This window comes from Acipenser ruthenus, chromosome 26 (assembly GCF_902713425.1).
Source record: "Acipenser ruthenus chromosome 26, fAciRut3.2 maternal haplotype, whole genome shotgun sequence".
Lineage (NCBI taxonomy): Eukaryota > Metazoa > Chordata > Actinopteri > Acipenseriformes > Acipenseridae > Acipenser > Acipenser ruthenus.
In genome coordinates, this window is record NC_081214.1 from 15,200,489 (window position 1) to 15,272,577 (window position 72,089).

Sequence of the window (72,089 nt, forward strand, 5' to 3'; positions counted from 1 at the left end):
CCGAGTTGCTGAATGTTTAAGCAGAAGGTCTATAGAGAAACTAAGGCTAATTCCAAACACAGCAACTATTAAACGGGTATCACTGGAGTTATTGGAGAGCATTGCAGAGAAGATGAGTGTAAGACTAGAAAGTTATACAGCTGCAGCACATGTAAATACAGAAGACGCTAAAAATGGAATGCATTTCCCAGAGAGTATTGTGCCAAATAAAATTGCTACACCATTCCAAGTGCCTGTTTCAAATAGTCTCATGGAAATATTTACATATCATGTAAAGGAAAGGTTGTCCAAAGTGAAAAACAATTTGAAGAATCAGTCAGAATCCTATATTTATCTGATCTCAGAGGACATGATTGAATATGTTTTGAGTCAGTTGAGGAGCATCTATTCTTGGCCAGAAGCTCTAAGTACATCCACTCAGACTGCATCTCATTGTCCAACCCTTTCTTTCACAAGCAGTGAAAAGCTTCTAAATAAGGAGGTGTTCAACCAGACGTGCTCAACACTGGTAGACATGCTTCTTCAAAAGTCAAAACGTAAACTGGACCCTGGCCAATTAAGCCTTGAATTAAGTCAGTTAGCTGACCAGCTTATCCAGAGTGTAATTCAGGAGGTGTGGACAATGGCAGAGGCATCACAGAAGACAAATACGACAGATACCCGAGTAGCCACTTTAATACCTTTTATAGCAAGATGTCCAGCCCAGGAAACAGCTCACTCTGTGGGAATTGTATCTGAACTTACCATGCAAGTTAAAAGGAGTGTTTTTGAAAAGGAATTTGATAACTTTTTGCTTCAGCAGCCTGGCAAGCAGCAGGTGGACAATAGCCTCCCCTCATCTTTACACATTAGTATCATCACAGATGACATTGTGGAGTATGTTTTTGCACTAATCCGCTTTGAGTGCCGCTTAGCATCTTCAAAACTGGGAGTTTTATCAAAGTCAGGACGTTATGCAGCAGTTAATCCAACTAGGTCACTAACAAGGGAAGTTTTTCTCACATTAACAAACAAAGTTACTAAACATTTAAGCAGAAAGGTCATAGAGGCACCTAATCTAAAGTTGAATATTGCAGAATTAAAACATCTGTCACAGAGATTAGTGGAGACCATTGCAGAAATGATGAGTGTACAATTAGATAGTTTAAAGTTTCCAGGACGTTTGGCTAAAGAGGAAGATAAGAGGGGAGTATCTTCATATCTTGAATTTCTACAAAGGAACTCATCAAATAAGATTTCAACACAAGCCCCAGTTCCAAATACACTAGTGAAGGCTCTCACATATCATGTAAAAGAAAATTTGTCAAAGGCAGGTGTAGAAAAGGATTCAAAGAACTTCTCAGTTTACACTGAAGATTTGATTTCAGAGGATATTGTTGAATATGTTTTGTGTAAGATGAAGAATACTTCAGCTTGGCCTGGTTTTACAAATGCTGCCATTGAGACTGAATCTAAAAAAACAACCACAGCTAAAACCAGTATTTCTAAATTAGTGACAACTACACCCAGTCTTACAACAGAGTTATCCTTCAATGATTGCTTGTCACACATTACAACCAGTTTGCTTAACATTCTGTCTCTAAAATCCTTTGAAGTTGTTGATTTTGTGCCAACCATGGCTGAGATTTACCTACTTTCCAAATACCTGGTGACCACTATAGCAGAAGGAATGCTGTCATGGCTTGATATACTAGCAAAATTGGAAGCCTGTACAAAAGCTAAAAATAGGAAAAATGAAAACCCAGAAGATAAAAAGAAAGCTTCACCAAGAATCAACAAAGAACTAGCCAGGTCACTTACAGATCAATTCAAGAGTAAATTTTCTGAAAAAGAACTAGAAACAGATTTAGCTAAACATTTTATTTCTAAAGAAATTATAGACTTTGTCATTGAGCTCATCAAGGAGAATTCTAGTGTTCTAGGAGTCAATTCTCATTTCTTTTCTGAAGACCCTTTTCAGCTAGAAGAAGCTCAACTAGATGGATGCTACTTAATATGCAACCAGGCAAGAGAGCCTACCTTAATTTCACCAAATGAAACCATAACTCCTGTTTCACAAACACCAGTCAGTGAAGAGCTTTATATTATGGAAGAGCCTGTAGTGTATCTCAGAGAAGCTCTGTCAGAAGAGGATACATTTACTATTACATTAAACGTTGAAAAGATTTTAACAAAAAGATCTATTGAAGCTCTACCATTTTTACCAATGCAGTCATCTGATATTATTAGTGTTGCTGAGAATCTTGTGCACTGCACTATGAATGGATTAATGTGGAGACCAGATCTTTTTATTAAGCTGGCAAATTCTTTTGTAGATTCTGTTCAATGTGAACCTGTGTTTTATAAAACCTGTGAATATGAACAATGGCCTAAAGACATCTGGGAGACAGTGGTAATACCAATTACAAAACAGGTTAAGGAAAGCCTTTCAAAGCTGGGATTGAAAAATAAACCTGACATTACTCAAATAATGGTGGGGCCACTAAGAGTAGATGAGGAAGTCAGTCCAATCCTGCCAGACACTGTATTTTATCTCGTCTCCAATGACATAGTGGCATTCACTTTGGATCAGATCCTGAGTGTTCTTCTGCTTTCTGATAAATTATGTAGTGTCTTGCCTCGGAAAAAGAAAACTGTTTCAGAAATGCATGAAGTGGATATAAAACGCAGTGTTCCTAAAGAGGTGCTCTGTGGCATCGAATCGTCACTTTTTACCATTTTGGCACAGAAAGTATCTTCGTCTTCATCTTTACGACCTATGAGCAACCTCAGCCTGTTTAGTAAAGAGCTTGTGCGAACCGTGCTTCAAGAAGTAAGCCATAAATCTAGTGCAATTGTGCAGAATAGAAAGGCAGGGGTTAAGGGAGAAAAAGATTATTGGGGTGGAGAAGATAAGACATCTTCTGCTAAAATGGATGATCAAGATCTGGTCAATTTAGTTGTAGAGAGACTTCAGCCTACATTGCCACTGATATTTAGCGTAGAGCAGCCTGATACTAAAAACAATTTCACCACAGCTGAAGAAACTTCCTTAGATGTAGATGAGAGGGCTAACAAAGTTTTGCAAGCATTTGATGCAGTGCTTACTCCCTATATGATAGCATCTATAACAGCAGAAATAAAGAGAAACATTTTACCAGCATTGTCAAACTACTTATTTAAATGCCAACAGGATGATAACAGTGCAGACAGCAATGTTAATGTCTGGGATTCCTGCATAGACCTTGTAACAGAAGACATTATCTGGTTTATAATTGAAAACCTCAAGGATTCTCTGCGTGTCTCCCAATTTATGGATTGTACATTTGCAGTCCCAAGCAAAGCTTCCATTTCACAGCAAGAACTGGCCAAGTCTCTCTCCATGGAAAGAGTCTTAAAAATCTGCAAAAGTGTCTCACGTTCTTTGTCAGATAAATCTTTAGACATTTTTGGACAGGCTCAGAGTCGTTCACAAATGTGCTTGCTTTCTGCTGAAGTTGTCAAGTGCGTCATTGCGGGTCTTATGAAAGACGTCAATGATGAAAGCAAAGAATCTAGCAAAGAGTTATCTAAGAAACCACCTAAAGCTGAAAGCAAAAGTACAGTTCATAACAGTGGTTGCAGTGAGAAAATAAATATATCACCACGAAGACATACAAAGGTGTTGCCAGAAATAGAGAAGGAGCCGTACATGTGCCAGTTCAATAAAAAAACACTCTTGGAATATAGTGTACCTGAATCCAGAGAAACATTTGTGAAGGGATCTTTGAGTCAAGATAAGAAAGCATCGGGATCTGGGGATAAGACAGAAAGAAAGCAGTCTAAAATAAAATCCAAAACACAATCAGAGGCCAGCTTACCCAGTGACCAAAACATTAAGTCTATTCCTTCAGTTGGGCTGAGACATAATTCACCATTAAAGGCTTCAACTGCATCTTCTAACATGTGTGTGTCGTCTGAATTGGTAGAACAAATTATAACTAGGTTGCTGCTGAAAATATATCCCAAATTGTTAAAGGCAGAAGCTCCAACCAAACAGGAAAGATTATCCAAATCAGAGGTCACAAGGCTTGCAGAGAATCTCATTGATTCAGTTCTAATGGAGTTGGCAAAGGTCCAAGGAGTTCGGATAGGCAAACCAGAGGAGGAAAGCAGCCTTCTTCATCAACCACATATTGTTGACAAACTTGTCCAAACTGTTCACTTAGACTTGATGGAAAAAGCAGGCTCCCAGCTAGACTTACAAAAAGCAGTGGCCTCCAGGAATCACACACTGGTCCAAAGAATCAATCATTCTTTGGTCAGAGAAATTTCAAATCTACATCTTATGGCAAGTGAGTCTTCAACCCCATCTCCTCTGTCCTTCACTAATACGGACCCTGAGGATGTCTGTATTAGTGGTGATTTTGGGTGTGCTACCAGTCAAAATGAACTGGGAATATTTGTGACTCCCTCCTCTAGTGTCCGTAAAGTGTCTTCTAAAATGTTAAAAGAAATTATTGTTAGGCTAATACTGAAAATATACCCTAATTTTTCAAAGGTGGAAACCTTCCCAAACAGCCAGAAAAGACAAGAGCTCATTCAACTTATTGTGCACATCGACAATTCTGTTCGAATGGAGTTATCTAAAGTTCAAGGGGTAGTTATAGTAAAGCAGGCAGAAGAAAGCAAGCTATCTTACCAACCTGATAGTATTAAAAAAATTGTCAAGACCGTCCACTGGGACTTGATGCTAAAACTGGGTTCCCAGTCAGCCTTACAAAAAGCAGTGGCCTCCAGAAGTCATGCAGTGGTCCAAAGTATAACCAGTTCTATGATCAGAGAGATTCCAATTATAGAGCTTTTAGCTAGTGAGTCTTCAACTCCATCTCCTCAGTCCTCAGTTATGCCAACCAGCAGTACTGATCAGAGTAGAAGAAGTGCTAATGTTTCTGCGAGTGACCAAAGTGAACTTGCAAAATCTTTGGTCCCCACTTCTAATGTGTGTCAAGATAAGAAAGCATCAGGATCTTGGCATAAGACAGAAAGAAAGCAGTCTAAAATAAAATCCAAAACACAGTCAGAGGCCATCTTACCCAGTGACCAAAACATTAAGTCTATTCCTTCAGTTGGGCTGAGACAGAATTCACCATTAAAGGCTTCAACTGCATCTTCTAAGATGTCTGTGTCATCTGAATTGGTAGAAGAAATTATAACTAGGTTGCTGCTGAAAATATATCCCAAATTATCAAAGGCAGAAGCCTTTCCAAACAAGCAGGAAAGATTATCCAAATCAGAGCTCACAAGGCTTGCAGTGAATCTCATTGATTCTGTTCTAATGGAGTTGGCAAAAGTGCAAGGAGTTCGGATAGGCAAACCAGAGGAGGAATGCATTCTTCTTTATCAACCACATATTGTTGACAAACTTGTCCAAACTGTTCACTTAGACTTGATGGAAAAAGCAGGCTCCCAGCTAGACTTACAAAAAGCAGTGATCTCCAGGAGCCAGACACTGGTCCAAAGAATAAATCATTCTTTGGTTAGAGAAATTTTAAATCTACATCTTATGGCTAGTGATCCTTCAACCCCATCTTCTCAATCCTCAGTTACACACACCAGCAGTACTGTTCAGAGTAGGAGTGATAATGTTTCTGTGAGTGACCAAAGTGAACTTGGAAAATCTTTGGTCCCCTGTTCTAATCTGAGGAAAGTATCTTCTGAGATGATTGAAGATATTATAACTAGGCTGCTGCTGAAAATAAACCCTGATATTTCAAAGTCAAAAGGCTTCCCAAACAGGCAGGAACAATTATCCAAGTCGGGGCTCAGACAACTCGCTGTGAATCTCATTGATTCTGTGCTATCTGAGTTGTCAAAATGGATGACGGTAGGAAAACAAGAGGAAGAAAGTAACCCCTTTTATCAATGCAATTCTGTTTATAAAGTTGTTAACTCTGTTCATAAGGACTTGGTGCAAATAACTGGCTCCCAGCTAGCGTTACAGAAAGCAGTAGCCTCCAGGAGCCAGACACTTGTCCAAAGCATATCCAGTTTTGTTGTCAGAGAAATCTCAAATCTACAGCTTTTAGAAAGTGAACCTTCCTCTTGGACCTCCATTAATACAGACACCAGCAGTGTTGTTCAGGGTATTTCAAATCCCTGTAACAAAATGAAAGCTGTTTCTTTAATGAGATCTGGGTTTGCTGAACCATACACTACCTCTTACCCAACAACTTTTATATCTTATGAAATAGTAAAAGAAATAACAGGCAAACTTCTGAGGAAAATTTGCCCTGTTAACTCAAACAGAGAAAAAGATAGTGAGCTGGCTACAAAAGTAGTTAATTATGTGGTAACAAAACTTGCCAGGGCGCAAGAGGGAGTTGTTACCTATAAACCGCTGACGAACAGAACAGTCCTTACTCCCATTGAGGTTGTTGAGAAAGTTGTGGATTCTGTCTATTCTGAAATGCTGCTGGTGTTTGGCTCCCACCTAACTCTACAGAAAAATGTGGTCAATGAAAGCCAGGCATTAGCTCATATATTATCCAGATCTGTGTTCAGAGAATTATCAGTGCTTGTGCAAACAGAACAAATACCTATTGAAACTCTATTTACTCTTCCAGTAGGCTTAACCAAGAGTCTTGCCTCATCAAAAGAAATTAATAAGTCAAAGTCTGTTTCACCTAATAAAAAAACTGTAGGGTTTCCACCTTGCTCATTCACAAGTGCTGCTGCAGAGGATTTAGTAGTAAACAAGAAAGAGACAGTGGATGATCATAGTTCCATGGGACATGTGCAAGACCTTGGTGTGGTTCTTTCTGAAGACAGTGTTCGTGATCTAGATTCAAAGCCTTGTAGGGATCCAAATGTTAAGATACTTCCCTTTGTAGCTGACAAACCAATCCAGATTGACCCCCGGATCATATCTGAGCACTTAAATGTTCTTTCAAACAAAACTGAACCTCTGGAAACCCTACAGAAGCAGTGCATGGTTGAGACAAGTCCTGGTTCATCAGGAAGACTGGATATTAAGCAGAGAGAGGTATGTTTATAGTAAGCAAAACTTAAACTAGAATGGTTTTTATGTGCGATTGTTTTTACATGCCATTGCTAATCAAACTTTTCAAATTTGCTACTTATTTTACCTTAACTACTTCCTTTTTTGATGCCACCTTAGTGTATTAATTTCCATAATATCAATCAGCTGTTTCCCTGTTGTAATAATTAATTAATCCACCCCATGCTATAATATATATATATATATATATATATATATATATATATATATATATATATATATATATATATATATTTAGAATATAATTATGCACTGGTAATATACTGTATATATACTATTTTAATTTTATAATGCACCAGTCAAAGTTTCCCTCCGTCACTTTTCTTTTGCCTCTTTGGGATATCGCCATGCCATCCTACACGAGAAGGTGAGTGGCTCCCCATCCCCCCAATCTATATATTGTACCAGTTGGGGCAAGAACAATCTTGCCAGTCCTAGAGGAAGCAGTAGGGATTTACCTGGGAGCTTTCTTGGACTGCTGCATTAAAAACTGGTAGAATTTGTATTCCTCCACTAGTCTCAAATATATATTTGCCAAAAAACACAGGAGACTTTAATGGTCTTTGTGCTCTAATGAGCTACTATACAACCAATGTAATATTATCAGGAGATGGTCCTTATTGGCCCACATAAAGTTCTCGCCAGGACATTTAATGTGGTGATAATAAGTGGCTGGTGACTTAACAGGAGTTATATGAAACAGGTTTAACTGTATTTATAACTTCAACTTATTGACGTTCCAAAACGATGACAGTTGAGTATGCCTTACGTTTGCCTTCAACATTGAAAATATCTTCTCGTCAGAACCATCTTGCCTCTGTAGGGCTTATGTATTATTGTGCTCCACTCGCCATGGAAAAATAAATGATAAACAAAACATTCCATTCTCAGGTAACTGAATTGCATTATTCCACAAATCTTACAATTCTGGTATGTAAACAATAACACTAGTTTCTCCTCACCATACCAAAAGAAGAGACTTGAGATCTTGAAAGCTAGTGTTTATATATCATAGTAAATCAAATTAAGCACTATGGCATGGCAGGGTGTATATAGTGGTGGGATATTGCCCCACCTCAGGTGTGTTTTGAGACACAAGGTCCTCAACCGATATCTCCCAACGACACACAGTTTAATTTTGACTTCTGACTGGGGGCTTTCTTTGTTGACAGCTGGTGTGCAGAAATTCATTTTTTAATCTAAAGGGCGTAAGGGATAAGCGGGACCTCGTCATTCGATTAGTGGCACGTGACTTCCTCCAGTCTAGGGAAGATGACAGTGAAGAGGATGAGCAGAGCCCACTTCACTTGAACAGTGACCTGAGTGACAGCACAGTTCAGACAGAAGAAAGTGACACAGTGGACCTTTCCATAGAGAAGCAGCGTTACAAGCAGCTAAAGCAAGAAAAAAACATAAGTAGCCTTATAAACCTCTATGCTGATACCAGAACTAATTCCAAGTCATCTATAGAAGAAGGGGAAAAACAGAACGTGAAAGTCTCAAGATCAGTGTCTTTCGATTTCTACAGAGGGGACATCTATCGTTACTCGAAAGCAAAGAGATTAACTAAAGGGGGTATTCTAGGTATGCCCTATGGCTATGGTGTGAAAGAGCCACCATCGAGTGAGGAGGCCAGTCGAACGACCTCAGAATGTTCCAAAGTAAGTCTGGTAAAGTATACTATTTGTATTATTTGCTTGTTTGACTATTCCCATTCAGCTATGAATTTGAATGATGTGGCAGTATGCTTTAAACATGCACACACTTTTTAAAGCAGCTCCCTAACTGTAACCTCTTAAGTGTTAGGAGAGCTTTGTGAAGCTTGCCCCAGGTATATGTGTGTTGGGTCAGCTGCAGCAGGTAATCAACCACCTGTCTTTCACAATCCCAATACAGGACAAATTGGCTGATGTTTTTGAGTTTAATTAATATATTTAACTTTTTTTTAAATGAATTATAGAGTTCTGAAAGGGCCCTAGAAGATAGCATGATCTATAAAAATGAATATGTGGACACTGTGATCACCGTAGACAGGTAATTATTGCAAAACTGTTGAGCCCATGCTGTTCTTCAGTCTTTCCCCCTACAGTAATCAAAGTCATTTAAAAATAAAACAGCATTATTTGAAAAGCCACAAATGCCATTTAAATATGTATTTTACCTCTCTCTTACCATTTTATGATTTTTGCTATCACTCAGGACCATTAATAATGATTGCAAGCATTGTATTCTACTGAGAATCTCTTCTTTTTAATGCTGGATTTTTTCTTTTCCAATGTAGAAACGATAAGGATTTTGCCCTTGAGGAATTTTATCAGACAAATAAACAGTTTCCTACCACTGATGAAGAAGGTATTCTTTCTTTCTTTCTTTCTTTCTTTCTTTCTTTCTTTCTTTCTTTTTTAATTGCTTAAAGTACATTTGAAAATTCAATTTCTTTGTAGGTAAACATTTTGGAGGGTGGCTAAAAACTCACAAGATGGGGCCTGAATCAAATTCTGAGGTATAGATGTTAATATAACAGTAAATGGTGTGTTTTTTTGAAGACTTGGTTGGAAATAACAATGTATGTATGTATGTATGTTTTTATGCTGTGTTCATATCTCTTATATATGGTATATATAAATTAATAACTAACATACAATCTGTATCTACAAGCAGGACATCTAAATGTAACTAAATTCACATTTATATCTTCATTAAAACTAGTTCCTGGGTCTATTCAATGTGTTTAAACAATCTTAGGAAGGTACTGTGGCCTGAATGATCTGTGTTACTTTTAAAGCAAAACATACACTAGAAAGGCTCACATGCACAGTTTAAAAGTGTTGGTACAAAGCAGGTACGCCACTGTTTTGATCACTTTTGTAATAATATATTGTTAGTTTCATGAACAACAAGTACAACATGCATCCCAATTAAATGCACTTGAATCATCATTTATCAAATGGGCAGTGAAAATGAGATGTGTTAAGTGTAATATTTACTGTGTATGTGCAGACTCCAGTTGTAGAAGAACCAGTGAAGGTTCAGTTTCCTTACAATCTGGCCTTAATGCCAGGTGAGTTTAAACAAGAATTACATCCCCTTTACTATAATAGCTTATTGTTATTGCTAACATTTGAAAGATGTTTTAGAATCCTTTGTGACTGAATCGTATATGTTATTCAGAGGAGATTTTTCTTTTTTCTTAATGCTTGCACCAGTTTATTGTAGTTTATTGAATGTGCTTGATGGACTTCCAGTACTGAGTAATGAGCATTCTGCCCTGAATTCCTCTGCTTAATAGAACAATTTGTGTGAAATAAGAATAACATTTACTTGAAAACTTCTATAGCAAAATACTCTTATTTTCTAATTTCAGCTGAATCTCGTTGTCCTCTACCCAACTCAACCAAGCTGAATACCCAAAGACCAACTGCGTTATCCAAAATGTATGCTTCTGTATCCAAACTATTCCGCCCTTGAAACCAAAGATTACCTTCTCTTGACCAAATTAAAAAATGAAGATCAGAACAGAAATGATAATTGCATAGTATGTCCTTGGAAGATGTATATCTGAAATAAACATATGAATACATTGAATACATATGAATACAGTGTCTGTTGTATGACCATCATGAATAGCAGTTTAGAGGGGCCTTTCACTATTCCTGTACCACTGGTGTCAAGTTAGATTAAGGGTTCTTACTGCTATACAGCTGTAAGTGATGCTTAATTAAATGACAAGAAGAAAATACAAAAAAACATATTCCTACAGCAAGTCAGCAAGCAGGTCTCACCTTGGTGTGTCCATTCTTTATTATGCCATACTGTTTCTTCCTTGTTTTTTTATACCATGGTTCAGTTCATTCCCAAATAAATAATAACAAAATAGTAACTAAACTGGAGTAACTAAAATGGAGGTGTTATACCTGACAAAGTGAGTGTCATTACTTCTCTTTGGGCCTGGTTTTACTTTGTGTGATTTCTGACAGTTCTCACCATAACTAGTTAGCCACATGTTAATTCAATTCATCTTTCTTTTTGTCCTTTTCCCACAAGGAATCAGAAGCTTTATTTGAATGTGATTACCTTTTTACAGAGGTCCAAGTGATCACTCAAAAAAACAAAATGCATACTATTACAAAACTAAATGGAATAAATCAATTGTTGTGTTCGCTGTATTGATCCAGAGATGAAAAAGAAAAACGATGTTAAAGTAGTTTGAAGAAACTGAGTTGTTGAATGAAAATGATATGTTTTATTTTGAATAACAAAGCAGTTGGTATAGCACATTAGTCACATAAAAACACTTCAAAAGGTGGATTTTTTTTTTTTTTTTTTTTTGCAAAATGCATCATGTACTATCATGCACTGAGCTGCTGTATAAACTAATCCTTGAACGCCTTCCCTGTAACAGACTATGAATATAGTTGTTCAGTTGAAAGGGCATAAAAAAAGTTTTACATGTCAGACTAAAGAATGGCAAAATTCCATAAAACATCCTATCATAGCTGGGCTGATACATTATAATTTAGTAATGCATTGACTCGAGACCTGGCATAGTCTAAATGAATTCCCTGAAAAGAGGAGCTGTTTTCCTGTAATTATAAGAGACTGATTGAAAGGAGATTACACCATTATGCCCATATATAACCAAAAGAGCACAACTCCTTTAATTAGGAACTATTGGGAAATGAAGCATGAACATCATGACACAATGGGGCATATATTTCACAAAACTAGAACCTAATATGGAAGTGCTATAATTCAAGGCCTCTATATATTGTAACACCTCTAATCCAGCCCCTTTTAAACTGGCATTCTATGCAATTCAGCATCATTTTATAATCCAGACCACATCCCTATTGAAATGAATGGTGTGATGCCCTCTATTCTGTCTTGTCAGTAATCATCAATGTAAATCTGACTTTGCAGTCTGGCATAAAGTCATGTGATTGTTCTCTTCTAAGTATATAATTAAGCACATTTCGTAGATACACACAGGTGCTGTGGGTATGGTACATCTACAGTACAGTAAAATCTGTTAAATTATAGAGAAAGTAACATTTTAATTACAATCATTGAATTACAGGGTATACTTCTATTGTATGTACTGTAATAGTGGTTTTTTTTGTTTTGTTTTTTTTTTCTGTGTAAACCAGCACACTGTATAATTCCAATCAATGCCGGATTAGACAGGTTTTACTGCGGCTCCTCTACTATGGTGTTTAAAGAACAACTTGGTACATATCTCAAATATCATAGTTATTTTAATGAATGTATTCTTCTGCTTCTTTACATTCACTTTGTATATTATTTATCATTTCAATCATTATTATTATTATTTATTATTTATTTCTTAGCAGACGCCCTTATCCAGGGCGATTTACAATCGCAAGCAAATACAAATACATTCAAGTGTTACAATACAAGTCATACAATAAGAAGAAGAAATACAATAATTCTCAAGTGTGACAAACCACAATTCAATAATACAGCAGATAATAGTGAAAGTTACATCAGGATATGATTAAATAGTGATAGTTACATCAGGATATGATTAAGTACAAAATACTACAGATTAAACACTTGGCAGATTACAATATTCTGAGGTACAGGATTAAATGCAGTAAAATAGGGGGCAGATAAGAGCAAAATAAAGCATATTTAAATGAAGGGTGATAGTGTCCCAGGGTACAACAGAGGAGTTCTACAGGTGCTGTTTGACCCTGTAGAACTCACCTGACGTTGACGTTTTTAAAACCAAGACGTTTAAATCACCGCTGTCTCCACAGGTAGCCTCTGAAGCATGCCTTCTCTCACACTCCAGCTGGTAAACCAGAGTAACCTAGATTGCATGGGTCCCTGTGTCACTGAGTTTCTAGGGCAAGGTAAATGTCCCAGAAAAGAACTGCTGATAGGTCTAAAGAAACTGGTGAACGTTATAGGAAAAGGGTTGTGATGTCTGAAAGGCATCGATATATACAAACAATAACCCAGACCCTGAATTAAGGTAGTGAGCAAGCTTTACTGACCAAAATATTGGACAGGATATAAAGTAAAGGAGTGCTCCTATACTAAGTTTTCAAATGCCTTCGTCAAAATAAAATCACCTAATTTCTAGAGGCGACTTTAAAAACTACACAATTATAACCACCATCAGAAATATAGGTCTTCAATTATGAATTTGCCCTTTATAAATTGCTGTACAAGAGCACTGCCTTCGGAAGTTGACAGGACTTACTACACCTTTCCACCAGCAGAGGTCAGTGTTGCACAGCAGCTAAAGCACCTCAACAAAGGTATTATTTATTATTATTATTATTATTATTATTATTATTATTATTATTATTATTATTTATTTCTTAGCAGACGCCCTTATCCAGGGCGACTTACAATCGTAAGCAAATACATTAAGTGTTACAATACAAGTAATACAATAAGAGCAAGAAATACAATAACTTTTGTTCAAGCAAAGTACAAGTGTGACAAACCACAATTCAATAATACAGCAGATAATAGTGATAGTTACATCAGGATATGATTAAATACAAAATACTACAGGTTAAACACTTGGCAGATTACAGTATTCTGAAGTACAGGATTAAATGCAGTAAAATAGGGGGCAGATAAGAGCAAAATAAAGCACATTTAAATGAAGGGTGATAGTGTCCCAGGATACAAACAGGAGTTCTACAGGTGCTGTTTGAAGAGGTGAGTCTTAAGGAGGCACCGGAATGTGGTCAGGGACTGGGCAGTCCTGACATCTGTAGGAAGGTCATTCCACCACTGCGGAGCAAGGGTGGAGAAGGAGCGGGCTCTGGAGGCAGGGGAGCGTAGCGGAGGTAGAGCCAGTCTTCTAGTGCAGGCGGAGCGGAGAGGTCGAGTGGGGGTGTAGGGAGAGATGAGGGTCTGGAGGTAGCTGGGTGCAGTCTGGTCAAGGCATCTGTAGGCTAGTACAAGAGTCTTGAACTGGATGCGAGCGGTGATCGGGAGCCAGTGGAGTGAGCGGAGTAGTGGAGTAGCGTGGGCGAAGCGAGGCAGAGAGAACACCAGGCAGGCAGCAGAGTTCTGGATGAGCTGGAGCGGACGGGTGGCGGACGCAGGGAGGCCAGCCAGGAGGGAGTTGCAGTAGTCTAGGCGGGAGAGTACCAGGGCCTGGACCAGGAGGTGGGTAGTGTAGTTGGTGAGGAAGGGTCGGATTCTTCGCATGTTGCTCAGGAAGAATCCACGCATTTTCCTATCCTTCTCACTCAGCTTCGGTAACATTTTCACTATCTAATCATTGTTAGGTTCAACTTGTACATTTTCATGTCTTTGAAATATGTATGATATTAAACAGGTAATAAGATCAATATTAAATGTAGATGGTCTAAAGCACAAATGTAAGTTACTCTAGGTTTTATAGGTATCATTAAATAATTAACTAATGAAGAGCTGGAAAGAGGTTAAATGGGTGCAATCCAGTAACTGAGGGTACCAGCGGAACAAAGACCAGGAAGGCTCTGGACCTCGAGGACTGGAATTGTGCTCCCCTGATATAAAGTATAAAAAAACTTTTAAGATGAAATAATTTTTTGATCACATTTCATTAGAAATTTTTGTGATTGGCAGGGAAAATGATGACATCAGAATAGTGAATTATGACTTTGTGATGTCACAACAGTGAACTTATAAATTGTCTTCGAATCAGTCCTGCTGTAATCGAAGATACTAACCATGAATTTGATCAAACAAACCAAAAAGAATAACGAGAAACCACTATACAATTGTATCCATTGTACAAGTGCTCAATAGATTCAATAGATAATATAACATTTGAGCAGATGATATGTGTGTGTGTGTGTGATGTTAATGTGTGGGCTGTCTTTGTGACCAGGTCTTGTAAAAGCAATTCAAGTGACTTCCTGGTAAAATAAAAGCAAATTTAAAAGAATTGGACAGAAAATTTGAAATGCATGCCAATAGGACCCTGGGCAGTTAGGATGGTAGCTAAATCCTGATAAACTAACTATGTAATTATATTTAAAATGTATTGTGAGACTTAAATAATGCATTTGCGATTGAGCAAACAAACAGGTCACTACATAACAATAAACAAGTCGACTCTTTAATGATTTACAGATTGAAACAGAGAGACCTGCTCCACTTCAGACTCTGTGGGAATGGGCACTGCCTCTGATTGTGGGAACTTGAACTAGAATAGAAAGAGCAATGTGAAATAAAAAACAGTGCCAGCTACGACAGGAAACACTGATAAACAAATGCATTTTGCCATTTCTGTTTGTTTTAGTTTGGTTACAGATAAGAATGTGCCACTATTTGCCTGATGGTACTTGAACAAAAAACAAATCATTCTGTCCAAAAATAACTATAAAGGTTGTATTTATCTGGCCGGAGGAATGTAACTTTTTTTAAAAAAATGCGTGAATCTACAGCTCATGAAAAGTGGCACTGGCTACAATGTTGAAGTTAGAAGGAGTTGTGGACTCAACACAACATGAAACTATCTGCTGTGTCATCACCAATACCAGCCCGGCTGTTTTAATCGCTGACTTTTTAGAGCCACATGGGAATCTGATTATTGGCGACAGCGAGCAGGGTTTTGCTATGGTCCGTGGTCAAAGTTATGCAGTTAAGGGAAATACTGTCATGCAAGCCTAAATTCCATTTCTAATTATTAACTATAGACATTAGGAGGCAGTGTGGTCCAGTGGTTAAAGAAACAGCCTTATAACCAGGAGGTCCCCGGTTCAAATCCCACCTCAGCCACTGACTCATTGTGTGACCCTGAGCAAGTCACTTAACCTCCTTGTGCTCCATCTTTCGGGTGAGACGTAATTGTAAGTGACTCTGCAGCTGATGCATAGTTCACACACCCTAGTCTCTGTAAGTCGCCTTGGATAAAGGCGTCTGCTAAATAAACAAATAATAATAATAATGGTGGGCAGAGCAGAATGTAGCTTATTCATGTGAAAAAGACTGAAATTTGTACATGTATAGAAATGCTGTTTTTCAGATATTACACATTTTTGTTTTTACAGTACAGATAAATTAGGTACATATAGGTATATTATATGATAGTATATATGCTCTTTTTAGGTTCCATTTATTTATTTTGATTTAAAAAGAAATTAATATTAAAGGAAAGCTTTTTTTTAATATAGATTTTTTTGCATTGTAATAACTAAAAGTTTTGAACAGCCTACACATTAGTATGGAGCTCTTCAACCTTTTGTCTAAAAGAGCCTTACAGACTACCAGAAAGTTTGTACAGAGCCATACAACAGTTTAAATTACTAAAAAGCTGACACTACTCAAACACTGCTTTAGTAGTTTAAAACACAGCATCAGTATGGTGCATTTTGACTGTACTTGCTCCTAAAACTACAGATTTGCAGTCTTTTCGAACTCCTTAAAAATCTCAAATCAGACTATTCAAAAAAACAAAATATACAGCTCAAGAGTCATACTTTTGACAACCTTGCATTAGTAGTTTCTCATTGTCAATCAACAAATTAATTTAAAAAATACAGTACATAAATGATAAATATTCTCAAAACTTAGCTTAGTCCACATCACAGAACCATTTGGCCCATGACTGAAAGTTCAAGTCAGGATTGAGGTGCGCTCACTAACAGAACTGTGAGGGGAAGCACACTTCAAAAATAAAGGTTCTGGTTAAACCCCCCAAAAATAGTGATTTAAAATGTAAAACCCATTCAAATTAAAACTGTAGAATTGGAGGACATAGAAGAACCAGGAAAATGCAATACAAATAAACACTGTACCAATGTATGTCAGTAAAATACAACCCCCGCCATGGCTGTAAATTCTGAATTATAGCTATCAGTATGAGGAAAAACTTAATGGCCATGACACATATCAACAGTATATATGGAAAAACTTGAAGTGTGGCATACATAGGTACGTACAACTGCCTCCACTATATCTCCTTCACAGGGGGTAATAATGAGTAAACTGCAGTTTTAAAATGCATAACACAGATGAATAGAGGTAGCCAGACAAGGAATCACAGAAATGGAACTGTACAAAGTGTCCCTTTGAGGGCAAATAAATCTGCTTAGCTCTGTTTCTAACCCCGGAGAGTTCATCTTGAATCCAGTCTAGGCAAAACGAGCCCCACTTCCGGCTTTACTGATAACACTAACAGCAGCATGTAGAATGAGTCAACATTTTAATATGCTAAAACATTCTCAATGAAAGCAGCTGGGTCATCCTTAAATTAAAAACGAAATCCTGTATAAATACCTCATTTTCAACCAAAACTACACAGCGTTTTACCCCAGATGAAAGGACTCAAAGCCACATATTTTCATGCGTGATTTTCCATGTACTAACATTTGCAGAGTGGCATAAATGACACATTTCTTGAAATTCCTAAAAAATAAGAAATGGGTTTTAAAGCCTTGGTTATCCCATACTTGATTTTTAAAAACTGTTTTTATTCTAAGCTCTCAGGCATATTTAAATACCAACATTTCCCTGCATGCCAATATTTAAGGAAATATAATCAGCTTTGCAACCCTTCAAGTTTGACAGGGGCCTCTAACACCCATGGAAATGCCTGCTTCTTTAGTTGCTTGCCATAGAGATACAGTATATAACTTAGGCTAGCCAAAGAGTCTTTATAGAAGTAAAATTCTGTGCCATCTAGTGATCCTCCACTTTGGAGACTGTGCATTAGATAGTTCTGGCACTTACCAATGTGTGTTGCTAATATACAGCAGATTCCCGCTAATCCGAACATCGTGAGGACTGACCTATAATTCAATGCGCCATTTGTTTACCCAGCAATTATATGTTTTGCACGCTAGAAGGCGCTATGTTGCCAGAAACTGGGCTTCAAAGATTATAGTTGAAATACATCTGTTCACCAGCAGGTGATCATGTTACTATGGAAGGAGATCTATAGCAGGCCATAGGGGTCAAAAACAAATGTATTCCGGCATGGTTTGACATATATTTAGAACGTGTTCGAAATCGAATAACCACACGTTCTACTTTGATCAAAGCAGCGAAGTAGATGTCAACCACTATTTCAATGCACTAGCTGTGCTATACTAAAAAAGGTGAGAACATTTCCCAGTCAGAAAGTTCATCGTTAAACTTCTAAAATCCATACAGCCTGTTTCAAATTTGCTTAACTGAATACTTTGAGAAATACAATTCCATATCATGTTATGGACGTATGACTTATAGGACATGGAGTCGGAATAGAATAAATTAAAAACAAGCCACTTTAATCTTAAAATCCCCAGCTGGATGGTCTCAATTTTAAGCAGAAGAGCAGCTTTACATTCAAAAGCAAATTCTTACCCCCAAGCCAGGATGTACACACCCTGGAAATTAAGTTAATTGAACAGAACTGGTTGAAAATGTTCAAGTGGGCTGTCGGCTGAAGCAGGCCACAAAACCACACTCTGCAAGCAAAACATTCATATGGCATCCAAGAGCTGAAAGGCAATTCAGATATAAAATGCATTTTAGTCTACTACTAGTTAATACTGTATAATAACTGAGACTGAGACCTGGGAACATTTAGGACTGCAGACTGTGACCATAAATAGTGCTATAGATAGCGTTCAGTAGACATCCTCTTCTCAAAAATACAGTGTTTGGCACTTTTTAAAACCTAAGAAACAGAAAACAGAAAATACTTCAAATGTTTTCAGAGAAACAGTTAACAGCCCACACACATAGTAATGTTAAATGTGCACAGAAACTTGACCCCTTCTCTTTTACAACTCCCACTGCTTCATTAAGGAAACAGCTGAGCAGTCAGTCTGAAGTCATACCAACAGAGATGATCCTGCTGAGAAGTACCAAGTGTTAATCTGGAGGTGTCCTATCCAATACATTGAGATCAATAACCGCTGCCGCAGCAGCAGTACCAATGGGGTAAAACACTAATCCAGTCAAACCTGCTTAATATTACTCCTGTTACTCCTGTAAAACTATGCTTATTACCACCTCATGAAAACGCTCAGAATATAATGGAAGTCAATGGAGACAAGCTCTTAATGATATCACTGTGGTTATTAACACATATGAATCACATTTATAAGCTACACAGCACGATTATAGGGCTCAAGAACCTCAAGTATTACTTTACCTTTGCTGCATCCCGTGTCGTCCATATGGCAGCGATATATTTTTCAATCTTTTCTACAAATTTTGTTTTGTCATATGGATATCATTTCTGAATATAATTTCTATTCGAACCAGATAACAGCACGTTGCTTCTATTGTATGTACTGGACTCCAAGAAGAGATCTGCTGTTGGTTGGAGAAAAAAAGTACAAAAGCTTACCTGGTTAAGATAAATGGCAGCCATGTGTTGTAATTTGGTGCCAAAAAACACATTTGTTTCACTAAAGTTCCATGATCTGTTTTCAAGAGTATAGTGTTTGGTCGACCACACAGCTCTGGGCAACTTACAGGCAAGCCCGCAGGCTCCCAGCCAGTCTACAGGAGCCCCCACCCCAGGGCGGCGCTCGGCCAATTGTGCGCCGCCCCCTGGAAACTCCCATCCATGATCGACAGTGGAATAGCCTGGACTCTAACCGGTGTCCTCCAGGCTATAGGGCGCATCCTGCACTCCACGCGGAAGTGCCTTATAGTGGTTTGTTTAAGTAAATGGAAAGCTAACTAACTGGTGTTGATGATTGTTGTTTTTTTTGTTTTGTTTTTTGCCAAAAAAAAACCAAAAAAACTTTAAAACAGCATATTGTTAGTGGTATTTTCTCCTCTAACTAAAAACTGTGTCATTTATTCCACATCACACGGATTCCCAGCATCCCTGTAGATAATTTATTATTCCCTCTAATGAATCACAGATAATAATTCCAAATATATTTCTAAAAAAACAGGCAAAGTTCTGCTTTTCAACAAAATTATTTAATTCAGTAAACCTTAGTTTCAGTTAAAACCGCTGCTTAACAGCTTATGGAAAGTACGGAAAACAACATTTTTTACACGGAAACAGAATTCATCAGTCCACGAAATAAAGTGCGCCATCATCCAATCTACCTTTTTTAAACTAGAAACATGAGGCTTTAATAGACTTCTGACATTGAAAACAGTTCTAATTTGTGAGCACTTTCACTACTGGGTTTACATGCACTTAAAAGTCAATGCAGGAGTACCTCAGAAAATAACCAGATATTTGTATCCTTTTCAAAACATGTTTCATTCATTGTTCAACACGGTCTACCATTTCCAGGCCATATATATGGTATATGGCACCACAGACAAATCATATGCATTTGCATCGCCAGACCAATTAGTTTCACAACCAGTCTTTGCTATGAGTGACCATGAAACAATCCTGGGCAACAATGGTTACCCAATATCCATGGCAGGTGATTCCAAATGACAATGTATTTGATTACTCCATTACGGCCCCTACATCCAAAAATCCATCAAATCTTCAAAAAGTGCTCTAATAGTTGTAGCTCCTAAAAGAGGGAAGCGTTGGTCAAAGTGAGGTGTTGGACGATTTCGCTTTGGAGGACAGGACTTGCCTGAAGCGTCTTTTAAGATCCTGCATGTTGGGTGATTTGGGCCTGACCAGGTGCAGCCCTCTCCTCTTCTCTCCATTGCTGCTACCAATAGCCCGACTCACCTCCAGGCACATGTGATGGAAAGCGTCCGACACGCCGTCGTAGTTCTCCCTGGCAGACGCCTCGAAGTGCGCGCCCCCCAGTTCGTTGGCTAGCCGGGCCCCCTCGTTGGTGGCCACTTGCCGTGCCCGCAGCAGGTCTGTTTTGTTGCCCACTAAGATGATGGGTATGTTGCCGCTGGGGTGGATCTTGCGTACGTGCTGGTAGAGTGGTTTGATTGTTCTGTAGCTGCGGTGGTCCGTGATGGAGTAGACGAAGACGTAGCCATCAGCCCAGTAGATGGCGCGGTTGATTTGTTCCTGGCAACTGAGGACTTCGGTATCCTCCTGTTGTAATGTAAGAAAAGGAACTGTTCAATAGATAATAGATCAACTGAATATACCCAGCTGTACTGGGTACATGTAGAACTGATCTAAAAACCACATGATCTTCAACAAAAGAAAAGGAATCAGTGACGCTGTCAGTATTTTAAAATAATATGATATCTAAGGTGCAGACCATGCTGCAGATCTATTAAATGCAGATTAATTAAAAAATAACACAATTCAAAGTTGTGGTTGCTTCCTAGTACCCAATCACTTCCTGTGCTGTGAACAGATCCAGTGGCCTAACTGTCACCATGTGACTTACAGCACAGTACAGTAAGTGATTAGGTATCAGGAAGAAAGCATGCAGCAGTTTTATTTCAGCATTTAAATGAAGATGTTTAGAGCATGAGATCATCTTAGCCCATGTCGTGGGACCACCATAATCACATGTCTTAGTAGAAATTGACTGCATGCTGATGTCATACACATGCTGATGTCATCTGTGAAATTAAGTAATAGAAACTGTGGCCAGTATATGTACAGTATGGTGCAGGTCATTTTGAAAGTATTAAACAGGTGTAAATTTTCGTTTAATTTCCTAAATATTTTACCTTTAGCATCAAACACGTTTAATATTGGGAATGTTGGTTAAGATAAGCCATCATAACAAAACCTTAATCTATTTTTATAACTTACAGCAACTGCATTTGTGTATCATTGATACAGAATTGACCATCACACCCCTAGAGTCCACAGTAACTCAAAATACAGACTGGCCTTTGTTAAAATGACATGCAATTGAACTCATCACAGTAGGAGACGCTCGATCCACATTCATCTTAGTTCATTTGCTGCTTCCTTTCCTTGCCTGGAAACCAAAGGCGTGACCTGAAAGGATGTTAAGGAACTTTTCTAGCCTGTGGAGATGTTTTAAACAAAGGGAACCGGGGTGGGTTGTTACTCAAAGACACCTGCTGTTTATTATAACATGGCACGCTGAAGATCTGAAGTCAATTAAACAAAATACTAAAACCGTTTCTTTTATTTCAAGAGACACTTTTACACCATTTGTTTTCTGAACCAGACTTTTTAAGTGTCCTCAACAACAAACAACCAGCAAACCTAACTATGATACCATAAGAATGGAGCCCCGAGTTTTCTTTCCTCCCGAGTAACCCATGAAGAAACAGTGTGTTGCTGTAGGGAGCTTGAACTCAAAGAGAAGTCATTATTGTGACATGCTACAAGAGGCTTCTAGGCCATTGAAATACAAAAAAGAAATATGCTTTGGAATGTGTGTAGTATAAAGCTGCACAACATAAACTCGATTATATTGAGTTATGTTAATTCATCATGATTTAAAAAGACACCTGCTGTTTATTCCCCTTTCCCCTCTGTCCATTCCTAATGAATTCACTGTTTATTCTTCACTAATTCATACCCTCTTCCTTGCCCACCAGGGGATTGTGAGAAGTGTTCATTCATGCATGCATGAATCCATGCCTTATACATGTGATCAACAGCATGTGTTACTGTCACAAAGACGGCTGGAGTGGGTGGCGTCAGACCAGAAGCAGGAAATAAACAGACAGAGACTTGTGGTTTGGTGGAGCTGAGCGAATGCTTTCGCTCAGCATTTAATAAACAGCACAGAAAATAAAAAGGTTTGAAACAAAAACACAGGACACGGCACTTGCGCCAAAATAAATAGACAAACAAAACGTACTAAACACTTAAACAGACAGACGAACAAACACGGTGAGTGAAAACAACTACTACTTCTTCTTTTCATTAACATTTACCTCCGCTCCACACCCGTTCTCCACTCACTGAACACCCAACCTCGAGTGAATGCTACGTGTCTCTATATATACTATTGTGCTGGGATTCAATTACTAATTAATTATTCACTTGAATCCCAGCACGTGAATTAATTCTGTGCAACCCCGTGCTCACATATTACATTTAACCAGCACGTGAAGTGATTTGTGCCCTCCTCGTGCCTAAATACAAATCTACACTTTTTAAATCACACGTGAAACACAGACCCGTTTATATCCCGTGTACCAATCTATAAACCAACATTAACACACGCACGCAACATACAACACATAATATGCACACAGGGGCGGGGCACATTGCCACATATACCCCCCCCCTGTGCAAAGCACACATGGCCTCAACGGCCACCTCCCCCCTTAAAAATCCAGCAGTCCAGGACAAAGTCTCGGGCTGGGAAGGGAGGCTTCAGTGGGCCCATGGCTGGCCATGCTGTCAGCAGACGTGCTGACAGCTCCCAGACTGACTCCTTCAGCCGGGGCAGTCCTGGCAGCGGAAAGGCTGCTTGGGGAATGGTCTCCTGACCTCCCCTCTTCTTCGTAGCCGGCAGCTCCCTCTTCCGGGGCTCCGGCCACAGTATCTTCTGCAGCACAAGTGCTGCCGTGGGAGCAGGTTTCCGGACCTCCCCCACGATCTCCGGCAGCGAAACTGCTGCAGTGGGAGCAGGTCTCCGGACCTCCCCCACGATCTCCGGCAGCGAAACTGCTGCTGGGGTTGGTGGTCTCCAGACCTCCTCCCCCTTCTTCGTGGCCGACAGCTCCCCTTTCTGGGGCTCCGGCCACCGTACTCCCTGTGGTGGAGGTACGGGAAGCAGAGACAGCTCCTGCTGTTCTGCTTCTGGCGGTGGTGGAGGCAGAGGCAGCTCCTGCTCCTCTGCTCCTGGAAGTGGCAGAGGCAGCTCCTGCTCCTCTGCTCCTAGTGGAGGAAGCGGTGGTGATGGCGGAGGCAGAGGCAGCTCCTGCTGATCTGCTCCTTGCGGTGGAGGCAGAGGCCATGGGGCTGATGCTGGCCACTCAGAGGGAGGCTGTGGCGGTGCTGGCTCCCTCTGCTGTGGCGGCTGGGCTGGTGTGCGCCGTGCTCCCTTCAGCAGCATAAATAGAGGCTGCTGGGGGACACCAGCATCCTGCCCTTCTCCCCCCCAGAAAAATTCAGGGGGTTGAGCCTGTAATTCCTCCCCTTCTGGCTCTTGGGATGGCAGCGATGGCTCCTCCCCCTTTAGCTCTCGGGATGGCAGCAGCAGGTCACCAACAGGCATGCTTCCTCTGCTGGTGTAGATGGGGACAGCAGGCATTGTTCTTCTGCTGGTGGAGGTGGAACCAGCAGATATTCTCCCTCTGCTGGCAGCTTGGGTCCTAGGGCTGTGGAAGCCCCGACTTCCCTCTCTTCGGGCTGTGGACGCACCGACTCCTCCCTTTTGGGCTGTGGACGCACCGACTCCTCCCTTTTGGGCTGTGGACGCACCGACTCCCCCCTCTTGGGCTGTGGACGCTCGGGCTCCCCCCACTCAGGCGTAGGACGTTCGGGCTCCTCCCACTCAGGCGTAGGACGTTCGGGCTCCTCCCACTCAGGCGTAGGACGCTCAGGCTCCTCCCGCTTGGGCTGTGGACGCTCAGGCTCCTCCCGCTTGGGCTGTGGACGCTCAGGCTCCTCCCGCTTGGGCTGTGGACGCTCTGGCTCCTCCCGCTCGGGCTGTGGACGCTCTGGCTCCTCCCGCTCGGGCTGTGGACGCTCTGGCTCCTCCCGCTTGGGCTGTGGAGGCAAAACCAGCAGGCATTCTTCCTCTGCTGGTGGAGACGGGGACAGCAGGCATTCTTCCTCTGCTGGTGGACCTGCTACCTGGGCTGTTGTAGTTATGACCGCCTCCAGGTAGCTGAGGACCAACTCCACACCTTCCTCCCAGGTGCTTACGGTCTGTTCCCTCGCATACGCCTCCCATCGCTCGCTGTCCATCAACCGCAGGAACCGGACGGCTACTGGTATAGACTGGGCCTCCAGCCCAGCATTTTCCAGAATCCAGTCCCGCAGTTTGATGGCGTCTTCTGCCATTTTTTTTTTTTTTTTTTTTTTTTTTTAATCCAAATATGCGGTTCCTGCTCTGGCCTGGGTCCTGGAGGCGCTGTAGATCCCACGCAGGACACCACGTGTCACAAAGACGGCCGGAGTGGGTGGCGTCAGACCAGAAGCAGGAAATAAACAGACAGAGACTTGTGGTTTGGTGGAGCTGAGCGAATGCTTTCGCTCAGCATTTAATAAACAGCACAGAAAATAAAAAGGTTTGAAACAAAAACACAGGACACGGCACTTGCGCCAAAATAAATAGACAAACAAAACGTACTAAACACTTAAACAGACAGACGAACAAACACGGTGAGTGAAAACAACTACTACTTCTTCTTCTTTTCATTAACATTTACCTCCGCTCCACACCCGTTCTCCACTCACTGAACACCCAACCTCGAGTGAATGCTACATGTCTCTATATATACTATTGTGCTGGGATTCAATTACTAATTAATTATTCACTTGAATCCCAGCACGTGAATTAATTCTGTGCAACCCCGTGCTCACATATTACATTTAACCAGCACGTGAAGTGATTTGTGCCCTCCTCGTGCCTAAATACAAATCTACACTTTTTAAATCACACGTGAAACACAGACCCGTTTATATCCCGTTTACCAATCTATACACCAACATTAACACACGCACGCAACATACAACACATAATATGCACACAGGGGCGGGGCACATTGCCACAGTTACAAAGGAACATGGAATGAATTATGGGTAATTAAACCCACATGAATTAACAGGGCTGAATTCAAAATGAATGACTTCAGAACTCAGAGGACATGCAGAAGATATTCAGGAGTTATTCCTGTGGGATTCAGTCGGAATTCACTATGAATTTGCGGCCTGTATTTTAAAGTTTTACCAAGATTGATGTAACAGTAACTTCAGCAAATATCACATTCTTGATACACAGAGACAATGAAGTGTTTAAAGTAGCAAAATAACAAAAACTACGATGAAGACGACGAGTGGTTTGGGGCATTTTAGCAGTGTTACCGTAGCTTTACATAACTGCACACGGGTATCATAGCTTCTTGTTATTTGGTACCTTTAAAAGCTGCTCTACGGATAGCAGAACCATAATTCAAATGCGACTGTAGGAAATAGCACTGCAAAGCGAAAGGTTATTTTAAACTGACGAGTTTACCTGAAGTGAGACACAGGGAGTGTCTTGCACTTGTAAAGACACCTGATCTCCATCTATGTTGATTTTTCTTGAATACAGGGCTCCTAAAAGAATATAGACAAAAGTTAAAACAGACCCACCCAGGAAAACAATATGCCCTCTAACAAGTACTGGTCAGATGAATCAGAACACCTGAGGCATTATTTTTTACCCCTTCTTAAATATCTTAGTATTCCTGAATAATCTTCAGATACATTCAAAAGATGTAATAAGCAATGTGTCCTACAAAGGTTATCCAATTACTACCTCTGTAGAACAGCTGGGCGGGACATCTGTTGTTGTTTGCACCCCCCAAATAGGAATTCAGCCTACAGTGCCACTGCTCTGCAGAGCAATGCCAGTATAGCAACACTTGAACACAGCAATGGAAGCGTACTTCAGGTTCAATTCAAGCCCTTTTAACCTAGTAAGTACCAAATACATTTTTTTCTTTGAAAAAAATCAGAACACAAGCTGTATTTATGTAATTTGATATGTTTTAAATTAATATTCATTCACAGAATTTTTTTTTTTGTTTAAATCCTTTGTTTTGGGTACAAACTGCTGCGTCCTATTTTGAGGACAGTCAAGTCAGGCGTTCCCGTAATCAGAGCAGCGAAATTTCACACCGGAAAACAAGGAGAAATTCATCATTTTTAGGTGCGATTTTGGCATCATTAAATCATCTGAAGGGCTGTCTTTACATTTAGATGTAACTTTTGCGGTTAACAGAAAGAGTAATTTAGCAGGGCGATATAGTTAAAAAGAAAATTAAAATAACAGGTAGATCCCAGCAAAAAAATGCTCCAAAAATTACAAAGTAGCCTGTCCTTATAAGAGGACAATGGCACTTAATGGGTTAAAGAGCCGGGCGCTTCACATGTCATTTGAATTGCTTTTGTACACTTCTACTATGTTATGCTGTTTGCTATCATTCTTAATGGCTCTGGGTTCTGTTGCTTCCTTGAGTTGGCATTGTTCTTTAAATCTACCTTTACCTGCATAAAACACATAGTAAGGGAACTATAAAAAAAGCAATTAAAACAACATTTAAAGTTACCTATTCCTTAATTTAAGTCTCCTCCAGGCTGTTTTTAACTTGACGATATTGGTGATAAGGATTCATGTTTACAAGTGGTTGTCTTGTTTAATATATATATATATATATATATATATATATATATATATATATATATATATATATATATATATATATATATTTTTTTTTTTACTTGTTATACATTTAGTGTTCATTAACATTGATTTGATGGACAGCACTGGCTATAGTCAGATGATAATACGACTCACTATAGTCTGAGCTATTCCAGATTTTACTGTGGGTTTAATTAGGCTCAACTGAACTTATGGTCTAATTAACTCCTGTGCACCCCCTGTCATTCAGCCCTGGGCCTCTCTCAAGCAGATTGCCAATGATGCTGCATTGTGTGCTGGTATGTGATGTGGACATGTGTTCACTGGTCGGATGAATGCCATGAGAGGCCAGTGAATTAGCCTACTGCATCACAGAAAGTCTGGTATTTATTGTATTGTAATACTATTATAAATACACTGGTGTAGAACTGTCAGATGCATAATGTACATTATGTGTGATGTTTATTTATTTATTTATTTTTACAAAGCTAGAACCAAACAACTCTGGAATATAATTCTAAGACTTTAATATTCTTCATTTTGTAATATTATAATAGATTGTTCTCCATATTGTAGGTTGGGATTAATAATAAGGTGGTTTGGATCTTCAAATACCATACAAAACAGTTTTATTTTTTTATTTTATCAAATCAGACTTTATTTATATAGCGTCCTTCACACCGTAAAAGACTATAATAGACCATAGCACTTTACAGCACATGCATAAGAAAAAACATTCACAGCTATGAAACAACTTTAAAATAGACAAAATAAATAAAATACAAAGATACAAAAATCATTTAGAATGGGAATAAGACAATGTATCTTAAATAAATACATATAAAAGTGATTATATATTATATATATAAAAGTGTCATATTTCTCCAGAAGCTCAGAGGTAAGAAGGGTCGGTACCATTTAGAGCCCTATATGTTAATAAAAAGATTTTTAAAATAATCAGTTAGCGGAGTGGCAACCAGTGTAGATCCCAGCGCACTGTAGAGACATGCTCCCGACGACCCTTTCCTGTCAAGACTCTTGCGGCTGCGTTTTTGCACTAGTTTAGAGACTATAAATAAGCTAATCAGGCAGTCTGACATACAGCCCATTACAACAGTCAAGCCTAGAGGTTATAAAAGCTTGACACAGAATCCCTGCATCCCTTTGGTTTAAGAAGGGGCAGACATGATAAAAGGCAGACCTAACCACAAGACAGATATGCTTCTCCAGTCTGCAACCATATCCAGGGTGACCCCCCAAGCTTTGCATAAGATGAAGGTATTATTTTGCAGTCAGCTGCATTAAGCACAAAAGTATCCAAATTGGCCAGCTGCTTTTTTGCTCGCATTTAGCTGAAGAAAGTTGGAGGACATCCATGGTGAATGTCCGATAGACAGGCAGCTAAGTTAGAGGAGTAATTTGTAGCACTATCGTCCCTGCCCACACAGATATACAGCTGGGTATCGTCAGCATAGGAATGGGAACACATCCTGTGTTGAAGTATCAGCAATCCCAGTGGTAGCATATAGATGCTAAAGAGTAGCGGACCCAGAACAGAACCCTGTGGAACTCCGTATGATACACAGTCTACATAAGCATCCTGACCTCCGAAACTCACATAATGTGTGTCAAGTATGACTCACACCAATTATAACTGTAGTCAAATTTTCAGCCAGTTACTGAAAATGCCACAACCTCTGTATAATGTAAATCAATGCATACTGTTCAGAATAATATACAGGAAGCACCTACCGGTATTTGCTTCATAGTCTCCTATGAATCTTTTGGTAAGAAATCTCACAATTAGAGCTGCATGAGAAAGAAAAAATACATTAATTATAAGGAACATTAAAAAGTACATATTTTTTAGATGACTGCTATAAAAATATACTGGGTAGGTAGAGCACTGAATATGGTTCACCACTGCAGTTGCCACATGATGTGCAACTTCCACTGTGGCACATAGGGGGTGCTGTTTCCCATCAATCACAGTTTTCAATCCATATGCTATTCCATTTGCTTCAATTACAGCATCCATTGTTGGCAGATTATTTCATTGGAGCGCTGCAAGAGCCATGGCATATTAGTGATTCTCAGAAATAAACTTAAACCTGCAGCCGAATTGCATATTGAATTCTCTGCTCCAAGGCCATCATATTAACAATGCTGGACACTATCCTAAAAAAGGGCAGCAGTGTGGAGTAGTGGTTAGGGCTCTGGACTCTTGACCAGAGGGTTGTGGGTTCAATCCCCAGTGGGGGACACTGCTGTTGTACCCTTGAGCAAGGTACTTTACCTAGATTGCTCCAGTAAAAACCCAACTGTATAAATGGGTAATTGTATGTAAAAATAAGGAAATAATGTATAATGTGATATCTTGTAACATTTGTAAGTTGCCCTGGATAAGGGTGTCTGCTAAGAAATAAATAAATAATAATAATAATACTGCACTTGACTGCTTGCTGTTTTTAATACAGCACAAGCGCTTGTTAATACAATTTAGTAAATAGGGATGCACAGCGCCCCCTATGAGCCACAATAGAATGTGTGGCCATCTACCTGACAGCTGTCAAATCTCAAATTCTTAACACCAGTAATGTTTAAGCCCCTCTTTCTGAGGCACTTGGGCTTGGTATGCTACATGCAGGTTATATTTATTAGATTTAGCTCTATAATAGCTGACATTTTTTCCATTTAGAACTGCTTAGGTATTAAGCCAATATTGCTTAGGTATTAAGCCTGCTCTACTCCCCTTCATCTCCTCCCTCCTCAACACCTCTCTACTTTCTGGCATCTTCCCCTCTGCCTTCAAAAAAGCCTCTATCACTCCCCTCCTCAAAAAACCTACCCTCGACCCCACCTCCCTCCAGAGCTACCGTCCTGTCTCCCTCCTACCCTTCCTCTCCAAAACCCTCGAGCAGACTGTACACCGCCAGCTCTCTGCTTTCCTGTCCAACCACTCTCTGCTTGACCCTCTCCAATCTGGCTTCCGCTCTGCTCACTCCACTGAAACCGCCCTCCTGTCTGTCACCAACTCACTTAAGTGTGCCCGAGCTGCCTCTCTCTCCTCTGTCCTAATTCTCCTCGACCTCTCTGCTGCCTTTGACACTGTTGATCACTCTATTCTACTATCATCTCTTGCTGACCTGGGGATCTCTGGCACTGCTCTGGCCTGGTTCTCCTCCTACCTCTCCAACCGCACTTACCAGGTAACCTGGCGTGGAGCAACCTCCACACCTCACCCTCTCTTAACTGGAGTCCCCCAAGGGTCAGTCTTGGGTCCTCTCCTGTTCTCTCTCTACACCCGCTCCCTGGGCCCCCTCATCGCATCCTATGGTTTCTCATACCATTTCTATGCTGATGATGCTCAGATTTTCCTCTCCTTCCCCACCTCTGACTCCACCATCTCCTCCCGTATCTCTACCTGTCTGTCTGCTATTTCCTCCTGGATGCACTCGCATCACCTCAAACTCAACCTCTCTAAATCTGACCTCCTTTTCTTTCCCTCCTCCTCCCCCTCCTCTGATCTCTCTATCTCTGTTCCTATGGAATCTACCACACTCTCTCCCTCTTCCTCAGCTAAGAACCTTGGAGTCACCCTGGACCCCTGCCTCTCTTATTCCCAGCACATCTCCACTCTGGCACGCACTTGCCGATTCTTCCTGAGCAACATCCGAAGAATCCGACCCTTCCTCACCAACTATGTTACCCAGCTCCTGGTCCAGGCCCTGGTACTCTCCCGCCTAGACTACTGCAACTCCCTCCTGGCTGGCCTCCCTGCGTCCGCCACCTGTCCGCTCCAGCTCATCCAGAACTCTGCTGCTCGCCTGGTGTTCTCTCTACCTCGCTTCGCCCACGCTACTCCACTACTCCGCTCGCTCCACTGGCTCCCGATCACCGCTCGCATCCAGTTCAAGACTCTTGTACTAGCCTACAGATGCCTTGACCAGACTGCACCCAGCTACCTCCAGACCCTCATCTCTCCCTACACCCCCACTCGACCTCTCCGCTCCGCCTGCACTAGAAGACTGGCTCTACCTCCGCTACGCTGCCCTGCCTCCCGAGCCCGCTCCTTCTCCACCCTTGCTCCGCAGTGGTGGAACGACCTTCCTACAGATGTCAGGACTGCCCAGTCCCTGACCACATTCCGGCGCCTCCTTAAGACTCACCTCTTCAAACAGCACCTGTAGAACTCCTCTGTTGTATCCTGGGACACTATCACCCTTCATTTAAATATGCTTTATTTTGCTCTTATCTGCCCCCTATTTTACTGCATTTAATCCTGTACCTCAGAATATTGTAATCTGCCAAGTGTTTAATCTGTAGTATTTTGTACTTAATCATATCCTGATGTAACTATCACTATTTAATCATATCCTGATGTAACTTTCACTATTATCTGCTGTATTATTGAATTGTGGTTTGTCACACTTGAGAATTATTGTATTTCTTGTTCTTATTGTATGACTTATATTGTAACACTTGAATGTATTTGTATTTGCTTGCGATTGTAAGTCGCCCTGGATAAGGGCGTCTGCTAAGAAATAAATAATAATAATAATAATAATAATAATAATAATAATAATATTATTCAACAGACTACTCAACAAAAACAATTAGATTAACACAGTGTATATGATTATGGAAAACAAACAATACAAACTTTTTATTTTTATTTTAAATACATACTTTTTAGACTTCTCATTTAAAACAAATTGGGGTACATCTTATTATGAATAGCATTGTGCACATTTTTATACATGCATGAAAAGACAACCCACTCCTCCATTTTGATATGAAATACCATTATTGCGGACCAGATGTGTTGGGGTGTGGACGGGTTAGACTTCTGCAATTATGTCATCTGAAAATAGAACACTCATTTAAATTAGTATTTAAATAATTTCCTCGCAGTTAAGACAATAAAAATAAAAAAACGTACCTGTTTTTCCAACACTGCTTGCACCCAAAACAACAATCTTGACATTTTTGTTGGGTACGCAGTCCAACACTGGATACTCCGGGATAGGAACTAGCAGAAAGTTGCTAGAATAGCTGGACATTGTGTTCTGATGATTGACGAGGAGACGCATTTAGACATCAGTTCATCCACGATTATAATCCGTAACTATGTTCTGTTCCTTCCCATTCACCCGAAGACCATCTCCACTTGTTTTGTGTTTTATGCTTTTATTAAACGCGTTTAACGAGTGAGAGCCTTTCAACGATCGCTCTCGGTTTAAAGCTCAGCGCTGAAGTCCACTTTCTTTAAACACTTTCTTTCACCCAGATGAAAGCCGATCCCGTACACTGCAGACTGGCCAATCGCTGCAGGGAACCAGAGAACTATTGTCTGGTGAAAGCTTTTTCTCATTTCGGACAACTTTTGTTTCGCAAGAATGGGCTTTACATACATATGTATACAGCCTAAAACAATCGTTTATAGAATTATACAACAAACCCGATAGTGTATAGTATAGTATATATATATATATATATATATATATATATATATATATATATATATATATATATATATATATATATATATATATATATTTTACTACAGCCACCAGATCAAACGATATTAAGTCTGTGATTGATAGGTCGTCCTATATTTAACTTGGATTTTTTTTTTTAGGTGACCTGTGTCAAATACTGTAAATAAATAAATAAATAAATAAAATCCTCCCAGAAAACACGACTACGATTTCGTTTGTAATATTACAAACTTTAGTTTAAGCTTGAATCCATTATATTTGTGTTATTCCACACAAATCTAGAAAGACATTTTTTTTCCTGGCAAATTTGTATGTGAGATTTTCAAACACTATTCACCATGTATCTAAGGCCAGCAACAGCAACTTTATTTAACAAAAAAAAATATTAAAAAATGCTTGAACATTTTCCAAACATGTTGTTTCCTCATTTCAACAAAGTTGTCTGACAATTACCTTACACTTCATAACCACCAATTTTAAATACATTGATTCGTCATTAATAGAAAGAAGCCATTTTCAGGAGTGACATTAAAGGAGGGACAACCAAAGTTTTAAAATCCATGCATTGCAACATTTCCATTGGTACCCCTTTTTGTATTGAATACATTTATGCTCTTTGTTTGTTTTTATATATATTGATTTAACAAATGCAGATATGTCAGCCAATGTCTGTCTAATGGCACAGCTACAATGAGTCTATGTCACCTTCAGCACACAAACTGACAAATTATTTATGTGTGATTTACAAAAGTAATTTAGTAACCATTAGGACCCATCATGTGCTTTTCCCTGCACAATCTCTATCTGCTTGTGCAATCCTGCTATAATTGGATCCGTGGGACAGGTAGGTGAAAAACACCCTAGTTTAGTGGAGTCAGCCTGCACTGTGGACATCACTGTTACCACGTCATAAAACCACAACACAATTTTGCACAATGGTTAGTCTATGCTTGAGAGAGCTGTAAGGGTATTTCTCAAGATGCCTGACACTCAATGCCCCTATCCCTTAACTTGAATGTATTCTCTATTAGTAGTACTGTATGTTGAACCTCTCCCAAGGTCAGTATGTAAAACCTTAGGCCTACACACTTTAAACTGCAGCTCTATGGTTAAACTATTTGCAGTTCTAGTTTAAAAACCTAGAATTGCAGCCCACAGTGTACGGTTAAACAAACTAAGACTAGCCAATACATACATTTTGATACCTTCCTTAGTGAAAACACGATAGATGTGAGAACGTGAGTGTAAACCTCGTTTTCAATACAAGATGGCCGTCCTTTTGAAAACGCCCTATTAACTGCCGTATGTTTTGTCGGATATGTTTCCCAGTAACACCCCTATAGGAAACCCTGGGCCGGCTGGACAAGTTTACCCGGAACTCCGGCCGCTGCGGCTGTCAGTTTGGTTTGTGGTTCAGTCCAACATGGCGGCAGACGGATGGAAATACTGATGACAGTCCGAAAAATCGCCTCGATTTGTACGATGGTGAGCCCTTAATTCTATTCCGTCCGATTCTAATATAGCTCTTAGTGATTGCATGTCTGTTTTGAAGGAGTTTGGAGATTGCGGTATTTTTTTTTTTATAGTTTCAAGCACGGATTGTTTTCAGGGAGTATCCCCGCCCCTACCGCTGAACTGCAAAACATGAACTGAGAAGAGAAACCGTGGGCACAACATTTTATTAAAACCCAGAGTTCCTAAACTCTGTCTTCGAGGTTACTGTAGGTTATTCATCATGAACTTAAGACCAACAGGTTAGTTTGCCCTTTGACTGATTGTATTCCTGAAACTTAGCTTTAAAGAAACAGCCCATTTATAAACCAACTAAAAGCATCATTTGCTTAATAAATTATTAATAGTATGTATATTAGTAGCGGGTTTCTTTAGCGTATTTTAAAAATATATATAAATAAATGGAGCCTAGGATTAAGAAATTAAGTCAGAATAATTGTTTTATTAAAGGTGTTTTTGCAATGTTAACACAATGCATTTGTTTATTTTAAAAATGCCATTAAGAAACAGTGTTTAATCAAATGGTCAATTAGTCGAAATAGGTATAATGTTACATTAAATACAAAACACAAGTGAAGAGGGTAAAGCACTGTATGGAAATGTGCCAACCAAGCTTTTAATATACATTTTCTTATAGCAGTTTGCTTACTTTTCATAATAGTAGATATTTAAAGTACAATGCTATAAGATTCTGTTGTTTCCTGGTACAAAATTGCTGCCTGTGCTGTATCTCCTGTTCACTCCAATGGTCAGTCCAACTACAGTTAGGCCACATGACTGACAGTACCAAACAGGAAGTCCGAACGACAAACCAACTACAGTGCTGTACGTCATGCCATCATTTAGGGTCATGCACACTCGGCTGTGATTGCAGGGTTGCAGGGTTATTTCCTGTTCTATTAGTCAGCAGGGACACAAGCTGGAATATAACACAGCAGCTTCACATCCAGAGGTCTCACGGTAACCTAATTAGTGAACTCCAGTGCATTTGGGCTTGCAAAACGTGTTCAGGAAACTCTTGTCTGGCAAAATTGCCTGTCTGCTTCCCTTAGCATTATGATCACCCCTGGGCTTACAATCTGTTTGCTGAACTTGCAGAGCATCTAAAATGTAATCGTCTAGTTTTTGAAATATGCAATTTGGCAAAAAGTAAGCTTTCTGCACTGCTGAACTGCTATTGGAATATTATTATTATTATTATTTATTTCTTGGCAGACGCCCTTATCCAGGGCGACTTACAATTGTTACAAGATATCACATTATATATTATTTCATATTATTTTTACATACAATTACCCGTTTATACAGTTGGGTTTTTACTAGAGCAATCTCTGTAAAGTACCTTGCTCAAGGGTACAGCAGCAGTGTCCCCCCACTGGGATTGAACCCACGACCCTCCGGTCAAGAGTCCAAAGCCCTAACCACTACTCCATAACTTAATATGACTGTCGTTATTCAGTTAAATGATTTTGCAAGTGGTAGGGAATCATTCCAGATACTTGCAGACTGTGGGCCTCCCCTCCTCCCCTTTGGGAGAGGAAGATCCAAACTTCAATGCAAAAACTGCTTTGGCGCTTGTAAACAGCTAAGACTCATCTGTTTCAGTTGGTTCAGTATCAACATGCCACTATAAACAGTTGAGTATTCGGCAAATGCAATGGCTTCACCTCCTTGCTGCAGGTATGCTATTGCACTGTGACTTGCCAATGTGTTTGTCTCTCTTTAGTTCTTTCAGGGAATGATCACCAGCTATGTGGCAATTAACTGGAAGGTATTTTCACACCAAGGTGTGCTCACAAATGAGTGCTCTGCTGCTGTATTAATAGCTGGTGGGCGTGGGTTGTTTGCTGTGTTTCGTGGGAATGGTTTGTTATGAAAACCTGTAGCCGTGCCTGTATCGTTTCTCCATGATTAATGTCACACGCTTTCAGGTTTTAACCTGTTCCCAGAGGGATAAACGTGTCATATACAGGACAACGTTCAAAATGTTGCATTTTGAATAATTGCACAAAGACTAATTAATACCAGGAAGAACTGTTACTGGACTATTGTATCTAGCTTATTCAGCAATTACAGTCTATCGACTGGTTTCATAGAACCCACTTAGCACCAGTCCTGGACAACCTTAGATAACATTAGGTACGATTAGTGCGAATTTAGTGAAACTAGGTATATGAGGTGAAGTTACTAATGGTAAAGCTGCAGGGGCCGAGAGTGGTTTGCTACAGTAGGACAACGGTTGATTATCACAATGCTAGCAATTATTTTTTGTATCTTGATTATTTATTGCTTTGCTCCTCCTGTAATTTACTGTACTATTCCAGGACTTGACTGTAAAGAGATTGTGAGCACACCGCTATGGCTTTATTGTTTTAGAGGCCAAAATCAGAAACTGAAAAAGAAGCATGAGGGGGGAAAAGTCTTGATTTAATGGGGGTTGGAACTGATCTAAAAGAACCAGCCACTTTGTTTGTCAGCAGCTTTCTTAGAAAGTGTTAATGGATTCAGTTGGCGATTTGGTTAGTGACACACACACACACACACACACACACACAGCTGCCTTCTGTACATGGTGCTTCTGTTACAGTAGTTGAAGAGATGGAGGTCAGGCTCAAGTTCACTGGTCGTCTTGGAATGAAAGGTAGCAGGTTCGTGTCCACCTTGCTTTCTTACTGTCAACAAATGATTCTGAGTTTAGGCCCTGCATGCTGTAGTCAATACAGTGTTCATGTCATTCCTTGTAGTGCATCCTGCCCCGGTCTTCTGTCAGGAAAGTGCATTTTTTACAGCGAGTAAGAAAACAGCAGTGATTTGTTTAGATTTTTCTTAGCTAATATGTCCAGAAGTGTTTGATTTAGGTCTGTCAGTTTCTCATGAACCCCAACACACACTTTAGGTTTCACCATATGGGTGGAATGGCCCAGTACTAAATTTATTATTATTATTATTATTATTATTATTATTATTATCATCATGATGAATAACTCCATACACAATTATAAGTTGTAAAATAAAGTAGATGAACATTAACAACACTGATGGAGGAATTAGCCAAAACACTAGTCTGCTTGTTATAGTTTTAACTGAATTATTTTTAGGTTACAGAGGCCCTAAAATTGGAAATGGGAAATCATTAGGGGCTATTTTAATTGAAGCTAAAATAATTAGCGGCCATATGTTTGACACACCAGTGAAGCTCCGAAGCAGGTTATTTTGTTCTAATGAAAAATGTAGCCTCCATGGGGACAGGACATGTGGCATCACAAGACCATTATTTGCAGTGTATTGATTGCTTGCTGCTGGTCTGACTCAGATTTGAATACATATTCTGTGCTGCTTTCCTCCTCTCACCTCCCAGTGGGCATCTGTTTGATTGCTTATTGCAAGACTGCAGCGAATCATTGTTCCCAGACAGGGGCGCAACCAGGGGGGGGCTCAGGGGGCTTGAGTCCGTCCCCCCCCCCCCCCCCCCCCTTTAGCCATAGATGCGATTACAATTGTTTGTTTTGTATTATTAAAGACTACAAATTCATGATAGTCCTAGACATGTACTGTATGGAAGCACTGACTGCAGCAAACATCGCTTCCCATCCACCCAATGAAACCATTTACACAGCTGACCAAATGCGGCCAATGAAAACCACACGTACAAAGGCTAGCTGACAAAATGCGACCAATTAACACTATGTATGTAGGTGAGGCCAACGTTTAGAAAAATACATGGTTCGCTTCTAGTTGAAATTAAATTGACGAAAAATAAAATAACAGTAATAGAATTAGCCTTATTAGAAAGTTAAACATTTGATTTGGCGGGTGAATTTTCTTTCGAGCTCAACACTGTGGTTACTTCTCAGTAAAAAAAAAAAAAATGTCTTAGAAGAAAAATTAAAAGCTATTGATCGAGACAAAACTGGGGCTAAACAACTGGATGATGTTCGTGATTTAAAAGTTGGCAAATGCAAATCAATTGTGAGAGGATGGGTAAAAGTGTTTTGTCCCAGCATCCGTGTGAACAAGAAAAACAAGCAGAAAAAAAGGAACTGAAAGTACCCCGTTGAACACTGCCTGGCTGACTAACAAGTCACAAGTTTTATTTATTTGTAATTATTATAATGGGGAGTGCTTAATTTGTAAAGAAAGGTGCCGGGGGGCAAGCAATGACAATGATACCATCCTTAAGAACCGCACATTCAAAATCATAACACGTTTATTTGAAAGAGTATTGTACATACTAGTGTTAGATGTTTACAATCACGTATTCTACATCGTATACAAAGTAGTAGTACGTGCAGCAAAATTAATTAAAGGCAACTGAGAACCAGATCGTTATTATTTTTTATTGGTTTGGTTTAATATAATATAGCAGGCTAATGTTCTTGTTGAAGTAGGCTACAATATATTTTTACAATATACAGTAGGCTACAATATACAGTCGGGCATGTGTGCTATAGCAAAGTTTCCCAAAGTGGGGGTCGTGACCCAAATATGGGTCGCCAAACATTTTGAAAATGGTTGTTAAAATGGATGCAAAGCGAAAACATGTCTAATCCTACTTGCAGCTCAAAGAAACAAACCAAAAAAAAACTTGCTGTTACCATCTTATATTAACTTAGTTTTTTCTTACATTGGTGACGAGGATAATCCGTGTCATTGTTGTTAAACGACACAAGTTTTTGCAGAAGAAAGCTGATCAATTAGCTAAACAGCAAGACGTACTTAAAAAATCTCAGAGAAGGAGATGAATGTATCCTGCCCGATTACAATGTTATGTTTCGAGTCGACACTGGTTTCCATTGACCTTAAGTGTTTAAACTGATCTTGCATACAAACATAATGCCTCCAGTTAATATGACCCAATGTATTTATCTACAGTATGTAGCTTTGTATGCATGAAGAAAATAAAATGATTTCCCTTGGTCTTTCATAACATGGGCAACATTTTCACATGTGAATCAAGGTAGGCTGTCAAAATCCAATGTCATCAAAATGGTTCATGGGCCTAATGCTGTTGCTCTCGTTCATGATGTAGCATCAGCATTTGATCTTCCCATACCACCAGCAACCGAAAATGCAATACTTGGAAGGCAGGAGTGTACGTGGTGCAAAGTGGAAAGAAGCTGATCACGTTTATATGCATGCATGCAGACATTGGGTTTCTTTTATTAGCTGGAGTGCACAGATCCAAATAAGATGCAACTGCTAGTTTGTGTACTACAGAAACTGGCAGGGCTATAGTTCCAGCTACTATGTCACTGGAAACATTTCACGTCATTGCTAGGGTGATTCACTTTGATAATTGCAATACCAGAGCCAACCAATATGAAAGATATGAATTACTGTGGTCAGGGAAGTGTGGGATAAATGGGTAGAAATGTTGCCTTTGCTTTAAACCCAGGACTAAATGTTACAGTGGATGTACGTCTGGCCCCTTTCAAAGGATGCTGTCCCTTTAGGCAGTGTATGCCTAACAAGCCCACTAAGTATGGGTATCCTGCGATGCTAAATCCAGCTAGGCATGGGATATGCAAGTGTACACAGGGAAACTGCCTGGAGAAGCACCTGAAAGACATCTGGGGATGTGAGTAGGGTTGGAAATGACTTGAGGACTCCATGGTCATAATGTCATGTGTGACAGCTTCTTCACATCCTACAGACTTGGTGCTCAGTTACTCAAAAGAAATTGACCATGCTTGGAACAGTGAGATAAAACAAGCTTCCAAATGAGAACCGAACTGTGTACTCTTCAAATGTGCTTTTACATAAAGCACAGCAGTTGTTTCATACTACCCAAAATAAAAAAAAATAACGATGTTATTGTGATGAGGACAATGCACAAGAATGCAACTGGTGATATGGGATTACAGTTCCTCCAAAGGTGGAGTTGAGAACCTGGATAAACTGACAGCAACCTACACTGGCCACTGGTCATCTTCTACAATATAGCTGATGTGTCCGTATACAATGCTTTTATCCTTTTGTACTGATGTGGTTTGCTGGCAAGCTGTATCGACGCAGCATTTTCAAAGAGCCGGTGCATCTCTGCCTGCAGCAACTGGCATTTGCAAAAAATGTGCAAGATGCAACTTTTACCCTTCAAGCAGTGACAATAAGACAAACATTACCTGTGTGAAATGCAGAAATTATCTGTGTAAACATCATACGTCTACTGTCCTGTGCAATGTGAACTTCCAGTTGTGTCTGCATTTCCAGAGGGACCTGAGAGTATTGTACATATCGTTCATCCTGGACACAAATGTTCTGCAGTTATTTGAGTAATAACTTATTTGAAGAATGTTATTTACTGGATATAGCTCATCCTGGACACAAGTTATGTTTTGTATATATCCACATTTTATTGGGACATTTCTAAAGAAATGTTATTGAAAATGAATGCACCATAGTTTTATTTGGTACTTCATGAAAACTATTATTATTATTTTACATATTTGAAATTCTGCACAGTGCTCAAGCTTCATTAATTTCCTTCTCCAAATATTAAGGTCAATTACAATTTTGGTTTCTGTGTGTAATAAAAGGGTCATCAGACATTATGACACAATTAAATATATCTTTGATTTTATTATATTGAGAGTTTACATTAATTTCTTATTTACATACAATAATAAAAGCTATGCAAAGACATATTTGATCAATTCAAGGCTGTTTCAATTTCCTTGAAATTGCACCAGGTCAGTATGACGCGAAACATAACTGGCGTGCCTCTGAACATAATGTGAGGGTTAAAGAAAGACGCGTACTCAACTGTGATACAATGTGGAGATGCCACATACCACAAGTTCATGGCAAGCAATGCCTGTTACTGTAGGAGCTCGATTGACAGGTGCTTCTGTATGAGCCCAGGCTTCACAGCCTATATTGACAGTGTTTGTCTTTTTTCTTTTTTTTGGTCCAACCATTACAACACCATTGTCCATGTGACCCTTGACATCAAGGCTTTACAAATATTTATAAACATTAACTTCCTGCAAAAAAAAATAAAGGTAAATCAGTTTAAACAGTTACCGACTGTGCCAAGTTCACAAAGTAATACTGTACAGTGTGATCAAGCAGCCAACTCATGCAATGAGTTCAAGAAGCTACAAAGGAAAGGAAAACCTGACTAAATACATTTAGTGGGTGATCTCTCTGCAGTTGAGTTTTTTCATTGCATTTTGGTTTAAAGACCTTGATACAGTATATCTGGCCCAAACCCATGCTGTCGTAGTTTTTTGTTTTACTGTAACAGTAACATGGATGTTTGTCTTCTTTATCAGGGCGCCAATGCCTCTGCTTTGGAGAAAGAGATTGGACCGGAACAGTTCCCTGTAAATGAACACTACTTCGGCTTGGTCAACGTGAGTCTTGTTTTTTTTTTTACTTATTATTTTTTCTGTTTTCTGAACCTTAAGCCAGAAAGGTCCTTGACGCAGGTGACAGTGTTTCGGCTCCTTTTCATTAGTGCTGGATCGAGAGCATTGCTGATCAGGTCTGTCTGTAACTTGTTTGTGTGCTTTGGCTGAAATCAATTTGGAAATCCTTTTCATCCTAAATACAGCTCTGCTGAAAGATTTTGGCTTTGTACTGAAGTACCGTTTGATAAAAGCAACAAGGTAATGATGCAATGCAAAACAAAACCCTAAGAACACTTTTCTGTTCATCAACGGCTCCTTACAGAGCCATGTAGTGCTGACAGTGTAAATCTGACCTGCGATAAGGGTCCTGACAGCTTCATACACAGGTTATTCCTGACAGCGCTGTGCTTGAATGCAACAGTAAACAGCTGTCCTTTTTTATGAGCTTGGGTGGATCTTGCTTAACAAAAGACTATGGACAAGGGTGGGATGGGATCTTTGCTGTGGGAATATTTACAAAGGAAGTTGTTTCACTTCTAATGGATGTACCAGTAATGGAAATAAGACTCCTATTGCATAGCAGTTTTACCCATTCACGGTTTTAATACGAGCTTGATTAGCCACAGTATCTAGATAACAAGCTCAGATGTGTCTTATTAAATTCATAGCAAAACCAGGACTGGATCAAACTGCTTTGCAATGGGAGCCTTATTTCCATCCGTGGATATACCATGGGGTATATTTGAAGAAGTGAACTTGTCTCTTGCAACTTTCTTTTCTTTCCCTATATGTATCGAATGCTATGTAGGCTCAGTTGTGCAATCTTGCAAAGTTTCTGTACAATGTTCCTACTTTGCACCATTTTTTAAATATGAGCTCCATCTTTCAACAAACATTTATGAAAGTACTTGAGTAATGATTTTATTAACACACCCCGTTACTGCAGTAACTACTGTACAGTCAGGGATGTAGTTAATACTTCAAATAGCAGGGGGTAGGGGGTCTGGGCAGGTCTTTGTTCTGCAAAGGCCACCTATTTTTTGCTGTTCAATCTGTGGCTCAAGTTACCATAACACATTCAATATGTACTGACACCTCTTCTGGGTAGGGGTAAAACGTTTATTTTGAAATTGCAGAAATGGCTTATTATCAAAGTAAGTTTTTGGCCATCAGTGCTGATTTGTAGTACTTTTAGACCAGTGCAGTAAGTGAGGGTTACCATCAACAGAAGAGTATTTTTTTTTTTATCATATCTTCATAAGTGGAATTTTTATATTGCAGGTTTGTAAATCTCTTTTATGTAATGTTGATATGAACCCTATGCTCCATAAGCGGCAAGCCGCAAAACAAACATTTTTCAGGAAGGTATTTTTCACAATTTATGAGCAGCAGCTTTAGTTATACCAGCAGTAAGGCATAAGAGAAAGCACACCAGGTTATCTGTCAATCTGCAGAATTGTATTTAAATATTAGGTAAGGTTGACAGATACTAATTTGAAGATTTTCTCACACAATTTATGTAAATGCATTCCTGTTAGTTAGGGCCTGGGAGTTTGTTTAGATTGTTTATTAAATATCTTCCTAGTTAATTTAAGATTTTCCTCAGTGCAGTGCCAATGATATCTCCATAAAGTCAAATAAAACATCAGCAGACTATTTTTATATCTGTGCTGTGGTGATGTTTCCATTGCATTGCAAATGGAAACATAAGAACTTTTGTTTCACTTTTATTCTCGGCATATGTCTCACAGTAAGCATTTCAGAGGGTGAAGGGAGCAAGGGGTGTGGGTGAAAACGAGAACAAATAACCCACTTCCAGTCATTCTGCCGCCTTCATTATCCCCAAAACTTGAAGGAAGCGTATGTTTAAAACTGGGCTAAATAAACAAATACTAAAGTACAGGAAAAAACATGGGGAGTCTGAATCTCTCAGGTTTGCTACTCAAGCAGGTTCTGTTTTTGGCACAGTGGGGTAATTGAAAAAGGCCTCTAGTCAAAACCTTGTCATTGAATTTATTAAGTTTCTTTATTTCTAATTGTATCACTATTCAGTATTTAAGTTATGGATAATGTTTCATTGCTTTTCTTTTATATATATAACTAGTTTGGCAACACCTGCTACTGCAACTCGGTATTGCAGGCACTTTACTTCTGTCGACCCTTTCGGGAAAAAGTTCTGGCATACAAGGTCCAGCCCAGGAAGAAGGAAAGCCTGCTGACCTGCCTGTCTGACCTCTTCAACAGCATCGCCACACAGAAGAAGAAGGTGGGAGTCATCCCACCCAAGAAGTTCATCTCCAGACTGAGGAAGGAGAATGGTAAGCTCCATTTTGTAATTGATTATTTTGAATCTGAAAAACAAATGGACAGTTTAAATGCGGTCTGGTTCATTGGAATCCATGCCTCTGAATCCGTCTGCACTTCAATCTCTACCTGTTTTATGTGTTTGCAGTTGTTCTGTATTATCCTATATAAATGTAGGTGACATGCTATGTTTCAAATTTTTTGTCAAACCTTTTTATACAGAGTATTCGTACTGTAGCTACAGACTACTGAGAAATAAGCAAGTCCTGCCGTGCACCAGTTCTGTAAAGCATTACCTCATGTACAGTAGATATATATTGACAATTGTGCTAATGTATATGCATGTCCACAGTGTTTTGTAATGAAACATTAACTCCTATTAACTCATGTCCGAAATTCACCCCACTGGGTGTCGAAACGCACACATTCCTGTTTACGATTGCTCAAGCAAATCAGTAAGCATTGGCCACACTCTTCTCTGTGACTCAAAGCATCAGGTTTTTTTTGTTTACTTTTCATCCTTAACTTCTTCATTAATACTGAAAGGAACACACAATAGTCTATACCTTTCACTTGCAAAATGGTGCTAAAATGCGTGTGGCCTGTGTTTAATTTAATTGAGTTGTTCAGTCTTGTTATAAAAAGACGGAGGCACAAGTTTCAAAAGGAGACAAAGTTCCTACAGCTGAACCCCATTTTCATTTTTTTTTTACATTTCCCTTACTATGTTTGGGTTCTGTTGCTCCTGTATCAGTTATAATGCTTGCTCTCAATAGCCTATACCTTTACTTTGCTTCTAGCTGATTTTGAGCTTGCCTATAGAATCCTAAGTGACAGAAACACATCTTTCTCACTCATTACTGGTGGTACCCACACCAATTATAAATACAATTTCACTTTTATAATGTGTTCTTTGTGCAGTCTTTGACATTATTTTTTATAACTTCTTAATAAAAAAAAAAGAAATGTGTTAATTTGAAAACAGAACCTAAAAAGATGAAAGTTCGAGTGAAGGTGGTTGTTGTTGGAGCCTGACTGAGTTTGACTGCTCTGTCCTCAGTAGCACCCTGCCCAGTGCACAGCAGCGGCTTCCTATACCAACAGCAGCCGAGTGGAAAAGTTAAATAAGCGTGCAGTGTCCACTGAAGTCTTAATCTAGCTTTTCAGAATTGTAGTATTGCACAGCACCATGTTGGCCAATTTGTTATGATTTTCATCAGTGCTGTAACTGAGGTAAAAATAAGTAAAAGTTGTATTGTCAAATAAGTCAAGATATTCTTTATCCTACCGGGATAAGGAACTGGTAAAATGGTCAGCCTCACAGCTTTATGGAGAAAAAAATACTATCCAGGTAGCAGGTGTTGCATTGGTAGAATATTGTCTTTCTTGGGAGTCGTGCTCCTCATAGCAGATGGCACATTGGCTGAGTTTGCAGTACAAACCATGGACAATGCTTGTGTTTCTCCAGAGCTGTTTGATAACTACATGCAGCAGGATGCCCACGAGTTCCTCAACTATCTGCTAAACACTATCGCTGATCTACTGCAAGAGGAGAAGAAGCAGGAGAAGCAGAATGGCAAACTGCAGAACGGGAGCGTGGAGAGCGAGGAGGGGGACAAACCCGACCTCACCTGGGTACACGAGATCTTCCAGGGAACGCTCACCAACGAAACCCGCTGTCTTAACTGTGAAACGGTGAGTGGGAGGGGCTGAAACCAAATCCTAGGAATGGGGCCTGGATTAATAGGGATTTGTTTCAAAGGTTATTCATGCTCTCTGACTCTTAAAGCGGTTCAGAATGATTATGTGTTCTGAGTGTCAGGCTTTGTATTCATACCTTCAAAACACTCCAGGTAAAACTAAAAACTGTCAAGTAGAAAGGTGTTTTGTCAAAGGCCTTGTTCAGTCAACTGTCTTTAGTTCCTAGCTTTATATATATATATATATATATATATATATATATAGTTTTTTTTTCACTGTTTTCAGGAAGAAAAAAAAAACTACTATAATTCTACACATACATACAGATGGAAAAAGCAGCTCAAAGTTTATCCAAGCCAAAAAAAAAAAAAAAACATTCAATAGTTTACATTTTAAAATGTTATGTTATTACTTTTAAAAGCAGCTGCCCTAGTAATGTTAATAAGAGGGTAAGTAAATCAATCATGGGAGAAAACGCCAGCAGGAGTCATATAGAGTTAAAGTGCAGCAGTATTTATATCCAGCACATTTTTAGACATTGAAAGTCATCCAAATCTTAGCAAGTACCTTTTATAAGAAGGTATGGTTAACACAGTAAACTGTACGGATGCATATCTCCAGGGCTTCAAACATGCCTCACATTCAGTTCAATGAATCGGATGCTTCTAAAATCATGTTAACCTTTATATATACATTCACCCTATACGTTTATAGGTCAGTAGCAAAGATGAGGACTTTCTGGACCTTTCAGTAGACGTGGAACAAAACACCTCAATAACCCACTGTTTAAGGCAAGTGTTGCGATTCCTTTTCATTTTTGATACTTCATGAAATGTAGTTCTTGGTTAAATGAACAGCAGATGAAATTGTCTTCTCTCTGTTCCTCTGCAGGGGTTTTAGTAACACGGAGACGCTGTGTAGTGAGTGCAAGTATTACTGTGAGCAGTGCCGCAGCAAACAGGAAGCACAGAAAAGGTGAGGCCAGCTGTGGAAAGATGTGTGTGGATGGAGCAGTAAGTTCTTTGAGGAAAACAGTCTGGATCTGACTTTAAAGGAGTGATGGCCAATGCCTTATAATCCTATTTGCTTTATTAACATTGTAATTGGTCCCTGTGGCACGGGTGAGGCCCATGAAAAGCATGTTTTGTTTATTTTCGTTTGTGTTTGTAAATACTACTTATAGAGAACTGGACGCTCTGTCTGGGACATCCTACCTGCTGTGTTTGGTTGCAGGGAAAAGCAGCTGGTGATTGGTCAGCTACAGATCCCTATCCAGCAGACGGGTGTGTTCCTGTGAAGCGTCTTATTTAAAGGGGCAGCTGACACGCCTTGGGACTGCCATAAACCAAAGGACTGACATTGTCCACGCTACCACAATCCTCCGATCACTGTGTGTCTAACGGGGATCGGTGTTTCGGAAGATGATGCCAAAACCACAGCCGACCGTGTGTATAACCAGAGTCGGTTTGTTTAATTATAGGTCCCACGTTTAAGTATAGGAGCGAGCCTTCACAGTAGCCTTTGTTTGTAGTTTTGTTTTAAAGCGTATTCTGTAAGTAAGCCCTGTGTGCCTGAGGCTTTCCTGCTGAAGCCTGTGAGGCGTTTTCAGTCCCGCACGAGGAGGTGCTTAAATGGATTGCTCGTGTTTCTGCTCGTGTTTCTATTTTCAAGATAGAAGTGTCCTGAAATGAATATTTTTATTTTTGTTCTCTGTTAAGAATGAGAGTGAAGAAGCTGCCCATGATCCTGGCGCTGCACTTGAAAAGGTTCAAATACATGGATCAGCTGCACCGCTACACCAAACTGTCCTATCGCGTGGTCTTCCCCCTGGAGCTGAGACTCTTCAACACCTCCGGAGACGCCACCAACCCCGACCGCATGTACGATCTGGTGGCTGTCGTCGTGCACTGTGGCAGGTAGGGGAGTGACAAAATTACAACAGGCACTGAAGCCATTGGGGCAAGTGCTGCACAATTAGGTGTATAAGTCTGCTTTCTAATCAGGAAATAAAGACAAAGTCACTTAAAGAGCTGTATAGCTTACATGCCGATTTAGCTGGTAAAGCAAATGCTTTATGGCAGTTTGGTACGGGTATGAAATATGAGTTATTGTAACGAATGTATTCTTGATCTTTAGATACACTTTGTATCTGTTGCTGATTTCTAATACTAGTGACTTTTTTAAAGGTTTAAAGCACTCTGTGTCTTTATTATAGCACTCCATAATCATGGCTGAACTCTACATCTGGTACACCAGAGTGTAACCATTAACCTGTCCCCCTGCAGCACGCTGCCCCTAGTGGATATAAGAAATACACTACATTTGGTGGAGGTGTTTCTTACTGATGTAGAACAAATGTATTATTTTATGAGGGCAGATTAATGGTTACACTCTGATATACCAAACTTAGACATAATTCTTGGGCCCTGTCCACACTGCCTTTAAACCGTATTACTTGCCTTTAAACAGGCATAAAAGTGCTAAATACGGTTAGCATCCACACTATGCAGCGTTTAATACCGTACTTGAGACCACCTCAGGGGTTGGTCTCGAGTCTGGTTCTAAATTAGACCGCAGCAGGTAGTGCGGTTTGTCAGAATTATGGACGTGATCAGATGCCGAAATCAAGGCACATTGATATCTGTAGCGATGAAATCGGTCAAGGAGAACTTCAGAGTTCAAAACGAAACGCACACATTATGATAAAATGTACCTTGTGTTTGTAAGAAACAAAGCCATAACGTTCATGCTAAGAAGCGCTATGTCTTCCGTCGGCAAGGGCTCCATATTGGCCGGGTTGTAAACTTAAAATACAGTGCATGATGGGATAATGTCATATTGAGTCCCACAGTCCATTGTGCTGCTTGGAACTGTAACTGGACTATTTTAATAGTGTTTGTACGCATTAAGCCCGACTAAGGGCCTAAGAGCTCTAGCAGTGCTTTAAATAAGAGTGAGAATACATTAGTATTAAAGGCAAAATGTGTATTTTACTTAGAAAAATCAAGCAAATGTCTGTCATGTTATTTGTTTGCAGTGGTCCGAATCGTGGCCATTATATCACAATTGTGAAGAGCCATGGGTTCTGGCTGCTGTTTGATGATGACATTGTCGAGGTAAGTTCCAGCTGTCTGTACCTGAAAATGAATCAAGCAGACTGCTCATTACTTCTGTCCCTCGTTAGCGTGATATTAGACTTGCACCACACCTTAATTCTCTGCTATTCAATCAGGGCCTCTCTCAAGCAGAGACTGTTGTGCCAAATTGTGAGTTCGTTTTGAGATGTACGCAATTCCGGTCCTGTAGGTTAAACTAAGGTATAATTGAGGATAATTGGTTTAGTATAATTAATTAAAGACACAAATGGATCAAAGACCTGGACTGGAAGGGTCAAGGATCCCTATATTTGGGGGCTCAGTTGAGACAAATCCAACTTAGTTTACTGAGCTGGGTTTGAACCCAGCAAGGTATGAAAAGGCTAGTGAATTAGCCGACTCACCCATATAACCCTTACTATGCTACAGTGTGCTTGAGGCTTCAAGTCTCAGAAATTGTTTTAATCGCATGCATTTGCAAGATGGATCTAGACATTAAAAGAACTGAGATTGCAACAGATTTGCCCATGATAAAGTTCCTTGTGAAACATGCTGACACACACACTTCCCTAACTAACTACCAGTGGGACTACCAAATTTCTCTCATGTAAACACATTTAGAGCCTCTCTGGCATGTAGCTATTCAATGCTGCTTGCATTGTAATGCCTAGATGGCAAGACTGTTGTAGAAAAAGCTGACACACGCACTCACATCCCTAACCCACTGCCATATGAGCACTTTCATTTTACGATGTTCAGTGCCTATCAAACTCGGCTAAAGAGCAATGTCCTGCCCATGCCTCAATTTGTTGTAACCGTTACATCCTTTTGAGAACAGTATTGGGTGTTTAAGCGTATAAAATGCTTTGCCAGTGTTGCAGTCAAACGTGGAGGACGGAGTTAATAATAGCTGATTTATAAACTGGGGTGGGAGTAAACTTTTTTCTTTCCTTGGTAGACAGCCAGTCTTACTGAATAGAATTCAGCCGCTAAGCAAGACGTTTAGCAAAATCACATTAGTTATCATGAAGGCTGCGCTGTAACAGTTTGTCGTTGGTGTGTTTTTACAACTTTCTCTGTGCCAGGCCCCCAGGGTGCAAAACAATCAGATTTCTAAATCGGGTATGTAATCCCACTCCAAAACAAGTTTGTAGGACAGAGAACATATTGCTAGCTGCATATGCTTAAGAATCCATATTTTTTACTTTTATTAGCTAAATTATTTATCGCTGTTTTGGCTTTTATTCAATGTTTTCTCATCCTGCCATACCAAGGCCAGTCAGGGTTGTGAAACCAAACAAAAACAGTGTTTGAAATGCATCATATAACGAGTACCCATACGAGTATGATGTCTTCAAGTACCTCTACAAGGGAAACACGTGCATAAAAACACACACCCACCCACAAACATTTCTCAGTGCTTTCCAAACTGCCGACTGCCTTACAAAACGGGAGATTCCGGAAAAAGAAAGCCCTGAAATGGTCTGCTTCGAATTCATGTTCTGTGTGTTATAAGAATAGACCAACAAACAGGCTTCTGTGGCAAACCCTGAGAATTCTGTGAAATGATGTTTCAAAAGAAAAAAGCAAAGGCAGTCTGACCCTGCAGTGTGAGCGCTCCCAGGGGCCCAACCCCGCTGGAACGAGGAGTGCTTGGGGTCAGCCTGCTCCATGGGAAAGAGACCCGGGCTGGGCTAAGATTAGCTGCAAGCCACACATGTCTTTCACATCCTGTCTGTCAGAAAGCCACTCACACTGTTTTCTTACCAGTACTGTAATGGAGACTCCTAGAGTAACTGCCTGCTTTAACCATTTAGCAGACTCACAACTAGATGAACAAAAACATAAAGTTTACATTTTATAGTTATTTTTATTGTTCCCTAATATTCTGCGAGGTTCTTACTGAAAATACTCAGTGTGTTTGTTTTAATAACAATACCTAATATCATGTTGGTATTTCGTTTGCTCTCATCACAGACTTGAAATAACGTGTCCTAGACTTCACAAGGTGTTGGAAGGAGTCTTGAGGGTTGTAGTCATTAATATTTCATGCAGCCCCTCAGAAGTAGTCAGAGGGCCGCTGAATGTGCTATTGTAGTTCAGACCAAACTTGCTCAATTGGATCGGAAGCCAGGGACTGTGGTGGCCATGAAGATGCCTGCAGTCTCTGTCCTGCCCCTCAAGTATTTAGATGTACCGCACAGATGAAGCTGGATTTAAATGTAAACCTCAAACTGGAGAGTGAGGCCATCGTGCTCTTGTAGAGGTAGTGGTACCTGGTTTAAATCGTGTACATTTTAACGTGCAGGATTACAACTGTGTTGTAAAGATAATGGGTCCTTGCTCCTCATTGACCAAAGCAGTTCTTTGTTGATCTTGTTTAGGATGATGAAGGCTGCCTTACCTTCTCTTCTGCTTTAAGTAGGTGTTGTCACCCCTCCCCCACATTACCACAGCATGCACACGCACACACACACCCACAGAGGATTCTGTAGTTACTTGCCTTATCAAACTATTTGATTATTAATTGGCATGTTTTTTTTTTTTTGCAAGGGACACAACACCACCACCACCACCCCCTTCCCCCTTCCAGGAAATGTACAGTATTTGCTACTGTACCACTTTGTGAGTCAAATGCTACTTCAGCAGTAGGGGGTTAAAATACCACACCAAAGCTGTAATAGTTAAGAAGGTAAAACAAGTTTAAAAAAAAAAAAAACGAAAAACGGATTGTTAACCCGAAAGACTGTTGATTTGAATGCAGTACATTTTTGGCTAATCCCTCTTGATCACAGTGACCCTGAGGCATGTTAGATGCTTTTTAATTTCATAACTGTTCAAACATCAGGACTTGAACAGATCGGGAATGTCCATAAACATTATCACCCATCATGAAAGTGCATAGAACACACTAAATATAGAAATACATATGATAATATTGTGTGAACACTAATGGCTAGTTTCACAGACCCTGATTAGCTCCAATCTGGGATAACTTTACCTAAATTAACATTGAGTAATGCTAGATTAGCACTAATAGGGGTCTTTGAAAGTAGCCACATGAGTAACTGCTATGTCAAAGGTAAATGCATAATTTTAAACATTTAATACTTGGCTAATGTTTAGAGAACAAAAAAAAAATCTTGCTGGGAATGTACTGGCGTCAGAGTAACAACAGCCTCTGTTCCTCTCTGAGGCTGCAGCTATACAAGACATGACAAGGAGACCCAGGCTGGGAAATCGAACTGTTGAACTGAAGCACTCTGGGGCAAGGAGTTTATATCGGAGTGATGTAGGGTCAGCTGAGGTCCAGAAAACTGTCAGGGGATATCTGAGCCTGCAGACTTGTGGGAAAAGTGTCACACTAGAGGCAATCTGTGCCTCTTCCTTCGGCACCCAGGAGATCATGATGCAAACTTTACAACATCCCTCATCAACTGAGGTGGTGTTTGTAACCCTGGGGCAATGCCTAGTTTATTACTACCACTGCATTGTTTTCCTAAGCTGATGTATTGATGTCCTTTTAAAATGGTCACCAAAACCAACAATATGAACTGTGGATCTGTAGTCAAAGATTGAGGGGGGAAGCTCTATCAAACTTCTTTCACAAAGGTTAAGTGGTGTAGGGGCTTGACTGTCTATGGTGAACTGATGGATTGATGTATGGCCCCAGCCTTCATAATTTCCGTAAGGAATGTGAAGGACCCTTGGAGGGTGGTTGTAACTCTGCAGGTTCTGCACTCTTCCCTGGATCATTAGGCCACAGTTTGGACTCCAGCTCTGATCTGGATACAAATCACACCAGATTGAATGATTCCTTATCCCTGTGTGCTGCACTGCATGTGCAGAATGACTGGGTGAAATGTTTGTTCTTCCTTTTCACACCAAAATTAGACAAACATTTGTATTGGAACTTTAGATGTTGCATGAGGGCCGGAATTTAAAAATACGAACTTCGTAACATAATCATGAGCTTAAATAAAGACCATGATTGTTAATGTAAATATTGATATTTTGATTAAAATTATATTCAAATCATTGCAGTTGTTTTGTGTCATTTTCAAACAGTGCACACTCCCACTTGTTAAAATGCTACTGTTCAACAAAACAAACTCCACGTATGCTTAGCCAAAAATGCCTTGTTCGTGTTCAGTATGATTCTTTGAAATAAATAGTGTTTACATAGTGCCTGTCATCTTATTGCTAACCATGCCTTGTTTTGTTTGTTTTTTATCATTCTGGTTCTTTGCAGAAGATAGACGCTCAAGCCATAGAGGAGTTTTATGGGCTCACGTCTGACATTTCAAAAAACTCAGAGTCAGGATATATCCTCTTTTATCAGTCACGGGACTAAACCATAGGAACAGAGTGTGGTCCTCCCGGGGGACTGGGGGAGGCCCACTGAGCCACAGAGCCAGGAGATATGGTGGGGGGGCCTGGCAGGAAGAACCGAACCGGAGAAGCAGAGGAGTGGAGTGCAGCGCACGGCTTGAGAGAGAATCCCTGTTCTTCAATGCGTACAGTGAAAGCCACTTACTAGAACTGCTGGTTAAAAGAATCAACTGCATATTGTTATTGAAAATATTTTCCCAAGTTAAAATTAGCCCATTTTATTGAAACGGCTTAAACCACTTACTGTGATCAAATTGTCTCTCAGCTTGTGTGTATATCAGTTGTGCTTTACCCCCCAAAAGAATACCTCATTTGTTCGAATTTGGCAAACCACAAAATAGTGTGCTGACACAATGAGGAACTTTATTCACCATTACCGACATTTCACTGTTAATACAACCCGTATCCTCTGCATAACCTGAAGTGCTGCTGTACATTGAATGATTTTTGTTTCTATGTTTTCTTATTTCTTCCAAGAAATGAACATACCTCATAATTGAATCAATCGGAGATGAAAACTGATTACTTGATCATATTGTGATCAAAACAAGTACAAACGTGATCACATTAAGAGGCTTTCACTAGGCCCTGTTTCGTGGTTCAAGTTGAAGTCATTTTGGCTGACAAAACTATTCCATAAATCTTCCCAGTTTTGCACTTCCATTCACTACATAGGTCTCCTGTGTACGGTTTGGAAAGAAGCGATTGTTAACTGAAGTACCAGTTGTTTTGCCTTACAGGAAGCGTGGTACTGCTTTACTTCCTCGCTCATTTGACCCTAGCAGTGTTTTCTGGGTAAAATCATGTTACAGACTGAAAACATTCAACAGTCAATAGGGGAAGCAGCCAGTGAAGGGGTGGGGATGATTTCACAATCCAGGTGAAATTCACCCTGGAAGTGCAAGTCTAAAAGCATAGCTTGAAATCCTACGTTTCTTTACCCAAGTTTAGTACCAGATGTCTGTTCTAAAATTAGATTATGTTTACTGAAATATTTAAAACTGCCCATTTGAGATAAAGATAATAAATGGATATTCGTTGCAGAGAGAATGTATGGAGTGGTTTTGTTAGTTACACTCGCTTTAATCAAGCCATACTATAGGAAACTGATTTTTTTTTTGGATTTTTTTATATGTACAAAATAATTGGTTCAGCTACTTTTATCAGAGAAAAATCTGAAAATTGTATCATTCTGTTTGAAGAAATGATTAGTTGTGATAATATGTTATTTTAAGTGGATGTTTTATATTTGGCATATTGATTTAAATGTTCAATTTTGATATGTAAGTTATATTCTGATAATGATAATGATGACAAGAGGTTTACTGAGTGTGCCCCAGATTTCAAATTCAGCCTCCTCCTCTTGTATGTTTGGTTTCTGATGAGGTGTATAGAAATGTGTCCTTTCTCGTTTTCTTTCCCCAGTGAGTCGCCTGCACAGCATGTCATTTATTTGCTTAATAAGTTAAGATTTGAGATGTGAAATATTATTATTATTATTATTGAAGCCTGTGTGGAAGTGAAGACAGCTGTTTAAGACCTCTCTGTTTCTTCTTGTGATCTACTTGTACATTATAAGGATATGCACCTGTCCCATACATTTATTATGAGAATCTACTGACTTTTTCCTTTTTTCTAGAACTGTAGTCGATTTGCTAGATAACTAGTTGACCAATACAAGACACTTGAGGTAGATTAAAAGAGGGAACTTATGTTTTCTTTATAGACTTCAAAAATAACAATTATGGGTTGTACATTTAGTATATTTTATAATTTGATTTTGCAATACAATAACTACTAGTTGTACATGTAAAAAAATGATATCATCAAGCACATTGGCACCCTCTAGTGGACTACAACAAAAACCCTTTTTGCTTCAAAGTGTAGTTTTCATGCTTTCATATTAACAAGCTGAGAATCTACCTAAAACAGGTAGGGCCGCGCAGTTTTCAAAGCAGAAATGTCAGCTGCATGGATTTGCTAGTCAACTACCCCGAATGTCGCCAAGAATTTTCATTCCTACATAAAAAGGCTTGGGAATCTCAGCACAATGTAATCTTTATCTGTTAATTGGATTCAGTCCTGGGACCTGCATGAACACAATACAAACCTTTTGTCCACATGTGGATCCAAACGCTAATTCTGCAGCTTTCAATCAATTTCTGTTTCTTCTGTCCTACCTTTTCAGTTCTGAATATAAATTATGATTTTCTTTTCCATAAGATTTTTTTAAAAGTTCTAAAGCACAATGTGTGGTCTAGAGCATTTCAATAAAATCAAAATTCCCTTGAATGTATATGAATTGTATGGTGCTGGATTTTAGCTCAGTTCACTACCTTTTAAAAGGTTAAAGACCGATCAGGAGAAGACGTCTTTATTTTACATTATTAAGATGTTTGTTTCTTTTAATCTTAAGAAATGTCTGTTACAACATTAGTAAACATGCCTTGACCTTTTGCACATTCTCACTAGTGTTGAAGTGATCTGCATACTGTTGCAGATTTCTTTGAAATGATCAGCATGATACTGGATCATAAGCTAGGGCAGATGTCCCCCATCTTTGGTCTGTGAGTAATTCCCTGGATCTACCCATTTCCAAGCAAAACATGGGTAACACAGCACCTTACCAATTTAGTTCTGTGTCTCATATTTATTAACTTTCAAGAAGCTCTCCATCGTTTCTATAATATTTCTGTAGTTAAATCACTGAGAACCATTGAGTTATCAAAGCTTCCCTCCCCACCCCTTGTACTCCGTCGAATCTTCCAAAACGTTGACTTGCAAACGCTTGTATGTAAATAAAAGCCACTCTGAATCACGTCTTCCTGAAACAGAAAATATTTGGATTGAAACCAAGGCCCGGTTTGGCAGGGGTTAAGTTTTGTCGCAACCCCTAGTTGATTATAATTTATGGCCAGTAGATTTAAAACAATCACCATTGTGCTTAAAAAAAAATCTGCAACAGGAGACGGCCGTTACAACCAGCAGTTCGAATGATGTGTCAGGGCATGCTCACCAATGCTTGAACGGCCGTGTGTTGCGCCATGCTCTCGAGACTGGGTTTGGAGATTGCAAACGTGGAGTCACCTCAGTATTCAACAGAATACCTAAAGAAGCTCTGTGCCTGCTTTAATTAATAGATTAAATGAAAGTTTAGCTTGGTTTCTGAGACTGTAACTGGAAGCTAGTTGGTATTCTGAACAAAATCAGTATTTTGATCGAATTAAAGAGCCTAACGATTGGTTTCTTGAACCCATCTCACTGACATGAAAAAAATAAGCTTTCAGTGCTTGTGAATAAATGCGTACATGAATGTTATATTTGAATTCCCTTTTCCTAGATTGTTTCTTTCTGTTTTGACCTGTTCTCGATGTCTGCTATAGTTAGAGTGTAAGTCACTTCGTTTCAATTGCATGTCTGTTGTATATTCCCCTTACAATCGTATGGTGCTTGCAATCATCCAAATGGTCATTAACTCTGTTATTTGTTTGCCTTTGCTTAATGTGACAGTGTGACCTCCAGCCCCATCACTCTACAGATATGGACACAGAGAGTAGATGAGGCTGGCAAAGTGGAAAGGTCACATTGTCACACAATTGAAATGAGGAAGTGTGTTCAGTCCTGGCACTTTGGATTCCCCAGACAGACTCAAAGCAAGGAAAGGCACATTTAGAGAAAAAGGATAACAGCTCAACATAGGAGCAACCTAAACTCTTAAGGTTATTTGTCCATGAAGTACCGGAAGGGAGCTAGTTGTGCATATGGCAGGGGGGGGCAAGGGAGGGCTAGGTTGTTGTAGCTTTGCATTGGAAGTGCTGGAAAAGGGTTCAACAAACTAGTTGGTTAGCCGTTACCCGACTCCACCCTCCCTCCACATTTACATGAGGGGGGAGGGTGTTAATGAAGAATAAATTTTTATTAGAAGTTGAGGACAAGAAATTAAAGTACACATTTGTATTATCAATCTCAAGATACTGTACACAGTAACACGCTTTGATCTCTACCGTGCAGAATGCTTGTCTTATTCAAGTTGATATTACCACTTGGGAAATGTGGATAGGTATGTACTGCGTAAGAAATTTCTTCTTGACAGTGCTAGTTTTCAAAAAAGCAATTGGGTAACTAATGAAGAAAAATGTATATTTCAGCAACTTAGAAACAAATGAATGTTGCTTAATGTTTACTTTGCTTCCTTATTTCAAATTACAATATTTTACACAATAGTTATCGTATTTGATTGGTGATAATATGAATGTGAATCGGAGCATTGTGCATGCAATAGATAGGTGTGTGTTTATACTTTTGGGCATCGCTGTCTGTCTCTCAGGATCAGTTTAGTTGAATTTGTCCACGAGGCAGCACGTTGACTTCAAGAATAGACATGAACCTGGCTGTACATATTGCTTATTTCATTGTAACTGTAAGTAATAAATGTGTATATAATCTACAGAGTACATGATTGAGTAGGGTCGACAGCAAACCAACCTTACCTTTTAATGGCGGTTCTGAGTGCTGCTGGAAGCTGTTTTGAAAAGATTTTAGAAGCGTTCGTTCCGTTTGACCCCTCACTGAGTAAATGCATTGTTTACCGAGGGTAATGCTTACACAGTCTGATTTACTGACCAGTCTGAATTATAATTGTTAGATACGGCAGTAACTGACATAATCAGATCATTTTGGGTTGTTATAGTGACGCCACTGAGGTGGTAAAAAAGACACTCCTGTTTGTTAGCCATCGAGATCAGAATAGGGAAGTGAAAATTTGAAGTTCTGGTAACTGCTGAGCTTTTAAAACCAGGTCAAAGCACTTTCCCAGAACATGCCACCAAAAAAAAAAAAAAAATCATATTTGAGCAACAGCACTCTACTCAGAACGGTTGCAAATATCATAAAAAGGCAAAGGAAATAATACAAAAAAAAGGTACAAAATATCAACTGAAGCTACTTGGCCTGTAAATACAGATTTCTGACCCACCAAAATGCTTGCTTTCATAAGGGCTAATATGTACCAATAAGTATTGCTGTTCAAATGCAAAAACAGTTATTTATATATATAGACACACACACACACACACACACACAGTATATAAAACCTTGATATAGTTGCAGCTTGTGAAGTAAGGATATGTTTCATGTGTTAAAGACCAAACCTGGCTAGCAATCAGAGTACAGAGCCAATGCAGACCATTGATTTCCAATGATTTCCATTGATTCCCTGCCCCCAGTATTATTGAGCTGGTGAAAACAGTGACACTAAGGAAGAAATTACTGAAATCTTCATTCAGGACACTAATAAACACATGTGCTTTATATAATTGGTTGAATCATTTTTACAAAACAAGATTGATCTGAGAGATACACTGTTGGAACAGATGTACAGATTAGCAAGTGCACTTTTGATACAGATTTATAATGTGGGAACAGGTGTAGATTACGGGGTACAGCACTCCTGTTGTGAATTGAAAAGGATCCCACCTGTCTCAATAAAAAGCAAACTATGGGCAAAACCTGTTGTCTCTGTCTCTGTTCGTGGAAAACTATTGCTGCAGTCGGTTGCCTATAGAAAATGATGGAGCTTTTATAACTGCTACGGAGTACAGCTACAGTATGGCAGTGCCATACACCTTGGGTTAATTCAGGCCCCTGAGTGCAGATGTTTGTAGATGTTAATTACTGGAAAAATGTCTTGCAGTAGTGTCACTATTAAAGGGTAGATTCCATTAAAAAGGTGTTTTTGCTCTTGTGGATAAATGTAGACTGTGTCTGGAAGTTCAATTTAATTGCTCCAAACAACAGAGAAATAAACGCAAGTTTGAAGACATGTTTCATAGAATTATCTAGGTAGCATAAGTGCAATAATTATGACTTGAACTATTTTGTGTTTATTTCTGAGATCTGCCACATTAAACTGTACTGGACTGAGTGGTTAGATGGTGAGTACCTGGATCATGTGTTAGCAGATTTAATATCGGATCAGAAAGGTTTGAAGGACGAGATTATGAGTAAATTAGACATGAACCTTATTAGAATATTGTCCTGAGAAGGTGGGTTGTACCATTTGATTGACATCCAACCTGCATGCTCTCAGCTTGGTCCACCTCACCCCCTTGGTCAGGCAGTGTTGAGTACAATAAAAAATACAGGACATTGAAGGCTGTCACGTTAGCTGTACAATCCACAGCTTTCACACTGTTTCAACCAGACCAAATACATTCCTCTAAAAGGTGAGTTAAGTTTTACGATAGTTTGGGCACAAGTTAAAAAAATAAACCCTGTAAACTTCAAACCCTATCTATAATGTCAATGGCAGGGTTTACATGTTCTTGTTTTTTTAGCACTAATCACTTTCTTTTTTTTCTTTCCATTTTGTCTCGAGTGAACTAAAGGGATGGTTTGACTCTTCTGGAATGAAACAACGCTGCAGAATTACATATCATCAACCATGCCCCTAGATTCTCCAGGGATTACACATTAACACAGACACTTAATGAAACTGAAGGGAATGCTCTGAAGAATTCCAGAGTTTGAGCAAGTAGTTTGACTCTACCCGTTTACCACCTGTTTTATAGATAATAGGATCCCTTCTTAGCACTTTCCCAATGGTCATCATAGAAAGCTTAATAAATGGTGTGTTTTGTGCTTAAAGGAGTTTTGACAAAAGGCTTGAGCAACAGCTTACTGCTCCCCCATTTCTTATGTTGAAGGCCTTTTGGTCATTGCTTGTTTTTATACCTTATAGGTCATGCAAATATTTCAAACACAGAGGGATACATGAATTGCTGCTGCTCCTAATCCCTGTCTGCTCTGTAGTTCAAACTAATTTATGTGTCCAGTGGAGGACTGTTTTATATGACTGTTTTAAGATTTTTTATATGATGCATATATCTTTTCCTGTACGAAATGTGGTCACTCAAAAACATAAATCCATTGAAAGACCAACATGGCGCCACAGCAGTAGAAATTTCTCTGCATACTCCCTGCCTCTGGCTCGGGGCGCTGTGACTGGCTGCGTCATGTTTGTTTATGAACCCGGTGCCCTGGAGGTCATCTCACTGCCATTAATCTGTATTGCTTCTGAGCTGAAACAACAAACATGTTTCAGCCAGCAGTCATAACACTTGTTACACTTCACAGGAAATCATTTCCTCCCTGTGACGTGTGATTTTATCCTCTCGATGCCTGGAGGAGAGGGAGGGAGGTGACTTTTCATTTGAGAAGCTGCAGATCCTGGGAAATTCAAGGCAATTATAAGATAATAGCCTGACAACCATATTGGCCAAAAAAACAGCCTGTAATCTCTGGAAAGATAAAAATGACCCTATCACAGCAATTTAGAAGTGAAGTCCTGTAATCTATAACACTCAATCATCTTGAGCTCCTGCCGTGTGACTCCAGCCAAGTTAAAATAAAAGCTGGAGAAAAACTACTGTGGTGCTACAGTATATAAAGCAACACACTGTAGGGTATTGCCTCTGTTGTTCCCAATGAAACACCCTTTCCTTTCTGCAGTTAGTTTCACTGTTGCAATGTTATACTGTGACATAAACCAGACATAACGAATGCAGATTTCAATATTATAACCACATGTTTTCATAATACAGAATGTTTTTGGATTATATGAAAATGAAAATAAACTTTATTGACATGATTTCCATTACACGAGAGTAGATGTTAAAACTTCATGCTGATTTGAACTCGGCTCTCGCCAAGATAAGCACCAACTAAGACATAGCTTTACAGTAAACTAATGTGATCCATATGTGTCTCCATCCATTTACGTTTCCTTCCATATGATGATGTAGATATCCTTCAGTCTGGTGTTAATGGCTGAAGTGTAATGCTGGCTCCAGGGATCAGCTTATTTTGCCTCCCTGGCGCATCAGCACACACAACGGCTGCGATGCTGGCTCCGGGGATCAACCACAGTGCGGCCTCCCCAGCGCATCAGCATGACAACCGTCTGGATTGAGCTAAGTAGGGTACATCTCTGGGGTTTTCAAGTGGGCACCTTCCATCCTCAGTGTTTTGTCGACTAGCCCACGACACCTCAAGAGGGCTCGACGGTGATTCTGGCGTCCCAGCATCACCCCCCTCCGTCCCCCACTCCACTCAGCCCAGCTTACTTACCTGTACATCAGCGTTTCTTTCTTTCTATTGTGCTTGAGATCCCCAGCCAAAATCTTTCCGTCTCAACCACAGCCAGTTGCTGCTCCTCTCTGCTGCTTCAGATAAGTTCTTCACTGTGCGACGCAACTCTTGGCCACTGAATCCGACGTCTCTGAGAAACCGGGTTGTAGAGTGTGCCACAAATCCTCGACAACCCACTTCCACTGGGTAAACCCAAACTCTCCATCCTCGCTGTTCCGCTTCAGTGGCTAGTTGAGCATACCACAGTTTCTTCCTCTCATACGCCTCATCTACAGCATCCTCCCATGGCACTGTTAACTCTACCAGGTGAACAAGGCGTGCTGATCCAGACCACAAGACAATATCTGGTCGAAGGTTAGCGGTGGCAATCTCAGTTGGAAAAATAAGCCGTTGACCAACATCTGCCAGCATTTTCCAGTCTCTAGCAGCTTCCAGTTGTCCTGGGCGAGGATTGGTTTTAACACCTTTTCTTGGTGGTTGCTCTCCTGGGCGGAGGAATGTTGTCTTTTGTGTGTAATGTTTTGATGGAACAGGTGAGAACTTATTGGTCATGTTACGCTTGTCTTCCAATGCTAAGGCCAAACATCGCAGCACCTGGTCATGGCGCCAAGTAAACCGTCCTTGGCTAAGAGCCACCTTACATCCTGTCAAAATGTGCCTTAATGTTGCAGGTGATGAACACAAAGGACATGAGGAATCCTCTCCTACCCAGAGGTTTAGGTTCTGTGGTGATGGCAGAACATCATATGTTGACCTGATGAGGAAACTGACTGGTAGCTCAAAAATGACCTCTGAGAATTCCATGTACAGTCGGAGAATTCCTGCTAAAACATGTGTTTCTTTCAAAACTGCACATATGAAAATACATGTTTTCAATAACATGCGATGCTTGCAACTACACATTTGAGACCTGTGTAGCTGATGGAAGTGTAGCATGGGTAAGATTTCTGGAATGATTTTGTTAGCTACAGTGACTGTATATCTTTTTTTTTTCAGTTTTCCAGTTTTCTTATTCCCATGAAATGTAAGACTGACAGGACTGGCAGAACTTACACCAAGCTGCTCCAGGGATGATATCTTTCTCATATCCTTTATCCTCAGCATCTGACCCCGGAAGCCAGGAGTACTCCTTTGCAACCCCTATACATGCTTATGGGGTTTTCTAGACATAACACATATGGGAAAATGATTTATAATCTTGAATGTCACACAGATAAAAACCCTTAGCAACTGGCCAGAAATACATCACATGGTAAAAGCCCATTCAGTTCTTTCCACAGCATTTATTTCAATGTGGCTTGCATCTGTGTAGGAACGAGCAGATATCCTAGATTAACCAATAACGACATATAAATACATGTTTCAATTTCAAGGGAATATCTAATTAAATAACCATTTTATTATTGGGTATTTAGTTAGGCATTCTCTTAAATTGAAAAATATCTTTCTCTGCAGTTATATGTATCTAAAAAATGTGCTTTACTGCAAAGACAGTGGCAATGCGAGCGTACCACAGTCTGGATGGGTCTTTTACAGCAGGGGTGTCAAACTCACCCCTCCAGTGTCTTGTGGCTTTTGCTGCACCCGAGCTCTCAATTACTTAATTGGTCTAATTATTTTATAATTGGACATGTTTAACACTTCTCTCCAGGCCTGAACATTTTTCATAGGTAGTGTACCTTGAATCCAGTTCATTTTTTAAATTATCAACTGTAAAAGACCTTGGAAAACATTAAATATGTCCAGTTGAACAAATAATTAGATCAATTATACTAAGTTGGAATGAAAACCAGAAGACCCTGCGAGGACAGGACTGGAGTTTGCCACCCCTGCTTTAAACAGACCGGTCTGGATGGATCCTTTAAGCCAGGGGTGGCCAAAGTATTCCAGTCCTGGTCTTTGTTCCAACCCTGTTCTAAATTGTTTAATTTAACCAATAAACCTCCATCCAGACCCTGAAGTAGTTCATTATCTCATTTTATCTGTTAAACCTGGAGTGGAATGACCCTCCAGGTCAGTGAGTGACCACCCCTGCTTTAAACAGACCAGTCTGGATGGGTTCTTTAAACAGACCACCACACTCATAGCGCTAATGCCACGTTTCCATCTGCCACTGGGACTGATTTCAAATGGTTTATTTCCATCAGCAGCAGATCAAGATCAAATCAATTTCAATTGGAACAGCCCCAGTTAGGATTGCGTGCTGGCAGAACCCCAAATCTCTAACTGGAGCTGATGAGCATCCAATGCACTGGACATGAGAGGAGGGTTTAAATCTCAGACTTCAGAAAAAGCATGTTGCAGTTACATTGCAGATGTGACTATCTAGTCTCCACATGTCTCCGGACATTAATAAAGGCAGTCAAGAAGGAGCAGAGAAATGACATTGGAGTGACACACCACTGCTAATCCGTCCCACAGCTGTGAAGCTAAGCCTGTGTTAACATGCACATACTGTACCCGCACCAGTGCCCTACACAATGAAGAACCATTCTTTTAGTTTTAAATTTATTCTTCTTATATCCTTACAGTCCCAATGATAATAATAATAATAATAATATGGGCTAAATAAGTTCACTATTCAAAACTGCTTTTCACCTTCAAACACACGAGTCATTTTATATATTTAACACAAACTTTGATGTCTTCATTTGTGGCGAAAATCTGTGCAAATAATGTATTTTCTGTTCTTGTATGTATGGGATATTTTACACATTTTACACTCAAAAATAGGTTACTGCAATGGCGATGGCCAATACAGGTATCCCATTGAATATTGTACTATTACAAAAAACAATATTGGCAGGGTAAAAGGAAGAAGAAATATCCAGTCATTCTGCACTGATAGTACATGGATTTGGAGTGCCACTGGACTTATGAATATTATCTACTCAAGGATACCAAGATATTTAGTGAGTGTGATAGAAACGGGCAACATATTTCCCACCCCAAAGCACCACATACCAACATATACTGGCCTGGATTACAACTGAACAGTTGAAGAACATATAAAGCATGGTGAGCGATGCGATCCGCTGTTTCTGTAAATGTGCCGTGATGAAGCTTTTCCTCCCAGCTCTGTGAAGTGACAGTGCACTACAAGCAGACTCAGAGTCACGTCATTTCAGTGGTGGATCATCTGTCACAGCCAAAGACTTGAGATAAGCCTCTCAATGAACTATAAGGGCCATCACCTTTGCCACAGGATAAAACTTACATTGAAGGAGGTTACTGGAAGTGCAGAAGGAGCAGTGTTTGAAGCATTCTCCAAACCACAGTGGCCTAGTACAGAGAACTGTACGGCTGGATTCATCATTAAATAAGCCAAAATACACAATCCTTTGTATAATTTTCAAAGTGGTCCATTATCGTGGACAGACTCATAATTCTGCTTGGAGTCTGTTTCGAATCATCCATAACTATGAAACACTCACCAGCAACAGTGAAAAAAAAATCTGCATTGCATTGCTGGTTACCTTGGAAACCTTTCAGCATTGCTGGTTACCTTGGAAACTGTGCACATGGGAAAGGGAAAGAGTTCAGTTTGTACAAATTTATGAAGTGAGTCACTTAAGATAATGGTCAAAGTGATGTTACACAGCCTGCTCTCCGATTCTATTCCAAGACATGGGCCTTTAAATCACAATACACAGAAGCTTTTAAAAATACAAACCTGTGGGTCTGTTTTGGGGTAATTACAACCCTGATGGTTTGCTTGTAGTTCACCGCACATACATTTTCCACCTGCCATATGTATCACACTCTTCACACTTCAGTAAATGCGCAGGGCTTTGTAATGTGGGAGTTTCACATACTTGGGTGAAGGGGTTAATGCATAAGAAGAGATGTGTATGCAGGGTAAACACTGTTAGCAACATCTGCTGCATGTAATTAAACACCTTCGAATTTACGGCTTGTTCACATTCAAGAAATAATTCCAAGACATGCATCATTTATCCCAGTCCACTACGGGACTGGGTTGATTTGATAAACCTTTACCCTGATAAGCCACAGCTGTTTTTTATAGCATTTTCCAGGCCTGGGGAATCACCTTGTAGTGCATCAATCACCTATCTGTGGCTATCTAGAGGTTACCTCTATAAATAACACCCCAGATGGATTCCCTGAGACTGTTAAATGCTTAACCCAGGGTGCGGGATGATCAAATCAACCCCTAACTCAAGATATAAGCAAGAGCCCTATCCACATTGACACATATACCTTGCTTCAATAATAACTGCTTCCCACAAATACTTTTTGGTCCTAACTTTCTCCAATAAAGAATGGCATACAGTACAGTGTTCCCTCTATAATTTAAAAAGCTGGTTAACTCACACTTAGTCCACGTTGATAGGAAATAAGGGCCCTTCACTAATTCATGTTGTTCTGATATTTTTATAAAGAGGGAAGACTGCATGTCATCCGTGTTATAAAACCGGACCAATCTGTCATTATTGTACAGATGAAGTTCCCATAACTTCAAAACTCCATCATGAAATCCTATGAAGTAAAAAGGGAAACTTAACTAAAATGTTTGTATACCTGGTCCTTGTGTAAAACTCTGTTATAAATGTCCCTAATCTCTGCTAATAATCTGCATCACTACACCCAGTAGAGGGTGCTCTCTGACTATTTATTCATCACCGCTGGTTTACATGAGTGAGACTGGCCACCTGACACACACGAAGGGGGTGAGTTTCCTATTTACACCCATCCTCACCAGTGACATGTTTGTTTTTATGTCATTACTCCAGACAGTGAATGTTCTTTAAGCCATACCAAGCTGCCTGCCAAACATCCCTGCTGGTTATTTGTCTATTTCTGAGCTGCTTCGGTTTATTTATTCAACCCAGCAGATGTGAACGCTGTTCATGCCAATATCCGTTAAACTGGACGTGCCACATGGCAACGCTGCTGTGGAAAAAACACCCACCTTGGAGCAATGAAGCTCTGCAGCTGAAGGCAGCAGACAATAAGATTTCTGCAGTGACACCTTCATGGTTTTTATATAAATGTTAATGTCCAGTTATTTGAGCCCTGTTTTTCTTCCCAATTTGAATGTCAACTGCAGGACTAAAGATCAATCGGCAACCTCTCTTCTCACTGTCAAACCAATCCCTTCTGTACACCCAACGAACCTAAACTGTTACCAAGCAACTGCACCCTGGAGGCGAGGCCCAGCCTGGGTTTTCTCAAAGAATATTAAACCAAAATTAATTTTATACCTGGCTCCAAATTAAGAATTGTCTTGGCTTCCTGGAGCCAGGTGTTTTTAGTTCTTGTTTTAATATAATTGGAGAAAAATATTCTTGCATGTTTTTATTATAAGAACAAGAGTCTTGAAAGAAGAAACTTTTAAGAATATCAGATTCTGTGGATAGAGGTGGGTGTCTGTCCATCCAACCACCCGTCTGTATGTCACACTGACACAGACTTTAACAAAGGGGCATTTTCAACACAACTTAACGAGGGACAGTGGAAAATGGAACTTTACACCATAAGATGCAAATCAATAAAGAATAAGGAGAACATTGAATGTCATCCAAATCTTCCAAATTGATGCAAAAACTGAAAAGCAATGTGAAATTGAAGTATTCGCTGGGAATTTGGTTATTTACAGTACATGTGGGCATTTTTCTAAATGTATTGGTGGCTGTGTGCCCCCAAGTGGACAAACAGAGAAACGCGTACTGGAGTTGTAAGATACAGTACAGGAACATCCTACCTCTACATCTTTATTCAGAAATAAAACGACATGTAAACTAGCTGGCAAAATGTGTCCTAGAGGTTAGTTCAATTTACACTGTTGAAAGGTTTTTTTTTCAAACTTGGCTTGATAACGCCCTAGTGGCCATGGTGGGAATTCCACGTTCAATTTAAATCATAAAAATATTTTATAATGTATATCAGTGGTAAATAGTCGAAACAAATTTCTATCAGATAGATTTTGCATGTGTCTTGAAATCTTTTTCAGCTGTCTTGCTTATTTAAAGACCAGCCCATTGCTTTTATAGCTTGTTCTTAGCTGTTACTGTTTAGTTTTGTAATGTGAAATCATTTTGTTCATTACAGAAAAAAAGGTTAAACTCATTCACAGTAGGAGGCTCACTATAGATACTAACAAGGAAGAATGAGTTTGAAAATGATGCCAGAGCCCATTTCAATCATGGGCATATGACACATGTCACACTGGTGATTGCTTTAGAAATGTATGATTTTCAGATGAAAATGAGCCAGAATAGAATCTTGGGTAACAGTTTAAATGAAGTGTATCTAACTACTGTGTATTTAGATAGTAGTTATTTAAATACTTGTGTACTTACAAATAATTACAATGTTATTATGCATAGACTACAATGCACCATCAGTGATACCAGAAATTGCATTTTGATGTAAAGACCTTGAGAAATCTGGCCTTACGTAAAACATATTAATCACGAACCAACTTTGACTGCTATCGTCCTGTAGCTTTCCCTCAACTGAAATATCATAAAACAAGATTAGACAAACTGACAAACTGACAGTGTTGCATTTCCTTTCCGTTTTTAAATCTGCAGCTCAGAAGTCATTGTCATGAGCTTTTAAAGCTGTAGGAGTGTGAGTGTGGGTGCAAGAGTTGAAATCTTTCCACTTTGGCATGGACCTGCAAATACAATGTACTTAATATTTGGAAAGCATGCATTTACAGTAACTCCTACCTGCAATGCTGTAGCACACCTGTCGACTGAAAGCATTCTACAGGAATATATATTCTAGAAACAATTTGCATTTCTATCGACTGCATCCGGTATTTCCCAATATATATAAAAACCTTATTTTTGCCTAGTTTTTTGTTGGCATGCATTGTAAGCAGCATGAAGCTCTTCAGTGCTCTTGTGTAATTTATTAGCTGTGAATGCTGAGCACCATGACCCTCTCTGCACAGCCGGTACTTTCTTTAGGTTTGAGTGGTATTGACAAAGCAGCTGTGTGGAAAAGCTCCCATAGAGACTCCCTGCACAGTGCCTGCTTGGTGGATAATTAAAGGACGACCATCAGTCTGGTACAATTAACAAGAATCACATCAAAATATTCCTTGGTGTTTGTTTGTTACATTCGTCCGTGGTTCAGCACATTCTGCTTCCAAATGGATTTTGCTTTCTTCAGTTTTTACAAAACAAAACCCTGTGTTTTACAAAGGCAATAGTTTTATTTTTAATTGTTTTACCTACACAGAAACTGGGAACATTTTATTGATCAATTCCTGACAAATATTAAAACAGAAAAAATAAAAGCAGCATTTGTATACAGGCCAGTCAGACACAAAAGTCATGATGAAAAATATAAATGAACAAATAAGTAATACATTTTTTTAATTGACAACAATCATGATGCATGTATTTATATTGTTGCAGCATTTGTTTTATCACATCACATCTGAGTAGACAAAAAAAAAATATCCAGATTTCTTTGTCATTCAAGATCTTGCCAGCAGAGGGCATCAGACAATGCAATCCCCTTGCTTGAATGTGTCAGAGCCAGGCTGCATAGAAGCACAGAGGTGTACAACCATTTTCCTGGAAGACTGCATCTGTTGTAGATCCAGGTTTGTCAGAAAAAGCTTGAAATCATTGCTGGTAGCATCACATTTTGCATCATGTATATTTATCTAAAAACAATGATGTCCACACAATGTTTCACACGGATATAGAGGGTGTAAACCCTTAACGTATCTCTGCAGGGCTCATGCACTACAGTATAAATACATCTGTCAGGGCTGGACGATAATCACATGCTCTACTAATGATCATAACAATCCAGATTATTTTAAATAATGTTTTAGTTTAGTTTAGTTCTTTCTCTCTAACCATTGCGGGGACACAGAATTCAAGTCATTTTTAAGACTAAACAAATTATCTATAATATCATGATAATTGATTATGCTCTCCCTGTGTCTCCCTTCGGACCTTACAGCTATGGACAAAAGTTTTGCATCACCTAGAATTTTAGGACTGAGACATTAAAAAAAACAAAAAATTATATGAATGTAATTTAGATATTTTATTTAACATCATGTAATCAAATAAACTACAAAATTATATCACAAAAGTTTACCGCACACCTTAATAGTAGCACAGTAATATTTCATGTTAGAATATCACATTTTTCAATTTTTTTTTTCGTTAAGTATATGGAAACCTACAAAGCGGTATATAATTCAATATGTTATCGTAACATTATTCAGCAGCTACCATTCAGCTTTATGAAGCACAATTAGTTAATTCTATAGGGTGATGCAAAACTTTAAGCCATAATTGTATATCAAATTAGCCCACCTAAATGGCCGAATGAGGATTTTGCCTCCATACCCTAGTGCCATAGCCAATGTGATGCTCCCTGTAGAATGGCCAGTGAAAATTGCCACCTTACTCTCCCCTGACTGTATGATTCACCCAGCACACCACACAACTGTGCCTTTACCAAGTGAGCTACTCAGGGACCCCTAAACTTTGGCTTTCTTGAACAGGAAAGAAATGGCTAATTAATAGGTCCAATACTATTACCTGTAATAGAAGCTATTTAAGCAGGATTGATCAGGTAGTTGTTTCCAATCTGTATACATTCCACTGGAATAGCTGCTATTTACATTATATTTTTTATTTCTTTTTTAAAAAATTTAGCCAATGGTTCCCCAATTTGGAACGCCCACTTATTATTTTTAGCCTGGTTCACCACCCGGTGTCTTGGGAAATGGAGGCTGAAACACGCATCCTCTGAAACATATTCCTGCCAATCCGTCATTTTTCGCACTGCGGATCCACAACAAAGCCACTAGACCTATAGTGCCGGAGGACAACACAGATCTGAATGGCTCCACTGCAGACCCACAGGTGCCCTATCAGCCACAAGGGTTGCTGGTGTGTGGTGAACTGTGGATTGCCCTGCTGACCTAAGCCCTCCCACCCGGGCGGCGCTCGGCCAATTGTGCTCCGCCCCCTGAGAACCCCCGGTCACGGTCGGCAATGACATAGCCTGGATTTGAACCTGCGATCTCCAGGCTATAGGGTGCGTCCTGCACTCCACGTGGAGTGCCTTTACTGGATGCGCCACTCAGAAGCCCCCTGCTATTTACATGATATTTTATTGTTTAGTACCAATAGCTATACTTCATGCTCATTGTTTTATATTTACCAGCATAATTAGACAATTTACTAGAAAATAACCATAAGCTTTTTATTATGTAAATATGAATTTGCAGCTTTTATTGTATAAAATGCATGTTTTAATTTGCACAGATTGTAATCCAGAAACATGATCTTCTGTATCAAGAATGAATTTAACCTGACATCCTTTGCTGAATAAAGCTGTCCTCTCAGAAATATCGATTTCGCCCCCCCTACAGTAGGCATTGCTTATCTAGCAGCAACAGAAGAAAGAAAACACTCTCACATGTGACTTGCATACTTTTATTCATCAGGCTTTACATTTTTCTGTTTCCTTATCTCCAGTTCTAAAAATAACAGATGCATTGCCTGCTTCTAGTATTTTTGTATTCATTTTGCACTCTGTATACTACCTTCACACAACATGTGTTTTTAAAGGGGAAGTAGCTTCAAACACCCTTTGATTTTTTTTTTTTTTCATAATCTGTTTACAATCATGAGTGGTTCTGAGTAACGTTCCAACACTGAATTTGAATCCTTTCTTTGAATCAACCTGGCATTATCTGTGCCTGTCCAATCCTAATTGTCTGCTCATTTTTGCTTCTATTAAATGCTTTTTACGTCAAATCGAAAGAGTGTCTTGTATTTTCACAGAAAGCACTATACAAGTATGATCCCATGTGCCTATCATGTGATTTCTTTGAAATCAGGAAATCAGTGAAAGAAGACGGCATATTTAGGAATACCACAGAAGACGCAGTTTGCATTTGGGACTTTCATTTTTCATTCTCTTGTTTCAATGGTGTTTTATAAATATCATAATTGATAATAAAACTGTGAGTTTCAAGTCAACCCTGAATACCGCATTTGGCTTCCATAATCCAATCTTGGCAATACTACAAAACTAAACCACCTTCAAACAAGCACTGAGATACAATGATGTTGGGTTAGTAAATATTTGAGAACAGTATTATGAAATTTCCCCTTGGAGTTGATCAGCAGCAGACTAGAAATGTGTATTTTTTATGTAGAGCAACTATGCAACCACAGAATATGTTGTAATAACCCCAGTTGTATCCTACTGGTTTCGCACTGGTTTTGTGTTTTCTAGTTGAAGTGTCTACGTGTCAGTTTGCAGACAGGCTTCAGGGCGAGGCATGGAGAGCTACTTCAAGGTTCTGAAACATTTCATACTATATGAAGCTCACACAGCATGATAATATATAATGGGACAGAGAAACTACAAGAAAGCTTAGAGTGATGTAATATGGGGCTAACTGTAGTTATGTATCCGGATACTAGATTAAAATCATATTTGGGTTGTGTTTTTCTACTTGCATAGTGGAGTGAACGTTCTGTTGGGTGCATCCCATGTTATCATATAATAAGCATGTAACCACTAGAGAAGCCTGGGGTGTAGGCTGTGTGCTAGTGGCTATAAATATCAGATGAAAAGGGAATTCTCTGTACTGTGGGGTGTTACCCAATCCGTTGAATGCAACGGTATTGCACTGCTATGCAGATTTCTACTGAATAAAAACTACTCTGTTGAGACACAATTAACAAGGGACTTGATGCATTTTTCTACACATCTACACCTACACAAGATGCTATAAGTTATAACTATCTTTCCACAAAAACACCCTTTCTTTCAATATAAACATCTACATTTTATGACAAAAAAATGGGCAGTGGATTATAGGCTGAGCTAAATAAAATGTTTATTTACAGTGA

At 39.6% G+C, this 72,089-nt stretch overlaps 3 protein-coding genes across 8 annotated transcripts; 2 read left to right on the top strand and 1 right to left on the bottom strand.

Moving 5' to 3' along the window:
- The first annotated feature begins 5,039 nt into the window (after positions 1–5,039).
- On the top strand, positions 5,040–10,610 carry LOC131701783 (fibrous sheath-interacting protein 2-like). Of its 3 annotated transcripts, XM_059001696.1 has the most exons (7): positions 5,040–7,003; positions 8,212–8,700; positions 9,000–9,073; positions 9,321–9,391; positions 9,484–9,542; positions 10,040–10,100; positions 10,404–10,610. In XM_059001696.1, exons 1-7 carry the CDS (start codon positions 5,138–5,140, stop codon positions 10,505–10,507), a joined length of 2,724 nt encoding a protein of 907 aa, XP_058857679.1. In that variant the 5' UTR covers positions 5,040–5,137; the 3' UTR covers positions 10,508–10,610. The 3 variants fall into 3 exon arrangements, 2 of the variants coding, with proteins under 2 accessions (XP_058857679.1, XP_058857680.1); XM_059001697.1 differs by lacking the exon at positions 10,040–10,100 and having other exon boundaries at positions 10,404–10,565; XR_009309004.1 differs by lacking the exons at positions 9,000–9,073; positions 10,040–10,100; positions 10,404–10,610 and having other exon boundaries at positions 9,484–9,540.
- Positions 10,611–19,852: 9,242 nt separating this feature from the next.
- LOC117430538 (ras-like protein family member 11A-like) lies at positions 19,853–32,517 on the bottom strand. The gene is made up of 4 exons (XM_059001501.1): positions 32,150–32,517; positions 28,960–29,016; positions 26,038–26,120; positions 19,853–20,996 (listed from the first exon to the last, which is right to left on the bottom strand). The coding sequence occupies exons 1-4, from the start codon at positions 32,298–32,300 to the stop codon at positions 20,526–20,528; spliced, it is 762 nt and encodes a 253-aa protein (XP_058857484.1). The 5' UTR covers positions 32,301–32,517; the 3' UTR covers positions 19,853–20,525.
- A 1,502-nt stretch (positions 32,518–34,019) lies between these two features.
- On the top strand, positions 34,020–58,571 carry LOC117430664 (ubiquitin carboxyl-terminal hydrolase 12-like). Of its 4 annotated transcripts, none has more exons than XM_034050992.3 (9): positions 34,020–34,193; positions 41,495–41,575; positions 43,817–43,890; positions 45,345–45,571; positions 46,292–46,368; positions 46,469–46,552; positions 47,296–47,493; positions 48,615–48,693; positions 52,925–58,571. In XM_034050992.3, exons 2-9 carry the CDS (start codon positions 41,550–41,552, stop codon positions 53,024–53,026), a joined length of 867 nt encoding a protein of 288 aa, XP_033906883.2. In that variant the 5' UTR covers positions 34,020–34,193; positions 41,495–41,549; the 3' UTR covers positions 53,027–58,571. The 4 variants fall into 4 exon arrangements, with proteins under 4 accessions (XP_033906883.2, XP_058856733.1, XP_033906882.2 ...); XM_059000750.1 differs by lacking the exon at positions 52,925–58,571 and adding an exon at positions 51,226–51,849 and having other exon boundaries at positions 43,677–43,890; XM_034050991.3 differs by having other exon boundaries at positions 34,021–34,193; positions 43,677–43,890.
- Positions 58,572–72,089: the final 13,518 nt, after the last annotated feature.

Bases quoted from the DNA above. Each gene is read 5' to 3' on its own strand.
- LOC117430664 (XM_034050991.3), top strand. From the start codon at position 34,146: ATGGAAATACTGATGACAGTCCGAAAAATCGCCTCGATTTGTACGATG. The intron at 34,194-41,494 runs GTGAGCCCTTAA...CTTCTTTATCAG, and splicing joins TCGCCTCGATTTGTACGATG to GGCGCCAATGCCTCTGCTTT. The intron at 48,694-52,924 runs GTAAGTTCCAGC...GGTTCTTTGCAG, and splicing joins TTGATGATGACATTGTCGAG to AAGATAGACGCTCAAGCCAT.
- LOC117430538 (XM_059001501.1), bottom strand. From the start codon at position 32,300: ATGCGTCTCCTCGTCAATCATCAGAACACAATGTCCAGCTATTCTAGC. The intron at 29,017-32,149 runs GTACGTTTTTTT...TTTCTCATGCAG, and splicing joins AAGCAGTGTTGGAAAAACAG to CTCTAATTGTGAGATTTCTT. The intron at 20,997-26,037 runs GTAAACTCGTCA...ACATTACAACAG, and splicing joins CTCCCTGTGTCTCACTTCAG to GAGGATACCGAAGTCCTCAG.
- LOC131701783 (XM_059001696.1), top strand. From the start codon at position 5,138: ATGTCTGTGTCATCTGAATTGGTAGAAGAAATTATAACTAGGTTGCTG. The intron at 9,074-9,320 runs GTAATTATTGCA...TTTCCAATGTAG, and splicing joins ACTGTGATCACCGTAGACAG to AAACGATAAGGATTTTGCCC. The intron at 10,101-10,403 runs GTGAGTTTAAAC...TTCTAATTTCAG, and splicing joins CAATCTGGCCTTAATGCCAG to CTGAATCTCGTTGTCCTCTA.